We start from the raw sequence: 72,089 nt of genomic DNA on the forward strand, positions 1-72,089 counted from the left end.
TCAAGAAATTTTGAATGAAAATTGGTAGGTTGCCGCGCAAGCCACTCTCGTGAAGATCCCGGAGTATACCGTATCTCCATGCCTTATCATAAGCTTTTTCAATGTCGAAGAATATCGAGACAAGGTGGCTTCTTCTTACAAATGCTTTTCGAATAGATGTCTCTAAGAGGAGCATGTTATCTACAGTTGTTCTTCCCTTTCGAAAACCACTCTGATAAGGCGATATAATATCATTCTTTTCCAAGAAGTAGACTAGGCGGCTGTTTACCATCTTTTCAAACAGTTTGCAGAGGCAACTCGTAAGGGCAATTGGCCGATAGTTGGAGGGATTCCTTGGATCTTTCCCTGGCTTAGGAATAGGAATGACAACAGCTCTCCTCCATGCACTGGGAAAGGCATGCTCCTTCCACACCCTATTGTAAAGAGTGAGAAGGGCATTCAGTGACTTACAGGACAGATGCTTTAGCATTTCATAATTCACTCCATCAAGACCCGGAGAAGACCTATGTGTCTGCAATAAAGCACTCCTTAATTCAAGCATAGTAAAGTCTCTATTGTAAGGCTCAGATTTGGAAGAGTTGAATGCGATGGGATTTATTTCAGAGTGCTGCTTCATAGAAAGAAATGCAGGTGTATAGTTTCTGCTGGAAGAAACGGAAGCAAATGTCTCACCAATAGTATTCGCAATTTCTTCTATGGAGCTAATCACTCGGCCATCTTTTTCCAAAAAGGAAAGTGAGTGGTCTTTATATATGCCGCATGCTTTTTGAACTCTTTCCCAAACCCGCTTGCTAGGCGTGGAGGATGTTATTGACGACACATATGAAATCCAGGAATCCCTCTGGCTCTGCCTTCTTACTTTTCGTGCATTTGCTTTGGCTCTTTTAAAGGCTATGAGGTTTCGCAGAGTAGGATATCTACGAAAAATACCCCATGCTTTTTTCTGTTTTTTCAGTGCTTCATGACAGTCGCGATTCCACCATGGTTTTGAATATTTTAGTAGTTTTCCTGATGTTCTAGGAATCGAAAGCATAGCTGCCTGAATAATAGTATTAGTAACAGCTTCAACAGCGTCATCGATATGCGCATCTTCTACCATTTCATCTGTGAGCTCTGCAATGGAAGAGAAGAGTTCCCAGTCTGCCCTGTCCAGTATGAATCGAGGGGATCTCGACATGGGGTTTGCTCCTCTTCGTGCAAGAGACACAAGAATGGGATAATGATCACTGTTGTAAAGATCTTTACCCACATTAAAAGTGCAAAAAGGCAACAGAGATGGTGAACAGATGGCAAGGTAGAGAGCATGGAATGTTTTTGAAGGCTCATGGAAGTAAGTATCTTGCCCATTATTGAGGAGACAAAGGCTATGATCTTCGATCATCTGCTCAATTTGTCTTCCTCGGCAATTAGTATCCTTACTACCCCAGAGCGGACTATGGCCGTTAAAATCTCCTATTATGATGAAAGGCTCAGGCAGCTGCTCTAAAAGACCATTTAAATCTTGCTGATCAATATGCTCATTTGGAGGCAAATACAGAGAAACGACTCTAACAACAAAATCAAAATTTGTTTGAGTAGCGACAACTTGGAGGGATGTCGTCAAAGAAAGCACATTTGAGGGATAATCCAGTGAGGTGAGGAGACCTACACCTCCACTGGCACGCTCACCTGCAAGGTTATCTTTCCTGACGAAGGAAAACCTCCGAAGTTTTGCCTGTTGTTCTGGTTTTAGATTTGTTTCCTGTACTGCGAAGCATACAGGATGATAAGCATTAATTATGGCTTTGATGTCGAGCAAATTTCGGTGGAAACCGCGACAGTTCCATGAGACGAGGGTGGCCATTATGTCTGGTTTTTGTTCTTTCTGTGCTCTTGTTTGGTTTTTCGTGGAAGTAGATGCCTGGGAAATTCTAGACCCTCCTCTACTTCCATAGTGTCTGAATCCGCAGATTCAGAAATCATTTCGTCAAAAGAGCTATTGCTGGGACTTCTATTTTTATTAATTATTTTGTGACTTTCAATTTTAGGTTTACTTTGAATGACTGTTTCTTTTTTTTGTATTAAATGAGTTGCATTTTCCGTTTTCTTGGTGGATGTGGTTGGTTGGGTTTTATTTGGTTTAGTCTGCGTGCCTATTGATGTTTGGGTGGCAATGCTACGTGTTGTTTTAACTGCACTGGCATAAGATTTGTTTGATTGGAGCTGTGTGCTTTGAACTAGTTTTCTGGCTTCAGCATACGAGATGTTCCTGGTAACTTTAAGAGTCTGTACTTCTTTTTCGGATTTCCATTTTGGGCAGAGGCGTGAAAATGCTGGGTGCTGACCCTTGCAATTTATACACGAAGGCGCAGCGGTACAATTTTCCGAATCGTGGCCAATCTGTGAGCATCGGGCGCATGTGAGGCTGCCACGACAAGACGTCTTAGAATGGCCGAAACGCTGGCATTGGAAGCATCGCATAGGGTTGGGAATATAAGGTCTTACAGGACAATTTAAATATCCGGCCTTAATATTCTTAGGCAGATCAGGCTTCACGGGCATTTTCAGAGTTTTCCTTAGAATCGTTCTATGTGGCTGCCAGAAAACATTTGAATATATTGTTTAATTTTATTTAAATACAGTGATCTTGATTTTATGTTGCTTAATGTGCGGTTTACTAACAGTTTCTTTCGTTGTATTTTATTTAAAAATTAATAGTTATTGTAACCGAATATAATCCATTTATTATAAGCGAAGTTACTAACCATGTTTTGGGCATATTAGCTATTTAAAGAGCAAATGAAATAATTTTGTTTTAAAACTGTATATGATAATAATAAAGTTAGAGAACCCCAATGGCATTTCTTTTCTGATTGTCTGTGTAACATACTGGTGCAGCTTTCAGAAAAGGAGTACTTTTAGGGCATTGTTTGAAATTGATTTTATGTGATAATTAAAACATAATGAACAAATTTAATTTTCAATTGAAGATTCCTTACACTTTTAAAGCTTTATCTAAAATACCTTCTTTGATACTTGCAAATTACCACACGTCTCTTTAAGACAACTGCCTGAATTTTTATATTTGATCTATGTTTTCGTCAGCTTAATTTCGGAGTGACATAGAGCTACAGACAATTTTTTACCCAATTATGATGACAATTCTTCAGAAACAAGAATTGTTAATTAAGGCAAAGTATGCAAACACTCTGCTCAAAGCTCGATGTTTTTGTTCAGAATATAAGGACAATTTCCAGTTAATTTCAATTATGGTATTCAAAAGAATTAATTTTATCCTAGACTTTTCAGAAATTTCTCCTTTTGTGGCTAGAATCAATCACACATCATCATGAATTCCAACATACGAACTGTAGCCAAAATCAGAAGGTGATATGTATAAAAAAGCTGTATTGTTAAAGACAGTAAGTTAGTTTAACAGATTTGACAGATATTTTATAGTCCTTAGTTTTTTTTTTTTTTTCTTTTTGGAAGCAAGTTTTGATCCGTAGTGCCAATGTCACAGATCATTTGTCTCACACGAACTACTGTTTCGGACAATTTTTCTGCTTGGTTTACTACTGAAAGACACACGTGCGCCTTTTTCCTTCCTTTCCAAAAAAATTGCAAGTTGTTCTTTTTCAACCAGTGAGCTATCAGCTACGACTAACTAGTTTCCTCTGTGTTAACACCAAAGTGATCTATGGTTATTCGCTGTTGTGACAAGACAGGAACATTGTTCCAAACAGTTGTTCGTCCGAAACAAACTGACGTGTGCTAGCAACCTAAGAGACCTTAAATTAAACAGCCCACAGCCACACAACGCTGACTTCATTTCTTTCGTATTTATTAGAGTGAGTGAGTGAGTGAGTGAGTGATTATGGCGCAAAAACCAGAGATGATTATGACGCGCCAAACAAAAGATGAGATGATTACAATTGATGACATTAAAATTCAATAAATAAAAACAAGTAGATAAATGTACCAAATTCAGAGGATGAAGTCATATAAACACAAATTAAAAGCACATATTAACATTCAAGACACAGTCTTCAAAACAAATTACATTTGGTAATAAAAGCCAATCTCTTTTAAATAATAAAATAAATTAGAATTGACCTCTCTTCCGATTAAACGGTCGAGAGGTAAGTCACAGCTATTAAAATATTTCTGGCGAAGACTATTAAAACATGGACACTCAATTAAAATATGACGAACGGATAAACAAACATTACAATTAAAACAAACAGGCTCATTTTCTGCTTTAAGAAGATAGCTGTGTGTGACTCTGGTATGACCAATTCTGAGTCGAGTCAAAAGAACGTCCTCTTTACGATTTCCAGCAAAATCCCAATGCTCAATTCTAGGTTTGATGTTTCTCAACTTGTTGTGATGCTGAACATCCCAAATTTGCTGCCATTTTTTTCGTATCTTTCCCTTGATGACACAGCAGATGTCTCTAAAAGGGATAAGGCGACTGGACAGTTCGACAGCAGATTTTGCCGCGATGTCTGCAAGCTCGTTTCCCTTTATTCCCGTATGCCCGGGAACCCAGCAGTACAGGATTTCATATCCTCGGATCATTAAATTTCTATGAATTTTGAGAACATCCACTACCACAGGATTCTGAGCGTTGGGAAAAGCTTCCAAGGATTTAAGAGCACTATACGAGTCTGTGTAAACTATGAACTTTTTGTGGCAGAGCTTTGAGATGTACAAAAGAGCATAATATATTGCAGTTAGTTCAGATGTTAGGACAGAGAAAGCATGGTGCAGGCATCTGCCCTCTATGTAATTTTCAAATACAAAAGCCATCCCGACATGATCATTTGACTTTGATCCATCTGTGTATATCGGATAATAACTGCTATATTTGTGCCTGTGCTCAGCGAAAATTTGTCTGTAAACGATCTCGTTAGTGCTCGCCTTTACGTGATGTTTAAAAACATCAAGAAGCTGGATCCGTGAATTTTCCCAAGGTGGAATTTCAAAATTCTGTACTGCTTGGGGGTGCATATCAGAGAGGGAGAGTTCCTCAATGACAGGGCGAACTCTTAAAGGGAAAGTAGGAACACAGGATGGACGTGTTTCAAATAATGTGTTACACTCATTATCAAGTAAGCACAGCTTATTGGGATGTTCAGGTTGTGATAGAGTATTAAAATATTGCAAAAGGGACAATTGCTCACGCCTCAGATAAAGTGATGGTTCGTTACAGTCAACATATAGGCTCTGCACAGGAGAAGTCCTGAAAGCTCCTGAACAAATCCGCAGACCTTGATGGTGAACAGGATCCAGTTTTAACAAAACAGATGACCGAGCGGATCCATAAACAACTGAGCCATAGTCCAGTTTAGAGCGGATTAGCGCTCTGTAAATGCGAAGCATGGAGCAACGCTCTGCACCCCAGGAGGTGTTCGCCAACACTTTTAAAATATTTATTGTTTTTAGACACTTCTTTCTCAGGTTTAAAACATGAGAAAGGAAAGTCAATTTTCGGTCGAACGTCACTCCTAAAAATTTTACTTCAGGCGCAACTGGAATAATTGTACCATTCAAGTATAACTCAGGTTCAGGATGGAGACCTCGCTTCCTACAAAAGTGCACGCAGACAGTTTTCTGTTTCGAAAATGTAAATCCCTGTTTGTCTGACCATTCTTGGATCTTAATCAGAGCCATCTGCAGTTGCCTCTCTACATATCTCATGTCTGCTCCTCGACAGCTAATCTGCAGATCATCAACATATAGAGATCCCAAGATGGTGGGAGGAAGTTCTTTTAGTACAGAATTTATTTTTAAACTAAACAGGGTTACACTGAGCACACAGCCTTGAGGCACACCCTCTTCCTGTTCAAAAACATCCGAAAAAACAGAGCCAATTCTTACTTGAAAAGTTCTAGTGTTCAAGAAATTTTGAATGAAAATTGGTAGGTTGCCGCGCAAGCCACTCTCGTGAAGATCCCGGAGTATACCGTATCTCCATGCCTTATCATAAGCTTTTTCAATGTCGAAGAATATCGAGACAAGGTGGCTTCTTCTTACAAATGCTTTTCGAATAGATGTCTCTAAGAGGAGCATGTTATCTCTAAGAGGAGCATGTTATCTACAGTTGTTCTTCCCTTTCGAAAACCACTCTGATAAGGCGATATAATATCATTCTTTTCCAAGAAGTAGACTAGGCGGCTGTTTACCATCTTTTCAAACAGTTTGCAGAGGCAACTCGTAAGGGCAATTGGCCGATAGTTGGAGGGATTCCTTGGATCTTTCCCTGGCTTAGGAATAGGAATGACAACAGCTCTCCTCCATGCACTGGGAAAGGCATGCTCCTTCCACACCCTATTGTAAAGAGTGAGAAGGGCATTCAGTGACTTACAGGACAGATGCTTTAGCATTTCATAATTCACTCCATCAAGACCCGGAGAAGACCTATGTGTCTGCAATAAAGCACTCCTTAATTCAAGCATAGTAAAGTCTCTATTGTAAGGCTCAGATTTGGAAGAGTTGAATGCGATGGGATTTATTTCAGAGTGCTGCTTCATAGAAAGAAATGCAGGTGTATAGTTTCTGCTGGAAGAAACGGAAGCAAATGTCTCACCAATAGTATTCGCAATTTCTTCTATGGAGCTAATCACTCGGCCATCTTTTTCCAAAAAGGAAAGTGAGTGGTCTTTATATATGCCGCATGCTTTTTGAACTCTTTCCCAAACCCGCTTGCTAGGCGTGGAGGATGTTATTGACGACACATATGAAATCCAGGAATCCCTCTGGCTCTGCCTTCTTACTTTTCGTGCATTTGCTTTGGCTCTTTTAAAGGCTATGAGGTTTCGCAGAGTAGGATATCTACGAAAAATACCCCATGCTTTTTTCTGTTTTTTCAGTGCTTCATGACAGTCGCGATTCCACCATGGTTTTGAATATTTTAGTAGTTTTCCTGATGTTCTAGGAATCGAAAGCATAGCTGCCTGAATAATAGTATTAGTAACAGCTTCAACAGCGTCATCGATATGCGCATCTTCTACCATTTCATCTGTGAGCTCTGCAATGGAAGAGAAGAGTTCCCAGTCTGCCCTGTCCAGTATGAATCGAGGGGATCTCGACATGGGGTTTGCTCCTCTTCGTGCAAGAGACACAAGAATGGGATAATGATCACTGTTGTAAAGATCTTTACCCACATTAAAAGTGCAAAAAGGCAACAGAGATGGTGAACAGATGGCAAGGTAGAGAGCATGGAATGTTTTTGAAGGCTCATGGAAGTAAGTATCTTGCCCATTATTGAGGAGACAAAGGCTATGATCTTCGATCATCTGCTCAATTTGTCTTCCTCGGCAATTAGTATCCTTACTACCCCAGAGCGGACTATGGCCGTTAAAATCTCCTATTATGATGAAAGGCTCAGGCAGCTGCTCTAAAAGACCATTTAAATCTTGCTGATCAATATGCTCATTTGGAGGCAAATACAGAGAAACGACTCTAACAACAAAATCAAAATTTGTTTGAGTAGCGACAACTTGGAGGGATGTCGTCAAAGAAAGCACATTTGAGGGATAATCCAGTGAGGTGAGGAGACCTACACCTCCACTGGCACGCTCACCTGCAAGGTTATCTTTCCTGACGAAGGAAAACCTCCGAAGTTTTGCCTGTTGTTCTGGTTTTAGATTTGTTTCCTGTACTGCGAAGCATACAGGATGATAAGCATTAATTATGGCTTTGATGTCGAGCAAATTTCGGTGGAAACCGCGACAGTTCCATGAGACGAGGGTGGCCATTATGTCTGGTTTTTGTTCTTTCTGTGCTCTTGTTTGGTTTTTCGTGGAAGTAGATGCCTGGGAAATTCTAGACCCTCCTCTACTTCCATAGTGTCTGAATCCGCAGATTCAGAAATCATTTCGTCAAAAGAGCTATTGCTGGGACTTCTATTTTTATTAATTATTTTGTGACTTTCAATTTTAGGTTTACTTTGAATGACTGTTTCTTTTTTTTGTATTAAATGAGTTGCATTTTCCGTTTTCTTGGTGGATGTGGTTGGTTGGGTTTTATTTGGTTTAGTCTGCGTGCCTATTGATGTTTGGGTGGCAATGCTACGTGTTGTTTTAACTGCACTGGCATAAGATTTGTTTGATTGGAGCTGTGTGCTTTGAACTAGTTTTCTGGCTTCAGCATACGAGATGTTCCTGGTAACTTTAAGAGTCTGTACTTCTTTTTCGGATTTCCATTTTGGGCAGAGGCGTGAAAATGCTGGGTGCTGACCCTTGCAATTTATACACGAAGGCGCAGCGGTACAATTTTCCGAATCGTGGCCAATCTGTGAGCATCGGGCGCATGTGAGGCTGCCACGACAAGACGTCTTAGAATGGCCGAAACGCTGGCATTGGAAGCATCGCATAGGGTTGGGAATATAAGGTCTTACAGGACAATTTAAATATCCGGCCTTAATATTCTTAGGCAGATCAGGCTTCACGGGCATTTTCAGAGTTTTCCTTAGAATCGTTCTATGTGGCTGCCAGAAAACATTTGAATATATTGTTTAATTTTATTTAAATACAGTGATCTTGATTTTATGTTGCTTAATGTGCGGTTTACTAACAGTTTCTTTCGTTGTATTTTATTTAAAAATTAATAGTTATTGTAACCGAATATAATCCATTTATTATAAGCGAAGTTACTAACCATGTTTTGGGCATATTAGCTATTTAAAGAGCAAATGAAATAATTTTGTTTTAAAACTGTATATGATAATAATAAAGTTAGAGAACCCCAATGGCATTTCTTTTCTGATTGTCTGTGTAACATACTGGTGCAGCTTTCAGAAAAGGAGTACTTTTAGGGCATTGTTTGAAATTGATTTTATGTGATAATTAAAACATAATGAACAAATTTAATTTTCAATTGAAGATTCCTTACACTTTTAAAGCTTTATCTAAAATACCTTCTTTGATACTTGCAAATTACCACACGTCTCTTTAAGACAACTGCCTGAATTTTTATATTTGATCTATGTTTTCGTCAGCTTAATTTCGGAGTGACATAGAGCTACAGACAATTTTTTACCCAATTATGATGACAATTCTTCAGAAACAAGAATTGTTAATTAAGGCAAAGTATGCAAACACTCTGCTCAAAGCTCGATGTTTTTGTTCAGAATATAAGGACAATTTCCAGTTAATTTCAATTATGGTATTCAAAAGAATTAATTTTATCCTAGACTTTTCAGAAATTTCTCCTTTTGTGGCTAGAATCAATCACACATCATCATGAATTCCAACATACGAACTGTAGCCAAAATCAGAAGGTGATATGTATAAAAAAGCTGTATTGTTAAAGACAGTAAGTTAGTTTAACAGATTTGACAGATATTTTATAGTCCTTAGTTTTTTTTTTTTTTTTTCTTTTTGGAAGCAAGTTTTGATCCGTAGTGCCAATGTCACAGATCATTTGTCTCACACGAACTACTGTTTCGGACAATTTTTCTGCTTGGTTTACTATTGAAAGACACACGTGCGCCTTTTTCCTTCCTTTCCAAAAAAATTGCAAGTTGTTCTTTTTCAACCAGTGAGCTATCAGCTACGACTAACTAGTTTCCTCTGTGTTAACACCAAAGTGATCTATGGTTATTCGCTGTTGTGACAAGACAGGAACATTGTTCCAAACAGTTGTTCGTCCGAAACAAACTGACGTGTGCTAGCAACCTAAGAGACCTTAAATTAAACAGCCCACAGCCACACAACGCTGACTTCATTTCTTTCGTATTTATTAGAGTGAGTGAGTGAGTGAGTGAGTGATTATGGCGCAAAAACCAGAGATGATTATGACGCGCCAAACAAAAGATGAGATGATTACAATTGATGACATTAAAATTCAATAAATAAAAACAAGTAGATAAATGTACCAAATTCAGAGGATGAAGTCATATAAACACAAATTAAAAGCACATATTAACATTCAAGACACAGTCTTCAAAACAAATTACATTTGGTAATAAAAGCTAATCTCTTTTAAATAATAAAATAAATTAGAATTGACCTCTCTTCCGATTAAACGGTCGAGAGGTAAGTCACAGCTATTAAAATATTTCTGGCGAAGACTATTAAAACATGGACACTCAATTAAAATATGACGAACGGATAAACAAACATTACAATTAAAACAAACAGGCTCATTTTCTGCTTTAAGAAGATAGCTGTGTGTGACTCTGGTATGACCAATTCTGAGTCGAGTCAAAAGAACGTCCTCTTTACGATTTCCAGCAAAATCCCAATGCTCAATTCTAGGTTTGATGTTTCTCAACTTGTTGTGATGCTGAACATCCCAAATTTGCTGCCATTTTTTTCGTATCTTTCCCTTGATGACACAGCAGATGTCTCTAAAAGGGATAAGGCGACTGGACAGTTCGACAGCAGATTTTGCCGCGATGTCTGCAAGCTCGTTTCCCTTTATTCCCGTATGCCCGGGAACCCAGCAGTACAGGATTTCATATCCTCGGATCATTAAATTTCTATGAATTTTGAGAACATCCACTACCACAGGATTCTGAGCGTTGGGAAAAGCTTCCAAGGATTTAAGAGCACTATACGAGTCTGTGTAAACTATGAACTTTTTGTGGCAGAGCTTTGAGATGTACAAAAGAGCATAATATATTGCAGTTAGTTCAGATGTTAGGACAGAGAAAGCATGGTGCAGGCATCTGCCCTCTATGTAATTTTCAAATACAAAAGCCATCCCGACATGATCATTTGACTTTGATCCATCTGTGTATATCGGATAATAACTGCTATATTTGTGCCTGTGCTCAGCGAAAATTTGTCTGTAAACGATCTCGTTAGTGCTCGCCTTTACGTGATGTTTAAAAACATCAAGAAGCTGGATCCGTGAATTTTCCCAAGGTGGAATTTCAAAATTCTGTACTGCTTGGGGGTGCATATCAGAGAGGGAGAGTTCCTCAATGACAGGGCGAACTCTTAAAGGGAAAGTAGGAACACAGGATGGACGTGTTTCAAATAATGTGTTACACTCATTATCAAGTAAGCACAGCTTATTGGGATGTTCAGGTTGTGATAGAGTATTAAAATATTGCAAAAGGGACAATTGCTCACGCCTCAGATAAAGTGATGGTTCGTTACAGTCAACATATAGGCTCTGCACAGGAGAAGTCCTGAAAGCTCCTGAACAAATCCGCAGACCTTGATGGTGAACAGGATCCAGTTTTAACAAAACAGATGACCGAGCGGATCCATAAACAACTGAGCCATAGTCCAGTTTAGAGCGGATTAGCGCTCTGTAAATGCGAAGCATGGAGCAACGCTCTGCACCCCAGGAGGTGTTCGCCAACACTTTTAAAATATTTATTGTTTTTAGACACTTCTTTCTCAGGTTTAAAACATGAGAAAGGAAAGTCAATTTTCGGTCGAACGTCACTCCTAAAAATTTTACTTCAGGCGCAACTGGAATAATTGTACCATTCAAGTATAACTCAGGTTCAGGATGGAGACCTCGCTTCCTACAAAAGTGCACGCAGACAGTTTTCTGTTTCGAAAATGTAAATCCCTGTTTGTCTGACCATTCTTGGATCTTAATCAGAGCCATCTGCAGTTGCCTCTCTACATATCTCATGTCTGCTCCTCGACAGCTAATCTGCAGATCATCAACATATAGAGATCCCAAGATGGTGGGAGGAAGTTCTTTTAGTACAGAATTTATTTTTAAACTAAACAGGGTTACACTGAGCACACAGCCTTGAGGCACACCCTCTTCCTGTTCAAAAACATCCGAAAAAACAGAGCCAATTCTTACTTGAAAAGTTCTAGTGTTCAAGAAATTTTGAATGAAAATTGGTAGGTTGCCGCGCAAGCCACTCTCGTGAAGATCCCGGAGTATACCGTATCTCCATGCCTTATCATAAGCTTTTTCAATGTCGAAGAATATCGAGACAAGGTGGCTTCTTCTTACAAATGCTTTTCGAATAGATGTCTCTAAGAGGAGCATGTTATCTACAGTTGTTCTTCCCTTTCGAAAACCACTCTGATAAGGCGATATAATATCATTCTTTTCCAAGAAGTAGACTAGGCGGCTGTTTACCATCTTTTCAAACAGTTTGCAGAGGCAACTCGTAAGGGCAATTGGCCGATAGTTGGAGGGATTCCTTGGATCTTTCCCTGGCTTAGGAATAGGAATGACAACAGCTCTCCTCCATGCACTGGGAAAGGCATGCTCCTTCCACACCCTATTGTAAAGAGTGAGAAGGGCATTCAGTGACTTACAGGACAGATGCTTTAGCATTTCATAATTCACTCCATCAAGACCCGGAGAAGACCTATGTGTCTGCAATAAAGCACTCCTTAATTCAAGCATAGTAAAGTCTCTATTGTAAGGCTCAGATTTGGAAGAGTTGAATGCGATGGGATTTATTTCAGAGTGCTGCTTCATAGAAAGAAATGCAGGTGTATAGTTTCTGCTGGAAGAAACGGAAGCAAATGTCTCACCAATAGTATTCGCAATTTCTTCTATGGAGCTAATCACTCGGCCATCTTTTTCCAAAAAGGAAAGTGAGTGGTCTTTATATATGCCGCATGCTTTTTGAACTCTTTCCCAAACCCGCTTGCTAGGCGTGGAGGATGTTATTGACGACACATATGAAATCCAGGAATCCCTCTGGCTCTGCCTTCTTACTTTTCGTGCATTTGCTTTGGCTCTTTTAAAGGCTATGAGGTTTCGCAGAGTAGGATATCTACGAAAAATACCCCATGCTTTTTTCTGTTTTTTCAGTGCTTCATGACAGTCGCGATTCCACCATGGTTTTGAATATTTTAGTAGTTTTCCTGATGTTCTAGGAATCGAAAGCATAGCTGCCTGAATAATAGTATTAGTAACAGCTTCAACAGCGTCATCGATATGCGCATCTTCTACCATTTCATCTGTGAGCTCTGCAATGGAAGAGAAGAGTTCCCAGTCTGCCCTGTCCAGTATGAATCGAGGGGATCTCGACATGGGGTTTGCTCCTCTTCGTGCAAGAGACACAAGAATGGGATAATGATCACTGTTGTAAAGATCTTTACCCACATTAAAAGTGCAAAAAGGCAACAGAGATGGTGAACAGATGGCAAGGTAGAGAGCATGGAATGTTTTTGAAGGCTCATGGAAGTAAGTATCTTGCCCATTATTGAGGAGACAAAGGCTATGATCTTCGATCATCTGCTCAATTTGTCTTCCTCGGCAATTAGTATCCTTACTACCCCAGAGCGGACTATGGCCGTTAAAATCTCCTATTATGATGAAAGGCTCAGGCAGCTGCTCTAAAAGACCATTTAAATCTTGCTGATCAATATGCTCATTTGGAGGTAAATACAGAGAAACGACTGTAACAACAAAATCAAAATTTGTTTGAGTAGCGACAACTTGGAGGGATGTCGTCAAAGAAAGCACATTTGAGGGATAATCCAGTGAGGTGAGGAGACCTACACCTCCACTGGCACGCTCATCTGCAAGGTTATCTTTCCTGACGAAGGAAAACCTCCGAAGTTTTGCCTGTTGTTCTGGTTTTAGATTTGTTTCCTGTACTGCGAAGCATACAGGATGATAAGCATTAATTATGGCTTTGATGTCGAGCAAATTTCGGTGGAAACCGCGACAGTTCCATGAGACGAGGGTGGCCATTATGTCTGGTTTTTGTTCTTTCTGTGCTCTTGTTTGGTTTTTCGTGGAAGTAGATGCCTGGGAAATTCTAGACCCTCCTCTACTTCCATAGTGTCTGAATCCGCAGATTCAGAAATCATTTCGTCAAAAGAGCTATTGCTGGGACTTCTATTTTTATTAATTATTTTGTGACTTTCAATTTTAGGTTTACTTTGAATGACTGTTTCTTTTTTTTGTATTAAATGAGTTGCATTTTCCGTTTTCTTGGTGGATGTGGTTGGTTGGGTTTTATTTGGTTTAGTCTGCGTGCCTATTGATGTTTGGGTGGCAATGCTACGTGTTGTTTTAACTGCACTGGCATAAGATTTGTTTGATTGGAGCTGTGTGCTTTGAACTAGTTTTCTGGCTTCAGCATACGAGATGTTCCTGGTAACTTTAAGAGTCTGTACTTCTTTTTCGGATTTCCATTTTGGGCAGAGGCGTGAAAATGCTGGGTGCTGACCCTTGCAATTTATACACGAAGGCGCAGCGGTACAATTTTCCGAATCGTGGCCAATCTGTGAGCATCGGGCGCATGTGAGGCTGCCACGACAAGACGTCTTAGAATGGCCGAAACGCTGGCATTGGAAGCATCGCATAGGGTTGGGAATATAAGGTCTTACAGGACAATTTAAATATCCGGCCTTAATATTCTTAGGCAGATCAGGCTTCACGGGCATTTTCAGAGTTTTCCTTAGAATCGTTCTATGTGGCTGCCAGAAAACATTTGAATATATTGTTTAATTTTATTTAAATACAGTGATCTTGATTTTATGTTGCTTAATGTGCGGTTTACTAACAGTTTCTTTCGTTGTATTTTATTTAAAAATTAATAGTTATTGTAACCGAATATAATCCATTTATTATAAGCGAAGTTACTAACCATGTTTTGGGCATATTAGCTATTTAAAGAGCAAATGAAATAATTTTGTTTTAAAACTGTATATGATAATAATAAAGTTAGAGAACCCCAATGGCATTTCTTTTCTGATTGTCTGTGTAACATACTGGTGCAGCTTTCAGAAAAGGAGTACTTTTAGGGCATTGTTTGAAATTGATTTTATGTGATAATTAAAACATAATGAACAAATTTAATTTTCAATTGAAGATTCCTTACACTTTTAAAGCTTTATCTAAAATACCTTCTTTGATACTTGCAAATTACCACACGTCTCTTTAAGACAACTGCCTGAATTTTTATATTTGATCTATGTTTTCGTCAGCTTAATTTCGGAGTGACATAGAGCTACAGACAATTTTTTACCCAATTATGATGACAATTCTTCAGAAACAAGAATTGTTAATTAAGGCAAAGTATGCAAACACTCTGCTCAAAGCTCGATGTTTTTGTTCAGAATATAAGGACAATTTCCAGTTAATTTCAATTATGGTATTCAAAAGAATTAATTTTATCCTAGACTTTTCAGAAATTTCTCCTTTTGTGGCTAGAATCAATCACACATCATCATGAATTCCAACATACGAACTGTAGCCAAAATCAGAAGGTGATATGTATAAAAAAGCTGTATTGTTAAAGACAGTAAGTTAGTTTAACAGATTTGACAGATATTTTATAGTCCTTAGTTTTTTTTTTTTTTTTTCTTTTTGGAAGCAAGTTTTGATCCGTAGTGCCAATGTCACAGATCATTTGTCTCACACGAACTACTGTTTCGGACAATTTTTCTGCTTGGTTTACTACTGAAAGACACACGTGCGCCTTTTTCCTTCCTTTCCAAAAAAATTGCAAGTTGTTCTTTTTCAACCAGTGAGCTATCAGCTACGACTAACTAGTTTCCTCTGTGTTAACACCAAAGTGATCTATGGTTATTCGCTGTTGTGACAAGACAGGAACATTGTTCCAAACAGTTGTTCGTCCGAAACAAACTGACGTGTGCTAGCAACCTAAGAGACCTTAAATTAAACAGCCCACAGCCACACAACGCTGACTTCATTTCTTTCGTATTTATTAGAGTGAGTGAGTGAGTGAGTGAGTGATTATGGCGCAAAAACCAGAGATGATTATGACGCGCCAAACAAAAGATGAGATGATTACAATTGATGACATTAAAATTCAATAAATAAAAACAAGTAGATAAATGTACCAAATTCAGAGGATGAAGTCATATAAACACAAATTAAAAGCACATATTAACATTCAAGACACAGTCTTCAAAACAAATTACATTTGGTAATAAAAGCCAATCTCTTTTAAATAATAAAATAAATTAGAATTGACCTCTCTTCCGATTAAACGGTCGAGAGGTAAGTCACAGCTATTAAAATATTTCTGGCGAAGACTATTAAAACATGGACACTCAATTAAAATATGACGAACGGATAAACAAACATTACAATTAAAACAAACAGGCTCATTTTCTGCTTTAAGAAGATAGCTGTGTGTGACTCTGGTATGACCAATTCTGAGTCGAGTCAAAAGAACGTCCTCTTTACGATTTCCAGCAAAATCCCAATGCTCAATTCTAGGTTTGATGTTTCTCAACTTGTTGTGATGCTGAACATCCCAAATTTGCTGCCATTTTTTTCGTATCTTTCCCTTGATGACACAGCAGATGTCTCTAAAAGGGATAAGGCGACTGGACAGTTCGACAGCAGATTTTGCCGCGATGTCTGCAAGCTCGTTTCCCTTTATTCCCGTATGCCCGGGAACCCAGCAGTACAGGATTTCATATCCTCGGATCATTAAATTTCTATGAATTTTGAGAACATCCACTACCACAGGATTCTGAGCGTTGGGAAAAGCTTCCAAGGATTTAAGAGCACTATACGAGTCTGTGTAAACTATGAACTTTTTGTGGCAGAGCTTTGAGATGTACAAAAGAGCATAATATATTGCAGTTAGTTCAGATGTTAGGACAGAGAAAGCATGGTGCAGGCATCTGCCCTCTATGTAATTTTCAAATACAAAAGCCATCCCGACATGATCATTTGACTTTGATCCATCTGTGTATATCGGATAATAACTGCTATATTTGTGCCTGTGCTCAGCGAAAATTTGTCTGTAAACGATCTCGTTAGTGCTCGCCTTTACGTGATGTTTAAAAACATCAAGAAGCTGGATCCGTGAATTTTCCCAAGGTGGAATTTCAAAATTCTGTACTGCTTGGGGGTGCATATCAGAGAGGGAGAGTTCCTCAATGACAGGGCGAACTCTTAAAGGGAAAGTAGGAACACAGGATGGACGTGTTTCAAATAATGTGTTACACTCATTATCAAGTAAGCACAGCTTATTGGGATGTTCAGGTTGTGATAGAGTATTAAAATATTGCAAAAGGGACAATTGCTCACGCCTCAGATAAAGTGATGGTTCGTTACAGTCAACATATAGGCTCTGCACAGGAGAAGTCCTGAAAGCTCCTGAACAAATCCGCAGACCTTGATGGTGAACAGGATCCAGTTTTAACAAAACAGATGACCGAGCGGATCCATAAACAACTGAGCCATAGTCCAGTTTAGAGCGGATTAGCGCTCTGTAAATGCGAAGCATGGAGCAACGCTCTGCACCCCAGGAGGTGTTCGCCAACACTTTTAAAATATTTATTGTTTTTAGACACTTCTTTCTCAGGTTTAAAACATGAGAAAGGAAAGTCAATTTTCGGTCGAACGTCACTCCTAAAAATTTTACTTCAGGCGCAACTGGAATAATTGTACCATTCAAGTATAACTCAGGTTCAGGATGGAGACCTCGCTTCCTACAAAAGTGCACGCAGACAGTTTTCTGTTTCGAAAATGTAAATCCCTGTTTGTCTGACCATTCTTGGATCTTAATCAGAGCCATCTGCAGTTGCCTCTCTACATATCTCATGTCTGCTCCTCGACAGCTAATCTGCAGATCATCAACATATAGAGATCCCAAGATGGTGGGAGGAAGTTCTTTTAGTACAGAATTTATTTTTAAACTAAACAGGGTTACACTGAGCACACAGCCTTGAGGCACACCCTCTTCCTGTTCAAAAACATCCGAAAAAACAGAGCCAATTCTTACTTGAAAAGTTCTAGTGTTCAAGAAATTTTGAATGAAAATTGGTAGGTTGCCGCGCAAGCCACTCTCGTGAAGATCCCGGAGTATACCGTATCTCCATGCCTTATCATAAGCTTTTTCAATGTCGAAGAATATCGAGACAAGGTGGCTTCTTCTTACAAATGCTTTTCGAATAGATGTCTCTAAGAGGAGCATGTTATCTACAGTTGTTCTTCCCTTTCGAAAACCACTCTGATAAGGCGATATAATATCATTCTTTTCCAAGAAGTAGACTAGGCGGCTGTTTACCATCTTTTCAAACAGTTTGCAGAGGCAACTCGTAAGGGCAATTGGCCGATAGTTGGAGGGATTCCTTGGATCTTTCCCTGGCTTAGGAATAGGAATGACAACAGCTCTCCTCCATGCACTGGGAAAGGCATGCTCCTTCCACACCCTATTGTAAAGAGTGAGAAGGGCATTCAGTGACTTACAGGACAGATGCTTTAGCATTTCATAATTCACTCCATCAAGACCCGGAGAAGACCTATGTGTCTGCAATAAAGCACTCCTTAATTCAAGCATAGTAAAGTCTCTATTGTAAGGCTCAGATTTGGAAGAGTTGAATGCGATGGGATTTATTTCAGAGTGCTGCTTCATAGAAAGAAATGCAGGTGTATAGTTTCTGCTGGAAGAAACGGAAGCAAATGTCTCACCAATAGTATTCGCAATTTCTTCTATGGAGCTAATCACTCGGCCATCTTTTTCCAAAAAGGAAAGTGAGTGGTCTTTATATATGCCGCATGCTTTTTGAACTCTTTCCCAAACCCGCTTGCTAGGCGTGGAGGATGTTATTGACGACACATATGAAATCCAGGAATCCCTCTGGCTCTGCCTTCTTACTTTTCGTGCATTTGCTTTGGCTCTTTTAAAGGCTATGAGGTTTCGCAGAGTAGGATATCTACGAAAAATACCCCATGCTTTTTTCTGTTTTTTCAGTGCTTCATGACAGTCGCGATTCCACCATGGTTTTGAATATTTTAGTAGTTTTCCTGATGTTCTAGGAATCGAAAGCATAGCTGCCTGAATAATAGTATTAGTAACAGCTTCAACAGCGTCATCGATATGCGCATCTTCTACCATTTCATCTGTGAGCTCTGCAATGGAAGAGAAGAGTTCCCAGTCTGCCCTGTCCAGTATGAATCGAGGGGATCTCGACATGGGGTTTGCTCCTCTTCGTGCAAGAGACACAAGAATGGGATAATGATCACTGTTGTAAAGATCTTTACCCACATTAAAAGTGCAAAAAGGCAACAGAGATGGTGAACAAATGGCAAGGTAGAGAGCATGGAATGTTTTTGAAGGCTCATGGAAGTAAGTATCTTGCCCATTATTGAGGAGACAAAGGCTATGATCTTCGATCATCTGCTCAATTTGTCTTCCTCGGCAATTAGTATCCTTACTACCCCAGAGCGGACTATGGCCGTTAAAATCTCCTATTATGATGAAAGGCTCAGGCAGCTGCTCTAAAAGACCATTTAAATCTTGCTGATCAATATGCTCATTTGGAGGCAAATACAGAGAAACGACTCTAACAACAAAATCAAAATTTGTTTGAGTAGCGACAACTTGGAGGGATGTCGTCAAAGAAAGCACATTTGAGGGATAATCCAGTGAGGTGAGGAGACCTACACCTCCACTGGCACGCTCATCTGCAAGGTTATCTTTCCTGACGAAGGAAAACCTCCGAAGTTTTGCCTGTTGTTCTGGTTTTAGATTTGTTTCCTGTACTGCGAAGCATACAGGATGATAAGCATTAATTATGGCTTTGATGTCGAGCAAATTTCGGTGGAAACCGCGACAGTTCCATGAGACGAGGGTGGCCATTATGTCTGGTTTTTGTTCTTTCTGTGCTCTTGTTTGGTTTTTCGTGGAAGTAGATGCCTGGGAAATTCTAGACCCTCCTCTACTTCCATAGTGTCTGAATCCGCAGATTCAGAAATCATTTCGTCAAAAGAGCTATTGCTGGGACTTCTATTTTTATTAATTATTTTGTGACTTTCAATTTTAGGTTTACTTTGAATGACTGTTTCTTTTTTTTGTATTAAATGAGTTGCATTTTCCGTTTTCTTGGTGGATGTGGTTGGTTGGGTTTTATTTGGTTTAGTCTGCGTGCCTATTGATGTTTGGGTGGCAATGCTACGTGTTGTTTTAACTGCACTGGCATAAGATTTGTTTGATTGGAGCTGTGTGCTTTGAACTAGTTTTCTGGCTTCAGCATACGAGATGTTCCTGGTAACTTTAAGAGTCTGTACTTCTTTTTCGGATTTCCATTTTGGGCAGAGGCGTGAAAATGCTGGGTGCTGACCCTTGCAATTTATACACGAAGGCGCAGCGGTACAATTTTCCGAATCGTGGCCAATCTGTGAGCATCGGGCGCATGTGAGGCTGCCACGACAAGACGTCTTAGAATGGCCGAAACGCTGGCATTGGAAGCATCGCATAGGGTTGGGAATATAAGGTCTTACAGGACAATTTAAATATCCGGCCTTAATATTCTTAGGCAGATCAGGCTTCACGGGCATTTTCAGAGTTTTCCTTAGAATCGTTCTATGTGGCTGCCAGAAAACATTTGAATATATTGTTTAATTTTATTTAAATACAGTGATCTTGATTTTATGTTGCTTAATGTGCGGTTTACTAACAGTTTCTTTCGTTGTATTTTATTTAAAAATTAATAGTTATTGTAACCGAATATAATCCATTTATTATAAGCGAAGTTACTAACCATGTTTTGGGCATATTAGCTATTTAAAGAGCAAATGAAATAATTTTGTTTTAAAACTGTATATGATAATAATAAAGTTAGAGAACCCCAATGGCATTTCTTTTCTGATTGTCTGTGTAACATACTGGTGCAGCTTTCAGAAAAGGAGTACTTTTAGGGCATTGTTTGAAATTGATTTTATGTGATAATTAAAACATAATGAACAAATTTAATTTTCAATTGAAGATTCCTTACACTTTTAAAGCTTTATCTAAAATACCTTCTTTGATACTTGCAAATTACCACACGTCTCTTTAAGACAACTGCCTGAATTTTTATATTTGATCTATGTTTTCGTCAGCTTAATTTCGGAGTGACATAGAGCTACAGACAATTTTTTACCCAATTATGATGACAATTCTTCAGAAACAAGAATTGTTAATTAAGGCAAAGTATGCAAACACTCTGCTCAAAGCTCGATGTTTTTGTTCAGAATATAAGGACAATTTCCAGTTAATTTCAATTATGGTATTCAAAAGAATTAATTTTATCCTAGACTTTTCAGAAATTTCTCCTTTTGTGGCTAGAATCAATCACACATCATCATGAATTCCAACATACGAACTGTAGCCAAAATCAGAAGGTGATATGTATAAAAAAGCTGTATTGTTAAAGACAGTAAGTTAGTTTAACAGATTTGACAGATATTTTATAGTCCTTAGTTTTTTTTTTTTTTTCTTTTTGGAAGCAAGTTTTGATCCGTAGTGCCAATGTCACAGATCATTTGTCTCACACGAACTACTGTTTCGGACAATTTTTCTGCTTGGTTTACTACTGAAAGACACACGTGCGCCTTTTTCCTTCCTTTCCAAAAAAATTGCAAGTTGTTCTTTTTCAACCAGTGAGCTATCAGCTACGACTAACTAGTTTCCTCTGTGTTAACACCAAAGTGATCTATGGTTATTCGCTGTTGTGACAAGACAGGAACATTGTTCCAAACAGTTGTTCGTCCGAAACAAACTGACGTGTGCTAGCAACCTAAGAGACCTTAAATTAAACAGCCCACAGCCACACAACGCTGACTTCATTTCTTTCGTATTTATTAGAGTGAGTGAGTGAGTGAGTGAGTGATTATGGCGCAAAAACCAGAGATGATTATGACGCGCCAAACAAAAGATGAGATGATTACAATTGATGACATTAAAATTCAATAAATAAAAACAAGTAGATAAATGTACCAAATTCAGAGGATGAAGTCATATAAACACAAATTAAAAGCACATATTAACATTCAAGACACAGTCTTCAAAACAAATTACATTTGGTAATAAAAGCCAATCTCTTTTAAATAATAAAATAAATTAGAATTGACCTCTCTTCCGATTAAACGGTCGAGAGGTAAGTCACAGCTATTAAAATATTTCTGGCGAAGACTATTAAAACATGGACACTCAATTAAAATATGACGAACGGATAAACAAACATTACAATTAAAACAAACAGGCTCATTTTCTGCTTTAAGAAGATAGCTGTGTGTGACTCTGGTATGACCAATTCTGAGTCGAGTCAAAAGAACGTCCTCTTTACGATTTCCAGCAAAATCCCAATGCTCAATTCTAGGTTTGATGTTTCTCAACTTGTTGTGATGCTGAACATCCCAAATTTGCTGCCATTTTTTTCGTATCTTTCCCTTGATGACACAGCAGATGTCTCTAAAAGGGATAAGGCGACTGGACAGTTCGACAGCAGATTTTGCCGCGATGTCTGCAAGCTCGTTTCCCTTTATTCCCGTATGCCCGGGAACCCAGCAGTACAGGATTTCATATCCTCGGATCATTAAATTTCTATGAATTTTGAGAACATCCACTACCACAGGATTCTGAGCGTTGGGAAAAGCTTCCAAGGATTTAAGAGCACTATACGAGTCTGTGTAAACTATGAACTTTTTGTGGCAGAGCTTTGAGATGTACAAAAGAGCATAATATATTGCAGTTAGTTCAGATGTTAGGACAGAGAAAGCATGGTGCAGGCATCTGCCCTCTATGTAATTTTCAAATACAAAAGCCATCCCGACATGATCATTTGACTTTGATCCATCTGTGTATATCGGATAATAACTGCTATATTTGTGCCTGTGCTCAGCGAAAATTTGTCTGTAAACGATCTCGTTAGTGCTCGCCTTTACGTGATGTTTAAAAACATCAAGAAGCTGGATCCGTGAATTTTCCCAAGGTGGAATTTCAAAATTCTGTACTGCTTGGGGGTGCATATCAGAGAGGGAGAGTTCCTCAATGACAGGGCGAACTCTTAAAGGGAAAGTAGGAACACAGGATGGACGTGTTTCAAATAATGTGTTACACTCATTATCAAGTAAGCACAGCTTATTGGGATGTTCAGGTTGTGATAGAGTATTAAAATATTGCAAAAGGGACAATTGCTCACGCCTCAGATAAAGTGATGGTTCGTTACAGTCAACATATAGGCTCTGCACAGGAGAAGTCCTGAAAGCTCCTGAACAAATCCGCAGACCTTGATGGTGAACAGGATCCAGTTTTAACAAAACAGATGACCGAGCGGATCCATAAACAACTGAGCCATAGTCCAGTTTAGAGCGGATTAGCGCTCTGTAAATGCGAAGCATGGAGCAACGCTCTGCACCCCAGGAGGTGTTCGCCAACACTTTTAAAATATTTATTGTTTTTAGACACTTCTTTCTCAGGTTTAAAACATGAGAAAGGAAAGTCAATTTTCGGTCGAACGTCACTCCTAAAAATTTTACTTCAGGCGCAACTGGAATAATTGTACCATTCAAGTATAACTCAGGTTCAGGATGGAGACCTCGCTTCCTACAAAAGTGCACGCAGACAGTTTTCTGTTTCGAAAATGTAAATCCCTGTTTGTCTGACCATTCTTGGATCTTAATCAGAGCCATCTGCAGTTGCCTCTCTACATATCTCATGTCTGCTCCTCGACAGCTAATCTGCAGATCATCAACATATAGAGATCCCAAGATGGTGGGAGGAAGTTCTTTTAGTACAGAATTTATTTTTAAACTAAACAGGGTTACACTGAGCACACAGCCTTGAGGCACACCCTCTTCCTGTTCAAAAACATCCGAAAAAACAGAGCCAATTCTTACTTGAAAAGTTCTAGTGTTCAAGAAATTTTGAATGAAAATTGGTAGGTTGCCGCGCAAGCCACTCTCGTGAAGATCCCGGAGTATACCGTATCTCCATGCCTTATCATAAGCTTTTTCAATGTCGAAGAATATCGAGACAAGGTGGCTTCTTCTTACAAATGCTTTTCGAATAGATGTCTCTAAGAGGAGCATGTTATCTACAGTTGTTCTTCCCTTTCGAAAACCACTCTGATAAGGCGATATAATATCATTCTTTTCCAAGAAGTAGACTAGGCGGCTGTTTACCATCTTTTCAAACAGTTTGCAGAGGCAACTCGTAAGGGCAATTGGCCGATAGTTGGAGGGATTCCTTGGATCTTTCCCTGGCTTAGGAATAGGAATGACAACAGCTCTCCTCCATGCACTGGGAAAGGCATGCTCCTTCCACACCCTATTGTAAAGAGTGAGAAGGGCATTCAGTGACTTACAGGACAGATGCTTTAGCATTTCATAATTCACTCCATCAAGACCCGGAGAAGACCTATGTGTCTGCAATAAAGCACTCCTTAATTCAAGCATAGTAAAGTCTCTATTGTAAGGCTCAGATTTGGAAGAGTTGAATGCGATGGGATTTATTTCAGAGTGCTGCTTCATAGAAAGAAATGCAGGTGTATAGTTTCTGCTGGAAGAAACGGAAGCAAATGTCTCACCAATAGTATTCGCAATTTCTTCTATGGAGCTAATCACTCGGCCATCTTTTTCCAAAAAGGAAAGTGAGTGGTCTTTATATATGCCGCATGCTTTTTGAACTCTTTCCCAAACCCGCTTGCTAGGCGTGGAGGATGTTATTGACGACACATATGAAATCCAGGAATCCCTCTGGCTCTGCCTTCTTACTTTTCGTGCATTTGCTTTGGCTCTTTTAAAGGCTATGAGGTTTCGCAGAGTAGGATATCTACGAAAAATACCCCATGCTTTTTTCTGTTTTTTCAGTGCTTCATGACAGTCGCGATTCCACCATGGTTTTGAATATTTTAGTAGTTTTCCTGATGTTCTAGGAATCGAAAGCATAGCTGCCTGAATAATAGTATTAGTAACAGCTTCAACAGCGTCATCGATATGCGCATCTTCTACCATTTCATCTGTGAGCTCTGCAATGGAAGAGAAGAGTTCCCAGTCTGCCCTGTCCAGTATGAATCGAGGGGATCTCGACATGGGGTTTGCTCCTCTTCGTGCAAGAGACACAAGAATGGGATAATGATCACTGTTGTAAAGATCTTTACCCACATTAAAAGTGCAAAAAGGCAACAGAGATGGTGAACAGATGGCAAGGTAGAGAGCATGGAATGTTTTTGAAGGCTCATGGAAGTAAGTATCTTGCCCATTATTGAGGAGACAAAGGCTATGATCTTCGATCATCTGCTCAATTTGTCTTCCTCGGCAATTAGTATCCTTACTACCCCAGAGCGGACTATGGCCGTTAAAATCTCCTATTATGATGAAAGGCTCAGGCAGCTGCTCTAAAAGACCATTTAAATCTTGCTGATCAATATGCTCATTTGGAGGTAAATACAGAGAAACGACTGTAACAACAAAATCAAAATTTGTTTGAGTAGCGACAACTTGGAGGGATGTCGTCAAAGAAAGCACATTTGAGGGATAATCCAGTGAGGTGAGGAGACCTACACCTCCACTGGCACGCTCATCTGCAAGGTTATCTTTCCTGACGAAGGAAAACCTCCGAAGTTTTGCCTGTTGTTCTGGTTTTAGATTTGTTTCCTGTACTGCGAAGCATACAGGATGATAAGCATTAATTATGGCTTTGATGTCGAGCAAATTTCGGTGGAAACCGCGACAGTTCCATGAGACGAGGGTGGCCATTATGTCTGGTTTTTGTTCTTTCTGTGCTCTTGTTTGGTTTTTCGTGGAAGTAGATGCCTGGGAAATTCTAGACCCTCCTCTACTTCCATAGTGTCTGAATCCGCAGATTCAGAAATCATTTCGTCAAAAGAGCTATTGCTGGGACTTCTATTTTTATTAATTATTTTGTGACTTTCAATTTTAGGTTTACTTTGAATGACTGTTTCTTTTTTTTGTATTAAATGAGTTGCATTTTCCGTTTTCTTGGTGGATGTGGTTGGTTGGGTTTTATTTGGTTTAGTCTGCGTGCCTATTGATGTTTGGGTGGCAATGCTACGTGGCATAAGATTTGTTTGATTGGAGCTGTGTGCTTTGAACTAGTTTTCTGGCTTCAGCATACGAGATGTTCCTGGTAACTTTAAGAGTCTGTACTTCTTTTTCGGATTTCCATTTTGGGCAGAGGCGTGAAAATGCTGGGTGCTGACCCTTGCAATTTATACACGAAGGCGCAGCGGTACAATTTTCCGAATCGTGGCCAATCTGTGAGCATCGGGCGCATGTGAGGCTGCCACGACAAGACGTCTTAGAATGGCCGAAACGCTGGCATTGGAAGCATCGCATAGGGTTGGGAATATAAGGTCTTACAGGACAATTTAAATATCCGGCCTTAATATTCTTAGGCAGATCAGGCTTCACGGGCATTTTCAGAGTTTTCCTTAGAATCGTTCTATGTGGCTGCCAGAAAACATTTGAATATATTGTTTAATTTTATTTAAATACAGTGATCTTGATTTTATGTTGCTTAATGTGCGGTTTACTAACAGTTTCTTTCGTTGTATTTTATTTAAAAATTAATAGTTATTGTAACCGAATATAATCCATTTATTATAAGCGAAGTTACTAACCATGTTTTGGGCATATTAGCTATTTAAAGAGCAAATGAAATAATTTTGTTTTAAAACTGTATATGATAATAATAAAGTTAGAGAACCCCAATGGCATTTCTTTTCTGATTGTCTGTGTAACATACTAGTATAGCTTTCAGAAAAGGAGTACTTTAAGGGCATTGTTTGAAATTGATTTTATGTGATAATTAAAACATAATGAACAAATTTAATTTTCAATTGAAGATTCCTTACTCTTTTAAAGCTTTATCTAAAAAACCTTCTTTGATACTTGCAAATTACCACACGTCTCTATAAGACAAATGCCTGAATTTTTAAATTTGATCTCAGTTTTCGTCAGCTTAATTTCAGAGTGACATAGAGCTACAGACAATTTTTTACCCAATTATGATGACAATTCTTCAGAAACAAGAATTGTTAATTAAGGCAAAGTATGCAAACACTATGCTCAAAGCTCGATGTTTTTGTTCAGAATATAAGGACAATTTGCAGTTAATTTCAATTATGTTATTCAAAACAATTAATTTTATCATAGACTTTTCAGAAATTTCACCTTTTGTGGCTATAATCAATCACACATCATCATGAATTCCAACACACGAACTGTAGCCAAAATCAGAAGGTGATATGTATAAAAACGCTGTATTGTTAAAGACACTAAGTTAGTTTAACAGATATTTTATAGTCCTTAGGTTTTTTTTTTTTTTTTTGAAGCAATGTTTGATCCGTAAGGCCCATATCACACATCATTTGTCTCACACGAACTACTGTTTCGGACAATTTTTCTGCTTGGTTTACTATTTAAAAGACAGATGTGCGCCTTTTTCCTTTCTTTCCAAAAAAATTGCAAGTTGTTCTTTTTCAACCAGAGAGCTATCAGCTACGATTAACTAGTTTCCTCTGTGTTAACACCAAAGTGATCTATGGTTATTCGCTGTTGTGACAAGACAGGAACATTGTTCCAAACAGTTGTTCGTCCGAAACAAACTGACGTGTGCTAGCAACCTAAGAGACCTTAAATTAAACAGCCCACAGCCACACAACGCTGACTTCATTTCTTTCGTATTTATTAGAGTGAGTGAGTGAGTGAGTGATTATGGCGCAAAAACCAGAGATGATTATGACGCGCCAAACAAAAGATGAGATGATTACAATTGATGACATTAAAATTCAATAAATAAAAACAAGTAGATAAATGTACCAAATTCAGAGGATGAAGTCATATAAACACAAATTAAAAGCACATATTAACATTCAAGACACAGTCTTCAAAACAAATTACATTTGGTAATAAAAGCCAATCTCTTTTAAATAATAAAATAAATTAGAATTGACCTCTCTTCCGATTAAACGGTCGAGAGGTAAGTCACAGCTATTAAAATATTTCTGGCGAAGACTATTAAAACATGGACACTCAATTAAAATATGACGAACGGATAAACAAACATTACAATTAAAACAAACAGGCTCATTTTCTGCTTTAAGAAGATAGCTGTGTGTGACTCTGGTATGACCAATTCTGAGTCGAGTCAAAAGAACGTCCTCTTTACGATTTCCAGCAAAATCCCAATGCTCAATTCTAGGTTTGATGTTTCTCAACTTGTTGTGATGCTGAACATCCCAAATTTGCTGCCATTTTTTTCGTATCTTTCCCTTGATGACACAGCAGATGTCTCTAAAAGGGATAAGGCGACTGGACAGTTCGACAGCAGATTTTGCCGCGATGTCTGCAAGCTCGTTTCCCTTTATTCCCGTATGCCCGGGAACCCAGCAGTACAGGATTTCATATCCTCGGATCATTAAATTTCTATGAATTTTGAGAACATCCACTACCACAGGATTCTGAGCGTTGGGAAAAGCTTCCAAGGATTTAAGAGCACTATACGAGTCTGTGTAAACTATGAACTTTTTGTGGCAGAGCTTTGAGATGTACAAAAGAGCATAATATATTGCAGTTAGTTCAGATGTTAGGACAGAGAAAGCATGGTGCAGGCATCTGCCCTCTATGTAATTTTCAAATACAAAAGCCATCCCGACATGATCATTTGACTTTGATCCATCTGTGTATATCGGATAATAACTGCTATATTTGTGCCTGTGCTCAGCGAAAATTTGTCTGTAAACGATCTCGTTAGTGCTCGCCTTTACGTGATGTTTAAAAACATCAAGAAGCTGGATCCGTGAATTTTCCCAAGGTGGAATTTCAAAATTCTGTACTGCTTGGGGGTGCATATCAGAGAGGGAGAGTTCCTCAATGACAGGGCGAACTCTTAAAGGGAAAGTAGGAACACAGGATGGACGTGTTTCAAATAATGTGTTACACTCATTATCAAGTAAGCACAGCTTATTGGGATGTTCAGGTTGTGATAGAGTATTAAAATATTGCAAAAGGGACAATTGCTCACGCCTCAGATAAAGTGATGGTTCGTTACAGTCAACATATAGGCTCTGCACAGGAGAAGTCCTGAAAGCTCCTGAACAAATCCGCAGACCTTGATGGTGAACAGGATCCAGTTTTAACAAAACAGATGACCGAGCGGATCCATAAACAACTGAGCCATAGTCCAGTTTAGAGCGGATTAGCGCTCTGTAAATGCGAAGCATGGAGCAACGCTCTGCACCCCAGGAGGTGTTCGCCAACACTTTTAAAATATTTATTGTTTTTAGACACTTCTTTCTCAGGTTTAAAACATGAGAAAGGAAAGTCAATTTTCGGTCGAACGTCACTCCTAAAAATTTTACTTCAGGCGCAACTGGAATAATTGTACCATTCAAGTATAACTCAGGTTCAGGATGGAGACCTCGCTTCCTACAAAAGTGCACGCAGACAGTTTTCTGTTTCGAAAATGTAAATCCCTGTTTGTCTGACCATTCTTGGATCTTAATCAGAGCCATCTGCAGTTGCCTCTCTACATATCTCATGTCTGCTCCTCGACAGCTAATCTGCAGATCATCAACATATAGAGATCCCAAGATGGTGGGAGGAAGTTCTTTTAGTACAGAATTTATTTTTAAACTAAACAGGGTTACACTGAGCACACAGCCTTGAGGCACACCCTCTTCCTGTTCAAAAACATCCGAAAAAACAGAGCCAATTCTTACTTGAAAAGTTCTAGTGTTCAAGAAATTTTGAATGAAAATTGGTAGGTTGCCGCGCAAGCCACTCTCGTGAAGATCCCGGAGTATACCGTATCTCCATGCCTTATCATAAGCTTTTTCAATGTCGAAGAATATCGAGACAAGGTGGCTTCTTCTTACAAATGCTTTTCGAATAGATGTCTCTAAGAGGAGCATGTTATCTACAGTTGTTCTTCCCTTTCGAAAACCACTCTGATAAGGCGATATAATATCATTCTTTTCCAAGAAGTAGACTAGGCGGCTGTTTACCATCTTTTCAAACAGTTTGCAGAGGCAACTCGTAAGGGCAATTGGCCGATAGTTGGAGGGATTCCTTGGATCTTTCCCTGGCTTAGGAATAGGAATGACAACAGCTCTCCTCCATGCACTGGGAAAGGCATGCTCCTTCCACACCCTATTGTAAAGAGTGAGAAGGGCATTCAGTGACTTACAGGACAGATGCTTTAGCATTTCATAATTCACTCCATCAAGACCCGGAGAAGACCTATGTGTCTGCAATAAAGCACTCCTTAATTCAAGCATAGTAAAGTCTCTATTGTAAGGCTCAGATTTGGAAGAGTTGAATGCGATGGGATTTATTTCAGAGTGCTGCTTCATAGAAAGAAATGCAGGTGTATAGTTTCTGCTGGAAGAAACGGAAGCAAATGTCTCACCAATAGTATTCGCAATTTCTTCTATGGAGCTAATCACTCGGCCATCTTTTTCCAAAAAGGAAAGTGAGTGGTCTTTATATATGCCGCATGCTTTTTGAACTCTTTCCCAAACCCGCTTGCTAGGCGTGGAGGATGTTATTGACGACACATATGAAATCCAGGAATCCCTCTGGCTCTGCCTTCTTACTTTTCGTGCATTTGCTTTGGCTCTTTTAAAGGCTATGAGGTTTCGCAGAGTAGGATATCTACGAAAAATACCCCATGCTTTTTTCTGTTTTTTCAGTGCTTCATGACAGTCGCGATTCCACCATGGTTTTGAATATTTTAGTAGTTTTCCTGATGTTCTAGGAATCGAAAGCATAGCTGCCTGAATAATAGTATTAGTAACAGCTTCAACAGCGTCATCGATATGCGCATCTTCTACCATTTCATCTGTGAGCTCTGCAATGGAAGAGAAGAGTTCCCAGTCTGCCCTGTCCAGTATGAATCGAGGGGATCTCGACATGGGGTTTGCTCCTCTTCGTGCAAGAGACACAAGAATGGGATAATGATCACTGTTGTAAAGATCTTTACCCACATTAAAAGTGCAAAAAGGCAACAGAGATGGTGAACAGATGGCAAGGTAGAGAGCATGGAATGTTTTTGAAGGCTCATGGAAGTAAGTATCTTGCCCATTATTGAGGAGACAAAGGCTATGATCTTCGATCATCTGCTCAATTTGTCTTCCTCGGCAATTAGTATCCTTACTACCCCAGAGCGGACTATGGCCGTTAAAATCTCCTATTATGATGAAAGGCTCAGGCAGCTGCTCTAAAAGACCATTTAAATCTTGCTGATCAATATGCTCATTTGGAGGTAAATACAGAGAAACGACTGTAACAACAAAATCAAAATTTGTTTGAGTAGCGACAACTTGGAGGGATGTCGTCAAAGAAAGCACATTTGAGGGATAATCCAGTGAGGTGAGGAGACCTACACCTCCACTGGCACGCTCATCTGCAAGGTTATCTTTCCTGACGAAGGAAAACCTCCGAAGTTTTGCCTGTTGTTCTGGTTTTAGATTTGTTTCCTGTACTGCGAAGCATACAGGATGATAAGCATTAATTATGGCTTTGATGTCGAGCAAATTTCGGTGGAAACCGCGACAGTTCCATGAGACGAGGGTGGCCATTATGTCTGGTTTTTGTTCTTTCTGTGCTCTTGTTTGGTTTTTCGTGGAAGTAGATGCCTGGGAAATTCTAGACCCTCCTCTACTTCCATAGTGTCTGAATCCGCAGATTCAGAAATCATTTCGTCAAAAGAGCTATTGCTGGGACTTCTATTTTTATTAATTATTTTGTGACTTTCAATTTTAGGTTTACTTTGAATGACTGTTTCTTTTTTTTGTATTAAATGAGTTGCATTTTCCGTTTTCTTGGTGGATGTGGTTGGTTGGGTTTTATTTGGTTTAGTCTGCGTGCCTATTGATGTTTGGGTGGCAATGCTACGTGGCATAAGATTTGTTTGATTGGAGCTGTGTGCTTTGAACTAGTTTTCTGGCTTCAGCATACGAGATGTTCCTGGTAACTTTAAGAGTCTGTACTTCTTTTTCGGATTTCCATTTTGGGCAGAGGCGTGAAAATGCTGGGTGCTGACCCTTGCAATTTATACACGAAGGCGCAGCGGTACAATTTTCCGAATCGTGGCCAATCTGTGAGCATCGGGCGCATGTGAGGCTGCCACGACAAGACGTCTTAGAATGGCCGAAACGCTGGCATTGGAAGCATCGCATAGGGTTGGGAATATAAGGTCTTACAGGACAATTTAAATATCCGGCCTTAATATTCTTAGGCAGATCAGGCTTCACGGGCATTTTCAGAGTTTTCCTTAGAATCGTTCTATGTGGCTGCCAGAAAACATTTGAATATATTGTTTAATTTTATTTAAATACAGTGATCTTGATTTTATGTTGCTTAATGTGCGGTTTACTAACAGTTTCTTTCGTTGTATTTTATTTAAAAATTAATAGTTATTGTAACCGAATATAATCCATTTATTATAAGCGAAGTTACTAACCATGTTTTGGGCATATTAGCTATTTAAAGAGCAAATGAAATAATTTTGTTTTAAAACTGTATATGATAATAATAAAGTTAGAGAACCCCAATGGCATTTCTTTTCTGATTGTCTGTGTAACATACTAGTATAGCTTTCAGAAAAGGAGTACTTTAAGGGCATTGTTTGAAATTGATTTTATGTGATAATTAAAACATAATGAACAAATTTAATTTTCAATTGAAGATTCCTTACTCTTTTAAAGCTTTATCTAAAAAACCTTCTTTGATACTTGCAAATTACCACACGTCTCTATAAGACAAATGCCTGAATTTTTAAATTTGATCTCAGTTTTCGTCAGCTTAATTTCAGAGTGACATAGAGCTACAGACAATTTTTTACCCAATTATGATGACAATTCTTCAGAAACAAGAATTGTTAATTAAGGCAAAGTATGCAAACACTATGCTCAAAGCTCGATGTTTTTGTTCAGAATATAAGGACAATTTGCAGTTAATTTCAATTATGTTATTCAAAACAATTAATTTTATCATAGACTTTTCAGAAATTTCACCTTTTGTGGCTATAATCAATCACACATCATCATGAATTCCAACACACGAACTGTAGCCAAAATCAGAAGGTGATATGTATAAAAACGCTGTATTGTTAAAGACACTAAGTTAGTTTAACAGATATTTTATAGTCCTTAGGTTTTTTTTTTTTTTTTTGAAGCAATGTTTGATCCGTAAGGCCCATATCACACATCATTTGTCTCACACGAACTACTGTTTCGGACAATTTTTCTGCTTGGTTTACTATTTAAAAGACAGATGTGCGCCTTTTTCCTTTCTTTCCAAAAAAATTGCAAGTTGTTCTTTTTCAACCAGAGAGCTATCAGCTACGATTAACTAGTTTCCTCTGTGTTAACACCAAAGTGATCTATGATTATTCGCTGTTGTGACAAGACAAAAACATTGTTCCAAACAGTTGTTCGTCCGAAACGAACCGACGTATTTTGCAACCTAAGAGACCTTAAATTAAACAGCCCATAGCCACACAACGCTGACTTCATTTCCTTTCGTATTTATTAGAATAAAACAAATTAAATTCACAACAGCAACGTAAAGAAATACAGCAATACCGGGAAAGGAATCTTCGGGCTGTTTACGATATGAACGCCTTATTCCCTGTGCTTTACAGAAAACTCCTGGATTTGAGAAAATGTATGTAAGTTAAAATTAAATAAAATTTTCTATATAAGCATGTTATTTTTACTACAGCAGGAAACTTTCGTAAATAAATATATTAAATTTATTGAATTACTTTACTTTTGGTATTTTGATATTTAACACTCTCCTTGCAAAACACTAAGCAGTAATTTTCGTCATTAGGCAGAAAGACCTAACGCCTGCAAAAGCAAGTTTGCTCTCAGTCGCACGTGGTGATTTCATCGTTGTGCTGCAAGCGTCCAGTGTCTGCTGATCATTGGTATTCGACTTGAAATCCGATTGATATTTTATCTTAACTGCTTTTATCTCTCTTTGATGCAGAATGGGAAAGCGGAAGAGAGAATGTGAAGAACTTTCAGACATGATTTACTGTGTTAAGAAGAAAATATGGAAAATCTTCTTGTGAAAGCCATTTTAACATCCGCGGTCAAACGGCTAAAAAATGATCTTAAGAATATTAGAGTAAAAGAAAATAAAAAAATGGTGACAAAGCAGAATATTGCTTGCTTAGATCTCAATGAAACGTGGAGACATGACAAGAGAGTCATTATTGACATTGGAGAGAAAGACACATCCTCTGAAGACACTGCGTTAGATTTGGTGGACGCTTTTAGGAATTTGAAGTTGGTTAGTGATGTTAGAGATAGTAGTGTTTTTCAGAAAGTTAATTTTGGATTATGTAATACTGCTGTCGAAGAATAATAATGTTTAATGCCTTCTTTGCAAATGTTTAGGTTAGGGATGATAAAAGCTAACCCTATTTATTTTTGAGAACACCTGCACTAGACCCCATCCATAGCAATTCATTCCCACAGGTGGTTAAGACTGCAAACCCTGGAATTTGTCCTCGCTTGAAATACTGGCAAGTAGGCTTGCTTCACGGGCATTTTCAGAGTTTTCCTTAGAATCGTTCTATGTGGCTGCCAGAAAACATTTGAATATATTGTTTATTTTTATATAAATACAGTGATCTTGATTTTATGTTGCTTAATGTGCGGTTTACTAACAGTTTCTTTCGTTGTATTTTATTTAAAATATAATAGTTATTGTAACCGAATATAATCCATTTATTATAAGCGAAGTTACTAACCATGTTTTGGGCATATTAGCTATTTAAAGAGCAATTGAAATAATTTTGTTTTAAAACTGTATATGATAATAATAAAGTTAGAGAACCCCAATGGCATTTCTTTTCTGATTGTCTGTGTAACATACTAGTATAGCTTTCAGAAAAGGAGTACTTTAAGGGCATTGTTTGAAATTGATTTTATGTGATAATTAAAACATAATGAACAAATATAATTTTCAATTGAAGATTCCTTACACTTTTAAAGCTTTATCTAAAAAACCTTCTTTGATACTTGCAAATTAACACACGTTTCTTTAAGACAACTGCCTGAATTTTTAAATTTGAACTATGTTTTCGTCAGCTTAATTTCGGAGTGACATAGAGCTACAGACAATGTTTTACCCAATTATGATGACAATTCTTCAGAAACAAGAATTGTTAATTAAGGCAAAGTATGCAAACACTATGCTCAAAGCTCGATGTTTTTGTTCAGAATATAAGGACAATTTGCAGTTAATTTCAATTATGTTATTCAAAACAATTAATTTTATCATAGACTTTTCAGAAATTTCACCTTTTGTGGCTATAATCAATCACACATCATCATGAATTCCAACACACGAACTGTAGCCAAAATCAGAAGGTGATATGTATAAAAACGCTGTATTGTTAAAGACACTAAGTTAGTTTAACAGATATTTTATAGTCCTTAGGTTTTTTTTTTTTTTTTTGAAGCAATGTTTGATCCGTAAGGCCCATATCACACATCATTTGTCTCACACGAACTACTGTTTCGGACAATTTTTCTGCTTGGTTTACTATTTAAAAGACAGATGTGCGCCTTTTTCCTTTCTTTCCAAAAAAATTGCAAGTTGTTCTTTTTCAACCAGAGAGCTATCAGCTACGATTAACTAGTTTCCTCTGTGTTAACACCAAAGTGATCTATGATTATTCGCTGTTGTGACAAGACAAAAACATTGTTCCAAACAGTTGTTCGTCCGAAACGAACCGACGTGTGCTAGCAACCTAAGAGACCTTAAATTAAACAGCCCATAGCCACACAACGCTGACTTCATTTCCTTTCGTATTTATTAGAATAAAACAAATTAAATTCACAACAGCAACGTAAAGAAATACAGCAATACCGGGAAAGGAATCTTCGGGCTGTTTACGATATGAACGCCCTATTCCCTGTGCTTTACAGAAAACTCCTGGATTTGAGAAAATGTATGTAAGTTAAAATTAAATAAAATTTTCTATATAAGCATGTTATTTTTACTACAGCAGGAAACTTTCGTAAATAAATATATTAAATTTATTGAATTACTTTACTTTTGGTATTTTGATATTTAACACTCTCCTTGCAAAACACTAAGCAGTAATTTTCGTCATTAGGCAGAAAGACCTAACGCCTGCAAAAGCAAGTTTGCTCTCAGTCGCACGTGGTGATTTCATCGTTGTGCTGCAAGCGTCCAGTGTCTGCTGATCATTGGTATTCGACTTGAAATCCGATTGATATTTTATCTTAACTGCTTTTATCTCTCTTTGATGCAGAATGGGAAAGCGGAAGAGAGAATGTGAAGAACTTTCAGACATGATTTACTGTGTTAAGAAGAAAATATGGAAAATCTTCTTGTGAAAGCCATTTTAACATCCGCGGTCAAACGGCTAAAAAATGATCTTAAGAATATTAGAGTAAAAGAAAATAAAAAAATGGTGACAAAGCAGAATATTGCTTGCTTAGATCTCAATGAAACGTGGAGACATGACAAGAGAGTCATTATTGACATTGGAGAGAAAGACACATCCTCTGAAGACACTGCGTTAGATTTGGTGGACGCTTTTAGGAATTTGAAGTTGGTTAGTGATGTTAGAGATAGTAGTGTTTTTCAGAAAGTTAATTTTGGATTATGTAATACTGCTGTCGAAGAATAATAATGTTTAATGCCTTCTTTGCAAATGTTTAGGTTAGGGATGATAAAAGCTAACCCTATTTATTTTTGAGAACACCTGCACTAGACCCCATCCATAGCAATTCATTCCCACAGGTGGTTAAGACTGCAAACCCTGGAATTTGTCCTCGCTTGAAATACTGGCAAGTAGGCTTGCTTCACGGGCATTTTCAGAGTTTTCCTTAGAATCGTTCTATGTGGCTGCCAGAAAACATTTGAATATATTGTTTATTTTTATATAAATACAGTGATCTTGATTTTATGTTGCTTAATGTGCGGTTTACTAACAGTTTCTTTCGTTGTATTTTATTTAAAATATAATAGTTATTGTAACCGAATATAATCCATTTATTATAAGCGAAGTTACTAACCATGTTTTGGGCATATTAGCTATTTAAAGAGCAATTGAAATAATTTTGTTTTAAAACTGTATATGATAATAATAAAGTTAGAGAACCCCAATGGCATTTCTTTTCTGATTGTCTGTGTAACATACTAGTATAGCTTTCAGAAAAGGAGTACTTTAAGGGCATTGTTTGAAATTGATTTTATGTGATAATTAAAACATAATGAACAAATATAATTTTCAATTGAAGATTCCTTACACTTTTAAAGCTTTATCTAAAAAACCTTCTTTGATACTTGCAAATTAACACACGTTTCTTTAAGACAACTGCCTGAATTTTTAAATTTGAACTATGTTTTCGTCAGCTTAATTTCGGAGTGACATAGAGCTACAGACAATGTTTTACCCAATTATGATGACAATTCTTCAGAAACAAGAATTGTTAATTAAGGCAAAGTATGCAAACACTATGCTCAAAGCTCGATGTTTTTGTTCAGAATATAAGGACAATTTGCAGTTAATTTCAATTATGTTATTCAAAACAATTAATTTTATCATAGACTTTTCAGAAATTTCACCTTTTGTGGCTATAATCAATCACACATCATCATGAATTCCAACACACGAACTGTAGCCAAAATCAGAAGGTGATATGTATAAAAACGCTGTATTGTTAAAGACACTAAGTTAGTTTAACAGATATTTTATAGTCCTTAGGTTTTTTTTTTTTTTTTGAAGCAATGTTTGATCCGTAAGGCCCATATCACACATCATTTGTCTCACACGAACTACTGTTTCGGACAATTTTTCTGCTTGGTTTACTATTTAAAAGACAGATGTGCGCCTTTTTCCTTTCTTTCCAAAAAAATTGCAAGTTGTTCTTTTTCAACCAGAGAGCTATCAGCTACGATTAACTAGTTTCCTCTGTGTTAACACCAAAGTGATCTATGATTATTCGCTGTTGTGACAAGACAAAAACATTGTTCCAAACAGTTGTTCGTCCGAAACGAACCGACGTGTGCTAGCAACCTAAGAGACCTTAAATTAAACAGCCCATAGCCACACAACGCTGACTTCATTTCCTTTCGTATTTATTAGAATAAAACAAATTAAATTCACAACAGCAACGTAAAGAAATACAGCAATACCGGGAAAGGAATCTTCGGGCTGTTTACGATATGAACGCCCTATTCCCTGTGCTTTACAGAAAACTCCTGGATTTGAGAAAATGTATGTAAGTTAAAATTAAATAAAATTTTCTATATAAGCATGTTATTTTTACTACAGCAGGAAACTTTCGTAAATAAATATATTAAATTTATTGAATTACTTTACTTTTGGTATTTTGATATTTAACACTCTCCTTGCAAAACACTAAGCAGTAATTTTCGTCATTAGGCAGAAAGACCTAACGCCTGCAAAAGCAAGTTTGCTCTCAGTCGCACGTGGTGATTTCATCGTTGTGCTGCAAGCGTCCAGTGTCTGCTGATCATTGGTATTCGACTTGAAATCCGATTGATATTTTATCTTAACTGCTTTTATCTCTCTTTGATGCAGAATGGGAAAGCGGAAGAGAGAATGTGAAGAACTTTCAGACATGATTTACTGTGTTAAGAAGAAAATATGGAAAATCTTCTTGTGAAAGCCATTTTAACATCCGCGGTCAAACGGCTAAAAAATGATCTTAAGAATATTAGAGTAAAAGAAAATAAAAAAATGGTGACAAAGCAGAATATTGCTTGCTTAGATCTCAATGAAACGTGGAGACATGACAAGAGAGTCATTATTGACATTGGAGAGAAAGACACATCCTCTGAAGACACTGCGTTAGATTTGGTGGACGCTTTTAGGAATTTGAAGTTGGTTAGTGATGTTAGAGATAGTAGTGTTTTTCAGAAAGTTAATTTTGGATTATGTAATACTGCTGTCGAAGAATAATAATGTTTAATGCCTTCTTTGCAAATGTTTAGGTTAGGGATGATAAAAGCTAACCCTATTTATTTTTGAGAACACCTGCACTAGACCCCATCCATAGCAATTCATTCCCACAGGTGGTTAAGACTGCAAACCCTGGAATTTGTCCTCGCTTGAAATACTGGCAAGTAGGCTTGCTTCACGGGCATTTTCAGAGTTTTCCTTAGAATCGTTCTATGTGGCTGCCAGAAAACATTTGAATATATTGTTTATTTTTATATAAATACAGTGATCTTGATTTTATGTTGCTTAATGTGCGGTTTACTAACAGTTTCTTTCGTTGTATTTTATTTAAAATATAATAGTTATTGTAACCGAATATAATCCATTTATTATAAGCGAAGTTACTAACCATGTTTTGGGCATATTAGCTATTTAAAGAGCAATTGAAATAATTTTGTTTTAAAACTGTATATGATAATAATAAAGTTAGAGAACCCCAATGGCATTTCTTTTCTGATTGTCTGTGTAACATACTAGTATAGCTTTCAGAAAAGGAGTACTTTAAGGGCATTGTTTGAAATTGATTTTATGTGATAATTAAAACATAATGAACAAATTTAATTTTCAATTGAAGATTCCTTACTCTTTTAAAGCTTTATCTAAAAAACCTTCTTTGATACTTGCAAATTAACACACGTTTCTTTAAGACAACTGCCTGAATTTTTAAATTTGAACTATGTTTTCGTCAGCTTAATTTCGGAGTGACATAGAGCTACAGACAATGTTTTACCCAATTATGATGACAATTCTTCAGAAACAAGAATTGTTAATTAAGGCAAAGTATGCAAACACTATGCTCAAAGCTCGATGTTTTTGTTCAGAATATAAGGACAATTTGCAGTTAATTTCAATTATGTTATTCAAAACAATTAATTTTATCATAGACTTTTCAGAAATTTCACCTTTTGTGGCTATAATCAATCACACATCATCATGAATTCCAACACACGAACTGTAGCCAAAATCAGAAGGTGATATGTATAAAAACGCTGTATTGTTAAAGACACTAAGTTAGTTTAACAGATATTTTATAGTCCTTAGGTTTTTTTTTTTTGAAGCAATGTTTGATCCGTAAGGCCCATATCACACATCATTTGTCTCACACGAACTACTGTTTCGGACAAATTTTCTGCTTGGTTTACTATTGAAAGACACACGTGCGCCTTTTTCCTTCCTTTCCAAAAAAATTGCAAGTTGTTCTTTTTCAACCAGTGAGCTATCACTTACGACTAACTAGTTTCCTCTGTGTTAACACCAAAGTGATCTATGGTTATTCGCTGTTGTGACAAGACAGAAACATTGTTCCAAACAGTTGTTCGTCCGAAACAAACTGACGTGTGCTAGCAACCTAAGAGACCTTAAATTAAACAGCCCACAGCCACACAACGCTGACTTCATTTCTTTCGTATTTATTAGAATAAAACAAATTAAATTCACAACAGCAACGTAAAGAAATACAGCAATACCGGGAAAGGACTCTTCGGACTGTTTACGATATGAACGCCCTATTCCCTGTGCTTTACAGAAAACTCCTGGATTTGAGAAAATGTAAGTTAAATTTAATGAAAATTTTCTATATAAGCATGTTTTTTTTACTACAGCAGGAAACTTTCGTAAATAAATATATTAAATTTATTGAATTACTTTATTTTTGGTATTTTGATATTTAACACTCTCCTTCCAAAACACTATGCAGTAATTTTCGTCATCAGGCAGAAAGACCTAACGCCTGCAAAAGCAAGTTTGCTCTCAGTCGCACGTAGTGATTTCATTGTTGTGCTGCAAGCGTCCAGTGTTTGCTGATCATTGGTATTCGACTTGAAATCCGTTTGATATTTTATTTTAACTGCTTTTATCTCTCTTTGATGCAGAATGGGAAAGCGGAAGAGAGAATGTGAAGAACTTTCAGACATGATTTACTGTGTTAAGAAGAAAAAATCAGAAAATATGGAAAATCTTCTTGTGAAAGCCATTTTAACATCCGCGGTCAAACGGCTAAAAAATGATCTTAAGAATATTAGACGAAAAGAAAATAAAAAAATGGTGACAAAGCAGAATATTGCTTGCTTAGATCTCAATGAAACGTGGAGACATGACAAGGGAGTCAGTATTGACATTGGAGAGAAAGAGTCATCCTCTGAAGGCACTGTGTTAGATTTGGTGGAAGCTTTTAGGAATTTGAAGTTGGTTAGTGATGTTAGAGATAGTAGTGTTTTTCAGAAAGTTAATTTTGGATTATGTAATACTGCTGTCGAAGAATAATGATGTTTAATGCCTTCTTTGCAAATGTTTCGGTTAGGGATGATAAAACCTAACCCTAGTTATTTTTGAGAACACCTGCACTAGACCCCATTCATAGCAATTCATTCCCACAGGTGGTTAAGACTGCAAACCCTGAAATTTGCCCTCGCTTGAAATACTGGCAAGTAGGCTTGCTTCACGGGCATTTTCAGAGTTTTCCTTAGAATCGTTCTATGTGGCTCCCAGAAAACATTTGAATATATTGTTTATTTTTATTTAAATACAGTGATCTTGATTTTATGTTGCTTAATGTGCGGTTTACTAACAGTTTCTTTCGTTGTATTTTATTTAAAAATTAATAGTTATTGTAACCGAATATAATCCATTTATTATAAGCGAAGTTACTAACCATGTTTTGGGCATATTAGCTATTTAAAGAGCAAATGAAATAATTTTGTTTTAAAACTGTATATGATAATAATAAAGTTAGAGAACCCCAATGGCATTTCTTTTCTGATTGTCTGTGTAACATACTGGTACAGCTTTCAGAAAAGGAGTACTTTTAGGGCATTGTTTGAAATTGATTTTATGTGATAATTAAAACATAATGAACAAATTTAATTTTCAATTGAAGATTCCTTACACTTTTAAAGCTTTATCTAAAATACCTTCTTTGATACTTGCAAATTACCACACGTCTCTTTAAGACAACTGCCTGAATTTTTATATTTGATCTATGTTTTCGTCAGCTTAATTTCGGAGTGACATAGAGCTACAGACAATTTTTTACCCAATTATGATGACAATTCTTCAGAAACAAGAATTGTTAATTAAAGCAAAGTATGCAAACACTATGCTCAAAGCTCGATGATTTTGTTCAGAATAAAAGGACAATTTCCAGTTAATTTCAATTATGTTATTCAAAACAATTAATTTTATCCTAGACTTTTCAGAAATTTCTCCTTTTGTGGCTAGAATCAATCACACATCATCATGAATTCCAACATACGAACTGTAGCCAAAATCAGAAGGTGATATGTATAAAAAAGCTGTATTGTTAAAGACAGTAAGTTAGTTTAACAGATTTGACAGATATTTTATAGCCCTTAGTTTTTTTTTTTTTTTTCTTTTTGGAAGCAAGTTTTGCTTCCAAAAAGAATGTTTTTAATGATAGTCTAAGCTTTTGCATTTTCCGAAAAGAGCAGTCATTTCTTGACTAAGCTAGAAGAATCTCATGTGAGGCATCTCTAGCTCATATGTGTATTTATATATATTTAATGTTACCTTCACTTCACAAACGCGAAAGTGAAGAAAAAAAAAAAAAAAAAAACCTTTGCTATCCTGATTTTTACTACATGTTGCTTGCGGATTATCCGATGAACAACGTTATGATTCAGTATATGCGTACAGCGCTTCGCCCCCAGTGTTTGTACTTACATTGTTTGAACAGAAACATGGGAGCAACAATTTCAAAAACAAAAACTGGAAAATACGGATCTCCAAGATTTCCTTACTCAACACTAACTGAAGCCCCTTGTTTCAGGAGGAGCGCCAATTTCCCCTGAAAAACAGGTTCAGAATAATATCCTACCGCCATTTTGGAGTGAAAGACTAGAGGAGGAATTGCCTCCCACCCAACCTGCAGCTATCCCCCCCTCAGAGGGAGAATGAAGAACCAGAGGAGCAATCCGGTGATTGTACCCTCCCCCCTACTGAAAGCTCTAACAAAACCAAGAGAAAAATTCCTTTTTTCTTTGTAGAACCTAAGGATTTTGAATTTCTAACTTCACTTGTACAAGCAACTGTGCCTACGGCAATATGTAGAATGAAAGGAAAGTTTTTACGCATAGAAATGCAGAATGAAGCAGATTATCGCTCGGTAGCCCGTAAAGGCTATCCTGCGCGGCCTGCCTAATACAGCAAAAGCAGAAAAAATACAATCAGAACTGCAATTATTGGGATATTCAATAATCAGTGTCACTCAACTCCGTAGGCGCAGATCCCGTTATCCTATGCCTTTATTCTTAATTCAACTAAATCCATCACTCAACGTATATGATATTTTCGAAGAGACAACCATGTTTGGAATTGAAATCAAATTTGAAAAACATATCGGGAAGAAGGGGCCGAGCCAGTGTTGGCGCTGCCAAGGCTTCTTTCACACTTCCGCAGTGTGCACACTGCCAATCCGGTGTCTGAGGTGTGCCGGACCGCATTACGCGTACCAATGCACCAAAGACCCGGAAGAAGCCAACACCTGCGCGAACTGCCTTGGGCGGCGCGCAGCCAACTGGTTTCGCTGCCCCAGAAACCCGGCAAACAAAAATAAAAATCCCCCCATTCCATCGGATAACGGGAAGTCAAAATTTGTACCGGCTCCGGCTAAAGCTCCTCATAGCAGCACGGACCCCTCTTTTAGCGATGTCGTTTCCGAACGGAAAAATCCCGGACCACCATCACACTACAAAGGACCAGAAGCAAGCCCCTGCATCGAAGCAAGCCCAGAAGCAGAGTCCTCTTCTTCAGCCACCACGACCGGCCCAGGCTCTAGCCCCAACTGTAGATGATGGCAGTTGTACTGATACACTTAGGAGTGTATTTCAAATTGCCTCCGAATTTGGAATTGAGCATCGCATCTTCTTACAAACCTTCAGAAATGCTCTCCCAAAGCTCCGAAATGTCTCCACGGGGCCTGAGAGAGCGTTTTATATTTACGAGGCATACTGCGGCCTCCTAAACTAACGGCTTTACATTCAACAGTACAACTAGTGATGACAGCCTCCTGATCTCCTACTGGAATGCAAATGGAATCAAGAAGAAGATTCACGAAGTCCGGGATTTTATTAATGAGCACCACATGGACCTCTTCCTCGTTCAGGAGACACATCTGGTTGAGGGATTTAGCGCGAACATCGCGAATTATTTCTGCTACCGCAATGACAGAGAGGTATGCATCAGTGACACTGTTCGTGCTAGTGGCGGTACTAGCATTTATATAAATCGCTCCCTAAAACATTCTAGAATCCCCACGCCACCACTGGATGCCTTAGAAGCGACAATTGTTCAAACTCATATTCCAAATTTCCCCCCAATAGCAGTAGCGTCCTGCTATATGCCTCCGAGACAGGGACCTGCATTTATCTCTGATCTCAGAAAATTAAGTGGTGTAGCAAACAACCTGATTATCGCAGGAGATTTAAATGCCCGTCATAGAAGTTGGGATTGTGTCACTGCCAACAACTATGGCGATAAATTCAAACTTTGGGCTCAGGACTCCCGTATCCAAATTATAGCGCCAAACACACCTACCCATTTCCAGTTTCCTGGGGGGTTACGTGCTCCCTCCATTATTGATTTGGCATTATTTAAAAATATTCCAGTAGATTATTCGATTGAAGTGATCCCGGAATTGTCTTCTGACCATTATCCGGTTCACCTCACCCTTAAAACATCCAAAATCAACCAAAATTAACCGGCGCAAGTCTCTACAAATTGGGACAACTTTCGGTATGTCTTGGAAAATGGTACTCTCCCCCTATCAAAATTGACGATAATCAGGAGGTTGACTTAGCCATTGACAGGCTCAACCAAACCCTAGGAAGTGCATTTACAGCAGCTTCCAAGCCCAAATTCTGGCAAAATTATTATAAATTACCTGATTTCATTAAAGAAAAAATCAAAATCAAAAACCGACTTCGCAGAGATTGGCAAAATACACGTTTGGAAGACATTCGAGTGCAACTGAGAAGGATCCAGAATGAGATCAAGTCTGATATCAAGAAATACACAGACGAAAAATACGCAAATTACCTTAAGTCCTTAAAGACTTCTGACAAAAACCTTTGGGTTGCTAGCGCACGACTTCGCAAACCAAAACACGACATTCCCCCCCCTAATGGGCACGGTCAACGACCGGATGGCATTAACAGACACTGAAAAGGCTGAACGCATTGCGGACAGTCTTCAAACACAATTTTCACCCAACACTGGACTCATGTTCGATTCCTGTGCAGAGCATACGCATGAAGTCCAACACCAAGTTGAAGAATTTCTCTCCTCAGATGCACAATCTGTGGAACCCATTATCACAACAATGACTGAGATTTCTGCCTTTATCAAAAATCTCACTCCCGCAAAAGCACCTGGCCTGGATAGGATTTCTAATCGCATGATTAAAAATTTACCAGTAAAATTCATATTTTACCTAGCAGTTTTGATAAACTCAATGCTAAGGTTAAAATATTATCCTCATAGCTGGAAGAATGCATTAGTCATTCCTATTCTAAAACCTGGAATGGACCCAAAGGTCCCTCAAAATTATAGACCGATCAGCCTCCTGTCTTCACTTAGTAAAATTTATGAAGCTATACTGCTTAGATACCTGAATGATTTCTGCCGAAACCGAAATATTATTATTCCTCAACAATTCGGTTTTCGAGCTAAACACTCAACTCAGGCCCAGCTACTGAGGGTAGTAAAAATCATTCACACAGGATCTCGCAGTGGAAAGCCTACAGCTATTGTTTATTTAGACGTAGCAAAGGCTTTCGACAGGTGTTGGCATATCGGAATTTTATTCAAGCTCATGCGACTTGAAATCTCGGCTAATTTCGTGCACATAATGCACTCTTATCTCACTAATCGTACCTTTTCTGTTAAAGTTAAATACTCTGTTTCTTCTCCTCGCCCTATCCTGGCGGGAGTGCCTCAGGGAGGAATTCTTAGAGCTACGCTCTTCAACTTGTAAACGACATACCACAAACACCAAGTGTCGATTTAGCACTCTATGCAGACGACACAGCCATCATTTCACAGCACTCAACACTACATGCCACTCTCAATCACCTACAGCTGTATTTAACAGACCTGGAGTCCTGGCTGTCCTGGAGACCTGGAAAATCAAAATTAATGTCGCAAAAAGTGCCGCCACAGTTTTCTTTTCCAGAAAGAGGAATGTCCATAGTCAACTCCCTCCACTCAGGTTATTTGATGAAAATGTACCCTGGGTGGACTCCTACAAATATCTGGGAGTATATCTAGATGCGAAGCTGCTCTGGAATACCCACATCTACTATGCCATACCAAAGCCAGAACAACAAGAACCCAACTGACGTCTCTCCTCAAAAGAACCAGCAACCTCTCCCTCAATAACAAGATCCTGCTTTACAAGAGTACCATTCTACCGATCCTGACGTATGCAGCCGTCGTCTGGTCAACTGCCGCCAATAGTCATCTGAAGAAAATCCAAGTATTCCAGAGCGTCACGCTTCGTATTCTGACAAATGCTCATTATTTCGTCCGTAATGAAGTGTTACATAATGATCTCAAAATTCTATCCCTTGATGCCTTTTTCCGGCAAAATTCGGCTAAATTCTTCAATAGATTATCTCAGATCGAAAACCCACTCTTGCATTCACTTCCTGCCTATGACCCAGCAGAGCCCAGCTCAGCTAAGCGAGCTAGGAGCGTTCTAGATAGAACATTTAACATCTTTCCTAGGAAGCCAAAGCGGAGGTGTCTGCTTGACTAGGAATTCTTTCTAATTTTTAAAATTAACTAGCACTTCACGGGCCTAACCCGGCGACCCTTAACTATTTCTTTATTATCTTATGCCCGCCGAACTTAATTCGGCCTAGTTCCTCGGTCCTTTTTCCATGCTGCTATAGATAACATGCTCCTCCACTTGCCAAGACCTCAGCTTTTCACAAATCACGGTCCAGACAATTAGGATTCTAATTTACAATAGATTAACTGACTCTTTAATACTTTTATCAATTCAAATAACTTACTTAATTCTTAAACCATATGTAAATATTGCAATCACTGAAATTAATTTCTCCCGGAATTTTACTTCAAACACTTTTATACTAATTTTTTTTTCAAGCAATCCGCATTTAAATCTACAAGCTTGCATTTCTTCAATTCGCATCTTCAATCAAGTAATTTAATTTAATCCTGCCCCTATTTTTATTTCTTTTTATTCCACTTCTCATCTGCCACTTAAACCACTCTTCCTCGCTTGTCTTCCCTTTAATCCTCTTAAAAACTTCTCCGTCTTTTTCACAGTTAACTTTCCTTACGCTTCCTTTCCGCTCGAAAAGTTGCTCCTATTCTTCCACTCGCCACAGGCGGTCGGAGAACTTTTCGCCTTCTTGAATTGACTATCCCCCCCCTCCTCTTCGCTCCTCCATCCCTTGCTTCGAGCTTTAGTCGCAAGACTCTCTCCCCCCCCCGCCCATTCCCAAGGCATTAGCAACTACTGCGGTTTTCCGTAATACCTAATATACCTTTCCCAAGCCCTGGAAAATTATGTTTCCCGGCTGATTGTCTTCCAACCTTTCCGATTCCATTAATGCAATGCATTCAGGAATTCGCCTTAATCATCACCTCTCTCTCTTTCAATCTTGGATAACAAGTTGAAAGCAGAAAGAATTTCTCGTCCCCAGCGTGGACTTCTTATCCATTTCTTTCACAGTAAACCCTTAATGGTTTCGATCACTTCCCTTTAGCCAATGCTCTTTCTTAATTAATTCAGTTTTCTTAACGAAGTTGTGGAGGTAATTGCATTAAGTTGCAAAGGTACTCCGGAAAATATCGCCTTGGGCCTTGGGCCTGAAGCACCGGCTCTATCAGCGCGACTCATTTTTCGAAGAAAGAAAAAATGTTCTCAAATTCTCTCATGGTTCGACATAAGGGAGACGTAGATATGTGGATTTTACCTCACTCTATCCATGGGTTTCTTTTTTATTATTTCAAAAACATTGTAGGATTGTATGTTTCTCTGATGTTTTGTCTACATTCACAGGTCCATAAATATTGCGTCTAATCTCTTGGGCATCCGGAAGTCATTACGGAACGCTTTTGAGACGTGGAAGAGTACTTTGGAAGTATCTAATACCGCGTAGCAGAATGTTCTTTTGCAGAGAAAATCGGAACAGATGAAACGTTGAGTCGTTCGTTTGATAATTTATCTAACGCTGAAGGTTTCAGAAAGGAAAACCGTTCTTAAAGTGTTTTCTGATAGCGAATTTTGTTCTGAAGAGAAAACAGCTGGAAATGAAATGTCAAGTTCTTCGATTGAAGTTATATCTGATGAAAAACACACTTGATGAAAAACCTTTATCTTGTTAAATTGGCTACTGAGGAGAAAACCGTAAATGAAACACTAATATTTGGACTGGAATTAAATCGGACGTTAAAGGGATATTTTCAGAAAAGAATAACATTGTTAAATTATCTTCTGATCGCGAATTTTGTTCTGAAGAAGAAACCGCTGGAAACGAACATCAAGTCCTTCGATTGAAGTTTCATGTGATGAAGAACCACCTTCAAAAACAAATGTCGTTAAATTGCCTCCCTGAAGAGGAATCCGTGATTGAAACTCCAAATTATATGTGACATTAAAGGGGCATTTTCTGAAAGGAATAACTTTATTCCTTCGAATTCGAAAAATTGCTTCTATAATAGGGTGAGAAACAATCCCTTCCACAGCAAAATGAAGAGTTTGCAAGTAATGATATAATTAAAAGTAATGTTAGAAAACACCCTAAATGCAGTCCACCAGGACAACCAAATTCGTTTGGAGTGCATATGTCTCCTCTTAAAATGCCAGAAAAAAATTGCAGTTCAACAAAGTTATTTTCATTACAACACAGTATTTATAATAAGGAACATGTGACTCATATTTTTACAAAACTTGCACCTAAAGAATATTAAAGCACATATTTTACATTTGAAGGACCTCGCAGGAGGTCGCCAAATTGAAGACCATAAATTTTCGTATTTTTGTGAGCTACAACTCTTTCGCAATTTTGTCAGCTACAGCGAATTTTAGAATGCAGTTCAATTAACCGTGTTTTTAGTGTATCGTATTGGCTAGTCACTGGTCGGTGCAAAACGATATCGCAAACGCTATTGAAAATATCAGATTCGATTGAAGATATCACGTGATTGAATTTCGTTGCGTACGGAAATAATTCAACAAACGGCAATTTCTCAATCAACTAGTTTTGAAATTAAGGAAAGTTCAGCAACAGTTCCATCTGAACAAAAGTTAACTACTGAATCAAAACTGTAGTGATGACTTCCAACCTTAGTCACCACATACTGAAATTTCAGAAATCGTTTCAATTGATCAACAAACAGAAAGTGCTCAATCAGTAAATGTGAAATTATGAAAAGTTAAAAAATGGGTCCCACTCGCCAGGAAGCAGCAACGGTGCTGTGAATAAACGACGGAGTTAGCGATCTGGATATGAACGATATAAATTTAAAGAAATATGACTTAGTTGTCAACACTGATTACCAATTCAGTGTAAGGGGAGAAGAAACATTCGCTATTTAAATGTTTCGAAAAGTTGTTTTCTATTTTCTGATAAAATCAAATTTTTGGAAGTATAATATTTGTGGAATAAATGAACAAAGAATTATAACTGTCTGCCTTTTGCATACGAATAAATCTGTATTTGGACTACAGAAATTCGACAACTTAATTACACGAATTTTCCGATGGATGATAAGGTATTTGCCTCCATTTTCCAACATGCCTTCATGGTGTAACGGTAGACACCTCGGCGCGTATTCGTGATTTCCTGGTTCGAGTCCCGCCAAAGATTTTAGTTTTCCAATTATGTAGCACTTGTAACGTTAACACGAAAGCCTTGCTTAGAGAACAAATGACAGATAACTAATTTCTCAATTTGTTTGTTATAAAAGGATTATAATTACGTTTTTGTTAAGTTTATTGTACTGTTTAAACATATTTTGTTTATAATGACCGATAACAAGGATATGGAGATATTTCGAATGTAATATTTCTTTGAAAACCTGCTCTGTTACTGCCTCTACGCAGACAATGCATACGAAATACAAGAAAACTGTGCCTGAAACAACGCACGCCCAATTTCATGCGCTGGCATAACTTAGAAAGCAGTGCAATCGTGAAACATTATTTTGAAACAATGTTATCTGCAGAGGCTTATGATAAATTGTCTAAAATTCCAGTTAGATTTTTAGGTGAGTATTTAGAAAGTCTTATATCAGTATCAGTTTCCTAAAGATAGCAGCCCATTTTCACCATAAACGTTTTCACGACAAAAGATTATACCAGTATATACTCAATACCTCATGGTTAAGCCATACATCGGAAGTAGAAGGTAATGCTACTAGGAAAATAAGTAGTGCAGGATGCTGCTTTTCTTTTCTTCTTCAGATACCAAAAATTGTTTGTATGTTTCTGTGACGTTCTGTTTACATTCAAAGGTCAAGAAATATTACGTCTAATCTTTAGGGCATCCGGATGTCATTACGGAACGCTTTTCAGACGTGGAAGAATACTTTGGACGTATCCCATACCGCGTACCTGAATGTTCTTTTGCAGAGGAAATCGGAACAGATGAAACATTGAATCGTTCGTGTGAAAATTTATCTAACGTTGAAGGTGTTATTTTCAGAAAGGAAAACCGTTTTTAAAGTATCTTCTGATAGCGAATTTTGTACTGAAGAGAAAACTGCTGGAAATGAAACGTCAAGTTTTTCGATTAAAGTTATATCTGACGAAGAACACCTAGAGAAACATATCTTGTTAAATTGGCTTCTGAGGAAAAAACCGTAAATGAAACACTAATCTCTGGACTGGAATAATATAGGACGTTGAACGGATATTTTCAAAAAGAATAACATTGTTAGTGTCTTCTGATCGCGAATTTTGTTCTGAAGAAAAAACCGCTGGAAATGAACGTCAAGTCCTTCGACTGAAATTACATATGGTAAAGAACCACCTCCAGGAACAAGTGTCGTTAAATTGTCTCGCTGAACAGGAAACCGTATTTGAAACTCTAAATTATATCTGACATTAAAGGGGTATTTTCTGAAAGGAAAGGATAATTTCTATAAAAATAATGCTTGGAACACAGTTAGAACCGATATTAAAACCGATGACTTTATTCAAATTTTTAATGAACAGTTTGGGCTGTATAATGCCAAGAATTATGTACGTCAAGTTCAGTGTGAGGGAGAAGCAGTCTGTAGAACCGTTAAGTTCTTCGGACGAAATTAAGGAGAAACTAAAAAATAACAATCATATTTTCATATAAACCGAATACTTAAAATATATCTCGCATTAGCGATTTGACTGATTTACGTGAATATGCTATTATTAAAAAACAAGTCTTCTTCAAGAAAAATTGCTTTCATAAAAATGAAAAACGAATAATTCAACGTAACGGTAGAAAAACCCTAAATGCAGTGCACGACCCACACAACCAAATTCTTTTGGAGTACACATGTCTACCTGTTTTATAATGTCAGAAAATACTGAATTCGACATTGTCTTTTCAGGCAGAATATTAACAATAAGCTATTCATATTCACGAAATATGAACTTCCACGAATATTAAAACACACATTATACATTCAAAAGACCTCACAGGAGATCGGCAAATTGAAGATCATAAATTTGCATCTTACCAGACTGAAAAAATGTTTTCAAATTCTGAAACTGACACCGAAGCTGGTGTTGATAAATCATCAAGCATAAAAAAATGATATGTACGTGAAGGTTACTTCTTTTGATTCACTGAATTCTGTGCGGAGCCATGAAGTAACACACAATAATAGTCAGTGATGAATCAGCAATAAGTTCATATACGATACTAGTGCAAGATAAATGAAGTTAATGAAAACACTAAAAAGAGAAAAACACTTTATGTAGTTATGCTATCCAAATACACGCATGAAGTTTAAAGTAGTACGAAGAATTTGTATGGCATACCTCTGAATTATACCAGAAATATTTGCTTAGTCAGTGTAACACAAATCACTTAAGGAAACAAATTCTTGGTCACATTGAAACATATTTTTCACGAGGCACATTTTTAAGATGACGCAATTATTTTTCACACTATTTTGAAGATATTCCGAAAATTACAAAGAATTAAGATATTAGATTTCATTAGTAAACGATATTCCTACTTCACAGCACACTATGAGCAGAGAAATTGGAGATGCAAGCAGATTCCAGGAGGCATTATGGATGCCATTTTTCGTGACGTGTGTTGTTGCTGCAGATAAAACGATGATAGCTGGGCTCGGTTATACTAACACTTTTATGTAATGCTAGCAAGGATATATATTTCAACACACGTTAACTAAAAACACATACACATCGGATGCAAGAATTTTTACATGTATGTCCATTTTAGAAAAAGGCGTGGAATTTGTAATACAGCTGTGCAGACTTCACAAGGCGGAAGCGAGGTAAACGCGTTCTTCATCGACGGCAGCCAGGAACAGAGTGAACTAGCGTCTACGGAGAGAAGGCAACTTTTGGGATCGTGATCTGATCCTCCTGTGCGCATCTCAATTTGCGCATATGCTGCCGTGCACTTCGTGAAATTTTGTTTATTTACGTGAAGTACTCTGTGGTTTTGAAATTTGCGTCATGTGTTGAGAATGGATGAAATTGTATTACGTCTGTATTTGATCTACAGTGAAATACAGTTCAATTAATAAATCGGTGTTTGTTAAAAAAATTAATTTATGCTTGGAGATAAAAAAATAAAATTTTTGCTAATGAAAGTTGTGCACTTTTCATTAAAAAAGTTTATTTCTTTTTATACATTAAACATTGAATTAATTATATACATTCAATAATAATGAAATATTATCTATGATTGTTGTTAATTAAGCATGCCTATCTTCTGTAAATTATTGCTAAAACATGTGCAAATAATGAGGAAATATACGTTATGCTAGTTTATTTCTTAGCAGGTAATCACAGGACTATGATAGAGAGTGTCTATTATTTGTTCCTGAAATTTCTTTATTGCTTATACTAAGCTTATGCATTAAAGTGTATTAAAAAGCTTATTTACGACACATATGAGCACATTCTGTTGCATCAGCTATGTGAGAAGTTGGTGTTACAACTGGCATTTCAACTATGAATTAAACTATTGACATTTCATCATCTGTACAAGAGATTTTAATTATATCATTAAGTCGTGCATGTGAGACAAATGCATTAAATTGTTATTACAATAGTGTGAAAACAAGAAAATTAAAGTCAATTTCTTTGAAAAAACTGTTACATTTTGGAAAAAATAAATACTTTAGACATTCATATTCATCATGTTATTCTCAATATATTTACAATGTCAAGCTAATAATACCTAAGTATTATTTGTGATAATTTATCATTTTAAAAGAGGTATATTATATGTCAAGGACAAGGTTGACAAAGAAAGTATAAGAATTCTTTCTGTAACTAAACATGATTCACTACTCAGTACTAAAATAAAGAGGTTTATCAATCCATGAATAACGTGTTTTTATGTACATCATCTTACTGGATGGTTGCTGCCAATGAATCGACTGTCTGTGTAACAGCTGGAGAACAAGGTGCTCAGAATTATCATTGATGCTCTGTGTTTTGTCTTAAAAAACATACATCAACCTGGATTTTAAAATGAAATTAATAGACATGAAGCTTAAATAGAAGTATCTAATTTTAAAATAACTGTAAGAGCCATAGCTGCAGTTTACTTAATAATTCAGATATTTGTGATTTTATCATTGAGGAGCCTTTCAATGGCTAAGGATTATGTAACATAACAGTATAGTAGTAGACTACAGTTAGTAAATTTGCAACATTTTTATTGCTAGTTCATAGTTGAGATATTAGTAAAGACCATTTCAGGTTGAATGTTAGCTATAACATTCTACCTGAACTGCCTACAGTACTTCGATCTTGCATGTATTTTCACTTACTGTCTCCAGAGGCAGAATTTTTTGTTTTTACATCCAGAGCTCTTTGATAGTGTTTTTTCCACACATGACAGTTCAACACAAATCGAAAACGGGGGACACTTCTACATAAAAGAAACATTCAATTGTTGGATGGATGATAGTACTTTGTACAGTTTGGTGGCATTTATGTAAAAATTATGTGTTGGTTATTTTTCAATAACTTGCAACAGTGATTTTGATTATAAATTTGTTTTAGGAAATTCTAAGCTACTGGATAACAAAAATATAGATTTTAGCAAAATGTTCATGTTATGCGTAAAAAATGAAAAATACCTTAAGATACATTTAAAATGTCAAAATTTCGGAAAAATATAACACTCTTTAAACCTCAGTTTCCTTACATCTAAATAGTATTAAGTGTGAAAATTTGTATAATTTATATATTTTTAATTACTTGTATAATGTATGCACTTGTGAATTGAGATCAATTAGTTGTTTTAACTGTTTTAAAAAATGAAGCAATATTATGCAGAGTAAGGAAATCAAGATTGTGATCCGATGACAATGAGATTAATGTTTAAATGTGAAATGGAAAGTTGTTATTTATTATATTATCAGAGAATTATTAAACTGGGCATAATCGCCAAGGAAGGTATTGAATGCTACGTGAAAATATGTTTACTAAAAAATTTGAATTTCATAATGAATGTATCCAAACACATGTTTTGAGTCAAAAGTTTGAAACTTGATGGCTGAGTGTAAATATAAAATTATGGATGTTTAAATACTTTGTAATTAGGCACATAGGTCAGGTTAATCTTTTTAAATAAGGTAAGGAATGCAAGAGCTATATGCCTAAAGGAAAATATGCCTTCATGGAGGAATTTCAAGGCAAAACTGACATTTGAGTGCATATTAAAAAATAATACATCTAATTTTCATTCAATTTATACATATTTCATATGTAAAAAATTCTGATATATGCTACATTACTGTTAATTACTTGACTTGAAAAATATAGTAAATACACAGAAATTTAAGATTTGCACATTTCGAAAAATATTAAATATATGAGTATACATTATCCTTGTAAAAAGCATAAAATACATAAATATTTATTAAATTATTATAAATGTATTTGGAAATGAAGGATTTATTCTTTCATAAACCCCTGTTAACGTTATTGTGAAGAAATCTAGTTATTAAATATATCTAAATTTATAATGATTATAAATATTATTTAAATATATAATAACCTTAACATTTAATTGTAAACATAAATTGAAAATTTTTAGCAGGAATTTTTTGTTTGCTATTTCAGCAAGAATTATTCATACTGGAAAGCAATCTGTTAAAAAGTGCTGTAAAGCACAGTCTACAAGATGTGTACTTAATTTTATCTAACAAATGCCTGGCTATTGACCATTAAAGTGCAGAGCACATATCCAGATGAGCAGGACTTGTCCAGAAACACACAAAGTACATAAAAGTGAGGTAGACAGATGTGTACTTAAGGAATTAGTAAAAAATAATTTTTAGAATATGCATTGTTGAAATTAAGGATATAAAAAAATATAATACAGTTAAAAGTCTTTAATCCGGACTCGTCGGGACTTCAGTGATTCCGGATTAGGGGTTTTTCCAGATTATAGATCATAAATTTAAATCTGGTAAGATGGCATGCAGAAATTATACAATTAAAAATATGAAACCATAATTTCTGTGTTGACGCATGCGCAGAAAGTTTGTAGCTTTGAGGTCCGGATTATGGACGTCCAGATTAAAGACTTTTGACTGTAAGTATCAAAAGAATTCTTTCCTTACATTTTGTAATAAATCAGTTACAAGTTTTAAACAATATTAAAAATAAACTTTTTTAATCCATTTCAAAAATACTCATAGAAAGTTAAGTACATGGAAATCAGTAGCAATATTTAACGTATTTTACTATGGAAATAACAGCTGCTCTAATTTGAAATTAACTGAACTGAGCATTAATTATAAAGTAGCTCTGATTTTTAAAGGATGCCTCAGAAGCTAAAAAATCATTCTGCATTTGAGAAGGTATTTCAGGAAGAAGCTCTGTAAATAGGAAAGAAATAATGCATAATTTTGATTTTAGTATTATAATAAACTTTGATCTTAATTTTTGTAATCATTAACCAAATAAAATCAAATTAACTTAAAATTTCTTTGTAATGTAATTAACAAGAACATGTGAAAATATTTCATTCAAATTAAACTTTTCTGGGAAAGTATAGCATTTAATTCCGCTCAGAATAATACATTGTTTTAAAATATTTTCTTTTTACATACTTATGACTTTGAAGTATTACGGAAAAAGAAAATATATATATTTATATGTATATTTACGATGTAATTACAAAATGTTTACCGCCGATTATGTTAAAACCTATTGATCTTAATGGATAGTCACTGAATAGTTTGGTTTCCACGAGAGGTGCACTACTGCTTCAGGGCAGTACACGAGGAAAACCAGTTAAGACCTCTCCTCTTATTTCTACCTATATTGTTTAAATTGAGGATTTTGGATCTTTAGAGAGTGTTTCTGGCATCTGTGTTGGATGGTCAGATTCTTCCAGCTCTAGTATAATTAAAAGTATCAGCTTTGTGTTCTCATGCCACCGATACTTTAATCTGATGTGCCAGTAAATTAGTGGCTAGCTTAATAATTAACTATGTAGTCTTAGACTACTGATCAACATTTTTCATTTATTTGATTGTTCGCATTTATTTGCATCGCCAGTAGCTGTGGTTATGCTCTAAGTTCAGGCCATGCTCTGTTTTGTTAAAAGTTCAGTTTAAATAAAAAGGTTGTTTTAAAATCTTTCATAAAGCTTTGTCATAATATCTCAAGTGATAATTATATTAGGGTTATAAGACTAAAATTCCATTATTAGACCAAGAATAACCTTATAACTTAATGGAAGTTTAAGATATTCATAATGACTAAATGTGTAAGTTTATTAAAAAGTTAATAGAGACAGAGCTTAAATTGCACCGGAGCCTGGCTCCGGTACTTCTTAGTTTTTGGAATAAATCATAAATAAGGCTCCGGCACTTCTTTTATGCAACTGAACAAAAATTTGATCTCAAACATTTAATTTTTTGCAGTAAAACTGTATTACAAATCGCTTATTAAATTTTAATTTATCTCTTTACATTTTACTTAATTTTAATTACTTTAATAATTTATTAATTAAATAACAATCATTAATTAAAAATAATTGATACTTATTAATATTAATTAAATAATAATGAATTAATTTGGTATTAATTAACTATTTAATTTTTAAATTATTAATGATTGTAACAGTCATTTTATTTATTTATTTACTTTTCTTTTCCTTTGCTGACAGTTTAGCATAGGGTTCTGGCACTTCTAAGTTTAGAAATTAAGTCCTGAATAAGGATATTTATTAATTATAGGAACTTGATAAGTAACCTTCACCAGCAATTTAATAGCCAGTTGATTGTGTTGTTGCCAAAGTAATTTTGTCATGATTTGAATATGGTTATCTTCCACTGTCGGGGCCGTTCCTAGCGCGGTGCAGCTGTAAAATTATGCAACAGCTGAACACTCGCGATACCACAACTAAATATTTTTAATTCATTGTACTTGTCACATGTAAATACTTTTTATACAATTTGTCACATATAAGTACTTAGTGAGTATGAAATAAAAATTCAACTAATCATTAAGAATTTTTTTTTTTAATTTGGGCACTGTATTTTTAGGAAAATACACAGGCAGCCAATGGCCTAGGGACGGCCCTGTCCACTGATGTAAATCTGTCGTGTTAGTCCAGCTGACAAGTATTTCATATTTCTGGTGTATAACTCTCAAGCTACGTTCTGCAGTAGAATTGCTTAAAAGTAAGAATGAAACAAGGATAACACATATGTCATTCATTTGCTGCACAAAGTATAACTCAAGATATTTGAAGTTAAAGCTCAGTTATATTCACTGCATTGCAACATGTTGAGAGAAAGGCAATTTTTATCCTTACCGTCCTACACCAGGGATGGCCAACACACGGCTTTTACTTTTTATGCAGCAACTACAGAAAAGTATATCATTTTTAATAAAATTCCCAGCAAGTCTGTAAATTACTTCCAGAGAACAGGCTCTAAACAATAATGATATTGCTAATATGAGCTCTAAACAATCATGCATACTGCTTTATTTCAAGCCTTTCACATTAACTATTACAAACTTTGATTTAATATTGAAGCAAATAGACATAGAAGATATGCAAATTCTAGTGATCTGTTTGCTCTAATGCGTACCAATGATGGTGATATGTTACTTAGGGTTATCATGTTTTAGGTTTGAAAATGCTAGACTGTAGGAATCTGCAGGAAACGGGAAAATGAACACTTGCCCCCTCCTCCAGAATTGAGTAAAAAATATATTTTTGCATCAATATAATATTGCATATTTCATAATCTGTTATAAAATCTTCAAAATGTGTGCGTGTGATTATGGCAAAGCCTCGAGGGCTATCTGCCTAAGAGGAGGGATGCCTTCGTGGAGGACTTTCTATGGAAAACTGGCTCCTATACACGTTACACATGGGGAAAACCACGAAAACGCCCATGCAGCCAGCCCGTTCACGGGATTCGAACTTCAGACCGAACTACTAGTGTTCAGCGACTTTATCGCTCGCTCGGCCGCTGGTGGGCCCAAAAATCTTCAAATTAAGTAGTTAAATAACAATGTGTTGATTTGATTGTTGGAACTGGAATATGGCAAAGATCATGTGGGGGAAGAAATACCTTCATGGAAGACTTTTTAATCAAAACTAGTTTGTTGGTTTGGTTTATTTTATTATGGCAAAGCACTTGATGGCCATCTGCCTAAGGGGAGAGATGTGGAGGACATTCTAAGGGAAACTGGCTCGTATACACATTACACATGGGGAAAAACATGGAAATGCCCATGCAGACAGCCCGTTTGAGGAAATTGAACCTCGGACCAAACTACCAGCGTTCAGTGACTTTACCGTTCGGCCGCTGGTGAGCCAAAACTAGCTTGTATTCATATTCATAAATACTTCGGGTGTTAACTGACATACTTTATCTTTCGGATGTGCAAAGAAAATAGACAAAACTTCCTGCTCAGTTCTGTTTGTAATAATAAATGCACAGGGAAAGCCGTGAAGCAAAGCATCAAGTAAAAGAAGTGTGATTAATTCAATTCTGTAACCGTTCAACCTATGTGTACCATTTATACATATATAGTCTGATCCCAACTTCTGAAGAAAGTGCCTCTGGGAGTCATTCATTTTCATTAATGTGAAATCATCATTTTAAAATTCAGGATAACTTTCTAAAATTCTATTTTAAGGCTTATAAAATAAAAGAGTTGTTATCCTCACTAGTAATTTCATTAACATTTATACAATCATTTTTATGCCTTACAGCATTTGATTGTGGATTATAAGAATTTTCGGTACACTTCTGTTACTGGGACCAGATTCAGAAATGTATACATTCATATGTACACATATATATGCATACACGAACACATCCATCCAGCCATACATGCATACATTTCTGATTCTGGTTCTGATAACGGAAGAGTACCGAATTTTCAATATTCCATAAATCATTCTTTGTCAAAAGATGCAGTATCATATACAGAATCTTGAATTTTATCTAAAATTTCATCAAAAGATACTTTTCCAGCAATTTAAGTTACATAAATTAACATTAGAATGGTATAACTGCCGTTCTAATTTTGTAAGAGACAGATGCCCTATACCCTTTCTATGACTTACAATGGGTTTTTCTATATAAGCAGTACATTTTCCATTATTAAACTGGCTTACTGGGCAATAAGCATTAATTTTGTTACTCCCTTGTATTTTTAAATGTCCCATGCCTTGCACTTTAGATATAAAATAATGTCCTGAATGATGGCATACAAAATAAATATCTTTTACATGTAATGGGTCATGTTTCTTTGTAAGTTAAAAAAATTTAGATTATGTTTCCATTTCAAAATTCTCCTTTCACAACATGAAATCATTAAACACAGAGAAATCTCTTTCTTTTTCAATGACTATTTCATGTTCCATTTGCAAATGTAATGAAAAGTTTTCCTTTGGAAAACCTTCATTACATAATGTGCATTTATATAATTTTTTAATGATGAACACTCAAGGGCAGTAAATGCACTATCTGATTGTGAAAATAATAAATTTTTATTATTGTTGAACTGACGACTATATAAACTGCATTTAAATTGGAAAACTATTTTTACTTGCTTTGAGTAATGTTGTTTGTTGTGATATATGCCATTTCATGCACTGACATTTTAGATTGCTGTTACTTGAGAAACATTTTTTTGGAATCAGGGCAGCTAAAACTTTTTTGAAGTTATACTGGATTTTGAAGCAAAAGTATATGAAATCGAATTATCATTGACGACTTTATAAAATGCATGATCTGAATTGGAATTAAATATTTCAGCAGTAGAAATATGCTTTTTATTGGAATGTATGTTCTTCAAATGATGCTATAAATTGCTGGCATTTGAAAAACACTTTTTTGCAAATAGAACAGTTGTAAGATTTTGAAATTACAGTTTTCTGAAAGATGTTACCAATCGTAATCAAAGCGGAAATGTGAATTTCAGATCTATTGTCTTGAATGATCATTGATATCACCACCGAGCTCATTTAAATTGGTGCTATATATTATAATATTCTGAAGCAGAATCCTCACAATATTCCTAAGTATTTGGCCGTAAGAAGGGTCTTTTATTGAGAGATTCTTCAGTTCATTATAAATATGTGAAAGCAAAATTCACATACTAACGCAGCATAAAACGCACGAAGTCAAATGCAAAATGTAAACAGACACATTTTTGACGTATCTGTTAACGTCACATGATGCGCAAACTGAGATGCGCGTAAGACGGGAGGATCAGATTCATGATCCCAAAAGTTGCCTTCTCTCCGTAGACGCTTGTCAGAGTGAGGGACCGTCGGAATTTTTTCCCAAGGTTCTTTAATATACTAAGGTTAGGCCAGGAACGGAAAAAGCGTGCCATTGGTTGCTGGTAGTGACGTCACCTGGGAGACAAGACGCATCGGCCGACGCGTCTGCTACATGATTTTGGTAATGGAAAAAATGTAAACTAAAGCAAAATGATCATTTTATATGTGGTAGATACACCGGAAATACCGGGTATATACTTTCCGATTAAGTATTTTGTTAAAGAAAAAGTTTATTTTATGCACAGAATTCGTACGAATGCTGAAAATAATTGTAAACATTAAATTCTTTTCGTAAAGGAAAGCATTAGAAAATGAAAAACGATATTTAAGTTAATTAAGGGAAATAAATATTGTAAAACAAGGTATTTTTCAATATTTTTTCGTAGTATTGTTTGCACTAAATAAATCTTGTTGAACAGAACACATGATGGCATAACTGCTAAAGACCATGGTAAAAACATAATCAAAAAGTATTATTCTATTTATTTTCATTGCTCATGCACTTTTTTTAATACAAATGAACTTTGACATTCCATGAGAAATATATGATCGTGTTTTTCAGTTTAAATTACATATCTCAACCAAAAATCTATATGAAAAGATTTGATTTAACAAATTCATATTTAAATACCATAAAATTCTACAAATTTCTTAATATCCGTCATTATACTTTTAAATAGTATACTTATCGCATTCTTTTTAAAGTGAAAAGTCACTTCATACTGATTCACTTCAGATTTTAGCAGACGTGCATATATTTTCAGTATAATCTAAAAGTACTCTTATAATCCCTTACACTCCCAAGATTTCTATATAACATTTATCCTGACGTGATTATTTGCTATAGTAAATAATCTTCGATATTGGCATCCTATTCTTCCTTCCATGCATTAAAAATGGAACAATTAAAATACATTTTCTTACACATATACGCACAATAATAATAATAATAAACTTGCCCTACATCTTAATTTCGGCCCACCAGCGGCCGAGCGGTAAAGTCGCTGAACACTGGTAGTTCGGTCCGAATCCCGCGAACGGGCTGGCTGCATGGCCGTTTTCGTGGTTTTCCTCATGTGTAACGTGTATACGAGCCAGTTACCCTGAGAAAGTCCTCCACGAAGGCATCACACCTATTACGCAGATAGCCCTAGTGTGCTTTGCCATAATTAAATACACCACCACATCTTAATTTCAATTCAGTCTGTACACAAATTAAATATTTTTAATTACTAATGTATTTTTATCAGCTTGTTTCTTAAAATACTTTTATTATACTCGAAATATGTGTTCAATATTGAATTATTTTTCTTTCTCTTATAATTAAAAACAAGTTATATGGAATCAAAATTAAAACATATGCAGCAGTTAAATAACACTGAACAGAATATTTTACTTACTCTTTCGCTATTTGTATTCTAGCATTATACACAGATTTCTTTTCCTTCAGTTTCAAGCATGTGTAAGTTATATCAATTAAATTACACCACACATACCTGTATGCATCAGTTAAATAACACTGAAGGAAATATGTCACTCACTCATTCGATGTTTGCATCATAGTGTGGTCGAGAAATTGTTCTTTCCTCACGGTGAGGCATGTATCAGTTTACTTAGTTCGCAAAGCTTAACCCAGACGCTGCTTCAATACATAGAATTAAAGAAAGTAAAAAAAACATGTGAATGAAGTTGGATACGCGAATTTATTAACTAATCATTCAGGTACTCAGTATTGGTAAACATGACACTGAGTTTAAATATCTCACTACGATGTAAGTCTCATACACAAAATGAAGATTATGATAAAAAATGATTTAAAATGAGAAATTTTTTCAATTTAAATGTAAAATAGCAGTAAAATGAAAAATAAATGTAAAATTACATCACAGTTATGTATGAAAACTACATAAATTCATTAAAAAATAGTTATTTTATCTGGTTGTAAAGAGTGTTTTCCGCCAAAAAACGTATTAACGTGTATAATTCTGACACAACGCTATAGCACAATTTGCCACTTCCACCTAGGTATAATAGCAAATTAACAACACAAATCAAATCAAACTGTTGATGCAACGAAAGTAAACAAACGCCAAGAACTAACGCTGTCACCCACATGACGTCATGCGTATGTGGCATAACTTTCTCCCTGCACTGCGCATCGCTCTTGGGTCCCCCCCCCCTGATTTTTTCCTACTGGTGAAGAGAGAGAAAGCTGATTACGCCCTCTTTTGGGTCAGTGGACAAAGAATATTCATAAAGAGTTCTCGACAAAGGTTATTGTACTTGATCCACTAACTTCTTTCTTGACTGTTCTTTGCTTGGAGCCATGAAGTAAGAGAAACACAGATGGGTGAAATTATTAACAATGATATTTCTTTACTAAGTTCATTTCGAAATATAAAGGTAACTATTCGCGAATTTTAATCAAAAACAAAGAGTTTAGTATAGGAGTCAGAAAACGCTTGTAATGCTAGCGCGAAAGCTTTGCGTATTGCTCGGCTCAGCGTAAATGGAAAATAATTACGTATTTGTTGTACTCTTTTAACATATTTTTTTATAATGACCAAATTTATAATTTTAAAGGAAGGGGACGGATAAACCCGAGACAGTCACCTTTTTGTCAAGTACCTCTAACAACTCCTTGGTACTTACGCATTAGCCGCAACCACCAAGAATTTAACGTCGCATTTCTATAACTGTCACTACAATTATACTGTCACAATTTAAACAGACCTATTGCTATCGTGAATATTTATAACATGTAATCTGTTTTCTATTGGATCTTCTGCATTGAATCTATAGTTACTGCTTATTGTATATTTATGCGTATTCTTGCTTCTATTGCATCTTAATTCTTTACTAGCCCCACTAAAACTTTTCGTATTTCCTAATGTGTTCGCCCCCTTTATTTCAGGCTCTTGCACCTAGCATATTTAATGTGCCGCGTGAAAAGGCGCAATTAGGTGCCTTAACATGGCCATTTAATTTAGAACCGTCTGGTAAAACAGTATTACCTTATATATTCGGAAAGCATATATACCAGATCAATTTCTTTCATAAATTCGGGTGAGAATCTAATGCATTACCTAGCTCAGTAAATTTAGCAGAGAAAGCATCAGCGAAGCAATTAACAGTGCCATTGTCTGTATTTAATAGCATAATCTTAGCTTTATTATTATATTAAATATTATTAGCACGTTCTTTACCAGCCAAAATATAAATCGGTATATATCCACGCAAAATCTGAAGAGCCGCCTACGAAACAGATCTAAAACACATACTAATTCACCGTTACGTGTAGGCTGCATTCAGAGGAACTTCAGGAATAGAACGAAAAGAAGAGAATTAAAAACAGACTAGTTTCACACTCCACACTATTCTAACTACATTCCATACACAGATGTACGTAAAAGAGAACTGGTAGTCACATCACTGCTTTGGATGTTTCTGGTATCAATAATGTAACATTGCATACCAAGTGATACAATTTTACACTCTGCAATTCTGGTTTTCCGCATTTATATTCGTTTGAAATCAGTGAAACCAAGGCCCGAAATAGCTAACTACCATCTACCAACTCTAAAAGTTAAAATTCATAACTCGGAAGTAGAAGGTAAAGCTACTAGAAAAATAAGTAGTGAAAGATGGTGCCTTTCTTCTCTTGTTGAGACACCAAAAATTGTTTTTAATGATAGTCTAAGCTTTTGCATTTTCCGAAAAGAGCAGTCATTTCTTGACTAAGCTAGAAGAATCTCATGTGAGGCATCTCTAGCTCATATGTGTATTTATATATATTTAATGTTACCTTCACTTCACAAGCGCGAAAGTGAAGAAAAAAAAAAAAAAAAAAAAACCTTTGCTATCCTGATTTTTACTACATGTTGCTTGCGGATTATCCGATGAACAACGTTATGATTCAGTATATGCGTACAGCGCTTCGCCCCCAGTGTTTGTACTTACATTGTTTGAACAGAAACATGGGAGCAACAATTTCAAAAACAAAAACTGGAAAATACGGATCTCCAAGATTTCCTTACTCAACACTAACTGAAGCCCCTTGTTTCACGAGGAGCGCCAATTTCCCCTGAAAAACAGGTTCAGAATAATATCCTACCGCCATTTTGGAGTGAAAGACTAGAGGAGGAATTGCCTCCCACCCAACCTGCAGCTATCCCCCCCTCAGAGGGAGAATGAAGAACCAGAGGAGCAATCCGGTGATTGTACCCTCCCCCCTACTGAAAGCTCTAACAAAACCAAGAGAAAAATTCCTTTTTTCTTTGTAGAACCTAAGGATTTTGAATTTCTAACTTCACTTGTACAAGCAACTGTGCCTACGGCAATATGTAGAATGAAAGGAAAGTTTTTACGCATAGAAATGCAGAATGAAGCAGATTATCGCTCGGTAGCCCGTAAAAGGCTATCCTGCGCGGCCTGCCTAATACAGCAAAAGCAGAAAAAATACAATCAGAACTGCAATTATTGGGATATTCAATAATCAGTGTCACTCAACTCCGTAGGCGCAGATCCCGTTATCCTATGCCTTTATTCTTAATTCAACTAAATCCATCACTCAACGTATATGATATTTTCGAAGAGACAACCATGTTTGGAATTGAAATCAAATTTGAGAAACATATCGGGAAGAAGGGGCCGAGCCAGTGTTGGCGCTGCCAAGGCTTCTTTCACACTTCCGCAGTGTGCACACTGCCAATCCGGTGTCTGAGGTGTGCCGGACCGCATTACGCGTACCAATGCACCAAAGACCCGGAAGAAGCCAACACCTGCGCGAACTGCCTTGGGCGGCGCGCAGCCAACTGGTTTCACTGCCCCAGAAACCCGGCAAACAAAAATAAAAATCCCCCCATTCCATCGGATAACGGGAAGTCAAAATTTGTACCGGCTCCGGCTAAAGCTCCTCATAGCAGCACGGACCCCTCTTTTAGCGATGTCGTTTCCGAACGGAAAAATCCCGGACCACCATCACACTACAAAGGACCAGAAGCAAGCCCCTGCATCGAAGCAAGCCCAGAAGCAGAGTCCTCTTCTTCAGCCACCACGACCGGCCCAGGCTCTAGCCCCAACTGTAGATGATGGCAGTTGTACTGATACACTTAGGAGTGTATTTCAAATTGCCTCCGAATTTGGAATTGAGCATCGCATCTTCTTACAAACCTTCAGAAATGCTCTCCCAAAGCTCCGAAATGTCTCCACGGGGCCTGAGAGAGCGTTTTATATTTACGAGGCATACTGCGGCCTCCTAAACTAACGGCTTTACATTCAACAGTACAACTAGTGATGACAGCCTCCTGATCTCCTACTGGAATGCAAATGGAATCAAGAAGAAGATTCACGAAGTCCGGGATTTTATTAATGAGCACCACATGGACCTCTTCCTCGTTCAGGAGACACATCTGGTTGAGGGATTTAGCGCGAACATCGCGAATTATTTCTGCTACCGCAATGACAGAGAGGTATGCATCAGTGACACTGTTCGTGCTAGTGGCGGTACTAGCATTTATATAAATCGCTCCCTAAAACATTCTAGAATCCCCACGCCACCACTGGAGGCCTTAGAAGCGACAATTGTTCAAACTCATATTCCAAATTTCCCCCCAATAGCAGTAGCGTCCTGCTATATGCCTCCGAGACAGGGACCTGCATTTATCTCTGATCTCAGAAAATTAAGTGGTGTAGCAAACAACCTGATTATCGCAGGAGATTTAAATGCCCGTCATAGAAGTTGGGATTGTGTCACTGCCAACAACTATGGCGATAAATTCAAACTTTGGGCTCAGGACTCCCGTATCCAAATTATAGCGCCAAACACACCTACCCATTTCCAGTTTCCTGGGGGGTTACGTGCTCCCTCCATTATTGATTTGGCATTATTTAAAAATATTCCAGTAGATTATTCGATTGAAGTGATCCCGGAATTGTCCTCTGACCATTATCCGGTTCACCTCACCCTTAAAACATCCAAAATCAACCAAAATTAACCGGCGCAAGTCTCTACAAATTGGGACAACTTTCGGTATGTCTTGGAAAATGGTACTCTCCCCCTATCAAAATTGACGATAATCAGGAGGTTGACTTAGCCATTGACAGGCTCAACCAAACCCTAGGAAGTGCATTTACAGCAGCTTCCAAGCCCAAATTCTGGCAAAATTATTATAAATTACCTGATTTCATTAAAGAAAAAATCAAAATCAAAAACCGACTTCGCAGAGATTGGCAAAATACACGTTTGGAAGACATTCGAGTGCAACTGAGAAGGATCCAGAATGAGATCAAGTCTGATATCAAGAAATACACAGACGAAAAATGCGCAAATTACCTTAAGTCCTTAAAGACTTCTGACAAAAGCCTTTGGGTTGCTAGCGCACGACTTCGCAAACCAAAACACGACATTCCCCCCCCTAATGGGCACGGTCAACGACCGGATGGCATTAACAGACACTGAAAAGGCTGAACGCATTGCGGACAGTCTTCAAACACAATTTTCACCCAACACTGGACTCATGTTCGATTCCTGTGCAGAGCATACGCATGAAGTCCAACACCAAGTTGAAGAATTTCTCTCCTCAGATGCACAATCTGAGGAACCCATTATCACAACAATGACTGAGATTTCTGCCTTTATCAAAAATCTCACTCCCGCAAAAGCACCTGGCCTGGATAGGATTTCTAATCGCATGATTAAAAATTTACCAGTAAAATTCATATTTTACCTAGCAGTTTTGATAAACTCAATGCTAAGGTTAAAATATTATCCTCATAGCTGGAAGAATGCATTAGTCATTCCTATTCTAAAACCTGGAATGGACCCAAAGGTCCCTCAAAATTATAGACCGATCAGCCTCCTGTCTTCACTTAGTAAAATTTATGAAGCTATACTGCTTAGATACCTGAATGATTTCTGCCGAAACCGAAATATTATTATTCCTCAACAATTCGGTTTTCGAGCTAAACACTCAACTCAGGCCCAGCTACTGAGGGTAGTAAAAATCATTCACACAGGATCTCGCAGTGGAAAGCCTACAGCTATTGTTTATTTAGACGTAGCAAAGGCTTTCGACAGGTGTTGGCATATCGGAATTTTATTCAAGCTCATGCGACTTGAAATCTCGGCTAATTTCGTGCACATAATGCACTCTTATCTCACTAATCGTACCTTTTCTGTTAAAGTTAAATACTCTGTTTCTTCTCCTCGCCCTATCCTGGCGGGAGTGCCTCAGGGAGGAATTCTTAGCGCTACGCTCTTCAACTTGTAAACGACATACCACAAACACCAAGTGTCGATTTAGCACTCTATGCAGACGACACAGCCATCATTTCACAGCCCTCAACACTACATGCCACTCTCAATCACCTACAGCTGTATTTAACAGACCTGGAGTCCTGGCTGTCCTGGAGACCTGGAAAATCAAAATTAATGTCGCAAAAAGTGCCGCCACAGTTTTCTTTTCCAGAAAGAGGAATGTCCATAGTCAACTCCCTCCACTCAGGTTATTTGATGAAAATGTACCCTGGGTGGACTCCTACAAATATCTGGGAGTATATCTAGATGCGAAGCTGCTCTGGAATACCCACATCAACTATGCCATACCAAAGCCAGAACAACAAGAACCCAACTGACGTCTCTCCTCAAAAGAACCAGCAACCTCTCCCTCAATAACAAGATCCTGCTTTACAAGAGTACCATTCTACCGATCCTGACGTACGCAGCCGTCGTCTGGTCAACTGCCGCCAATAGTCATCTGAAGAAAATCCAAGTATTCCAGAGCGTCACGCTTCGTATTCTGACAAATGCTCATTATTTCGTCCGTAATGAAGTGTTACATAATGATCTCAAAATTCTATCCCTTGATGCCTTTTTCCGGCAAAATTCGGCTAAATTCTTCAATAGATTATCTCAGATCGAAAACCCACTCTTGCATTCACTTCCTGCCTATGACCCAGCAGAGCCCAGCTCAGCTAAGCGAGCTAGGAGCGTTCTAGATAGAACATTTAACATCTTTCCTAGGAAGCCAAAGCGGAGGTGTCTGCTTGACTAGGAATTCTTTCTAATTTTTAAAATTAACTAGCACTTCACGGGCCTAACCCGGCGACCCTTAACTATTTCTTTATTATCTTATGCCCGCCGAACTTAATTCGGCCTAGTTCCTCGGTCCTTTTTCCATGCTGCTATAGATAACATGCTTCTCCACTTGCCAAGACCTCAGCTTTTCACAAATCACGGTCCAGACAATTAGGATTCTAATTTACAATAGATTAACTGACTCTTTAATACTTTTATCAATTCAAATAACTTATTTAATTCTTAAACCATATGTAAATATTGCAATCACTGAAATTAATTTCTCCCGGAATTTTACTTCAAACACTTTTATACTAATTTTTTTTTTCAAGCAATCTGCATTTAAATCTACAAGCTTGCATTTCTTCAATTCGCATCTTCAATCAAGTAATTTAATTTAATCCTGCCCCTATTTTTATTTCTTTTTATTCCACTTCTCATCTCCCACTTAAACCACTCTTCCTCGCTTGTCTTCCCTTTAATCCTCTTAAAAACTTCTCCGTCTTTTTCACAGTTAACTTTCCTTACGCTTCCTTTCCGCTCGAAAAGTTGCTCCTATTCTTCCACTCGCCACAGGCGGTCGGAGAACTTTTCGCCTTCTTGAATTGACTATCCCCCCCTCCTCTTCGCTCCTCCATCCCTTGCTTCGAGCTTTAGTCGCAAGACTCTCTCCCCCCCCGCCCATTCCCAAGGCATTAGCAACTACTGCGGTTTTCCGTAATACCTAATATACCTTTCCCAAGCCCTGGAAAATTATGTTTCCCGGCTGATTGTCTTCCAACCTTTCCGATTCCATTAATGCAATGCATTCAGGAATTCGCCTTAATCATCACCTCTCTCTCTTTCAATCTTGGATAACAAGTTGAAAGCAGAAAGAATTTCTCGTCCCCAGCGTGGACTTCTTATCCATTTCTTTCACAGTAAACCCTTAATGGTTTCGATCACTTCCCTTTAGCCAATGCTCTTTCTTAATTAATTCAGTTTTCTTAACGAAGTTGTGGAGGTAATTGCATTAAGTTGCAAAGGTACTCCGGAAAATATCGCCTTGGGCCTGAAGCACCGGCTCTATCAGCGCGACTCATTTTTCGAAGAAAGAAAAAATGTTCTCAAATTCTCTCATGGTTCGACATAAGGGAGACGTAGATATGTGGATTTTACCTCACTCTATCCATGGGTTTCTTTTTTATTATTTCAAAAACATTGTAGGATTGTATGTTTCTCTGATGTTTTGTCTACATTCACAGGTCCATAAATATTGCGTCTAATCTCTTGGGCATCCGGAAGTCATTACGGAACGCTTTTGAGACGTGGAAGAGTACTTTGGAAGTATCTAATACCGCGTAGCAGAATGTTCTTTTGCAGAGAAAATCGGAACAGATGAAACGTTGAGTCGTTCGTTTGATAATTTATCTAACGCTGAAGGTTTCAGAAAGGAAAACCGTTCTTAAAGTGTTTTCTGATAGCGAATTTTGTTCTGAAGAGAAAACAGCTGGAAATGAAATGTCAAGTTCTTCGATTGAAGTTATATCTGATGAAAAACACCTTGCGGAACATATCTTGTTAAATTGGCTACTGAGGAGAAAACCGTAAATGAAACACTAATATTTGGACTGGAATTAAATCGGACGTTAAAGGGATATTTTCAGAAAAGAATAACATTGTTAAATTATCTTCTGATCGCGAATTTTGTTCTGAAGAAGAAACCGCTGGAAACGAACATCAAGTCCTTCGATTGAAGTTTCATGTGATGAAGAACCACCTTCAAAAACAAATGTCGTTAAATTGCCTCCCTGAAGAGGAATCCGTGATTGAAACTCCAAATTATATGTGACATTAAAGGGGCATTTTCTGAAAGGAATAACTTTATTCCTTCGAATTCGAAAAATTGCTTCTATAATAGGATGAGAAACAATCCCTTCCACAGCAAAATGAAGAGTTTGCAAGTAATGATATAATTAAAAGTAATGTTAGAAAACACCCTAAATGCAGTCCACCAGGACAACCAAATTCGTTTGGAGTGCATATGTCTCCTCTTAAAATGCCAGAAAAAAATTGCAGTTCAACAAAGTTATTTTCATTACAACACAGTATTTATAATAAGGAACATGTGACTCATATTTTTACAAAACTTGCACCTAAAGAATATTAAAGCACATATTTTACATTTGAAGGACCTCGCAGGAGGTCGCCAAATTGAAGACCATAAATTTTCGTATTTTTGTGAGCTACAACTCTTTCGCAATTTTGTCAGCTACAGCGAATTTTAGAATGCAGTTCAATTAACCGTGTTTTTAGTGTATCGTATTGGCTAGTCACTGGTCGGTGCAAAACGATATCGCAAACGCTATTGAAAATATCAGATTCGATTGAAGATATCACGTGATTGAATTTCGTTGCGTACGGAAATAATTCAACAAACGGCAATTTCTCAATCAACTAGTTTTGAAATTAAGGAAAGTTCAGCAACAGTTCCATCTGAACAAAAGTTAACTACTGAATCAAAACTGTAGTGATGACTTCCAACCTTAGTCACCACATACTGAAATTTCAGAAATCGTTTCAATTGATCAACAAACAGAAAGTGCTCAATCAGTAAATGTGAAATTATGAAAAGTTAAAAAATGGGTCCCACTCGCCAGGAAGCAGCAACGGTGCTGTGAATAAACGACGGAGTTAGCGATCTGGATATGAACGATATAAATTTAAAGAAATATGACTTAGTTGTCAACACTGATTACCAATTCAGTGTAAGGGGAGAAGAAACATTCGCTATTTAAATGTTTCGAAAAGTTGTTTTCTATTTTCTGATAAAATCAAATTTTTGGAAGTATAATATTTGTGGAATAAATGAACAAAGAATTATAACTGTCTGCCTTTTGCATACGAATAAATCTGTATTTGGACTACAGAAATTCGACAACTTAATTACACGAATTTTCCGATGGATGATAAGGTATTTGCCTCCATTTTCCAACATGCCTTCATGGTGTAACGGTAGACACCTCGGCGCGTATTCGTGATTTCCTGGTTCGAGTCCCGCCAAAGATTTTAGTTTTCCAATTATGTAGCACTTGTAACGTTAACACGAAAGCCTTGCTTAGAGAACAAATGACAGATAACTAATTTCTCAATTTGTTTGTTATAAAAGGATTATAATTACGTTTTTGTTAAGTTTATTGTACTGTTTAAACATATTTTGTTTATAATGACCGATAACAAGGATATGGAGATATTTCGAATGTAATATTTCTTTGAAAACCTGCTCTGTTACTGCCTCTACGCAGACAATGCATACGAAATACAAGAAAACTGTGCCTGAAACAACGCA

The sequence above is a fragment of the Stegodyphus dumicola genome, chromosome 2 (genome assembly GCF_044657685.1).
Source record: "Stegodyphus dumicola isolate Sdum_Otavi_A_Nest chromosome 2, ASM4465768v1".
NCBI lineage: Eukaryota > Metazoa > Arthropoda > Arachnida > Araneae > Eresidae > Stegodyphus > Stegodyphus dumicola.